Source organism: Oncorhynchus kisutch, linkage group LG11 (genome assembly GCF_002021735.2).
Source record: "Oncorhynchus kisutch isolate 150728-3 linkage group LG11, Okis_V2, whole genome shotgun sequence".
In the NCBI taxonomy this organism is placed as follows: domain Eukaryota; kingdom Metazoa; phylum Chordata; class Actinopteri; order Salmoniformes; family Salmonidae; genus Oncorhynchus; species Oncorhynchus kisutch.
Window position 1 is genome coordinate 48657527 of NC_034184.2, and position 55500 is coordinate 48713026.

The following is a 55500-nucleotide window of genomic DNA, read 5'->3' on the forward strand; positions in this document are numbered from 1 at the left end:
CAGTACAGAGGGATAGGCCAAAAAGTGATATAAATTTCAGTAAGATTGGATTTTTAGCATTTATAGCAATGGTTATCAACTGTACTGCAGAGATGGAACGGAAGTCGCAGAAAATGTATGTTGTGGTGGCTGCTGCAGAGAGGTATTTGGGTGTGTGAGACTTGACATCAGAAGAGTTACAGGGTGTGTTAAGTGGTGATATTCCATCCTTTCAGGTTGATGTCATGAGGTAGGAATACATACATTGAATTAGTGGAGTAGGGTGGTGTTAATTTTATTTGATAAAATTTGGAAATTAGTGAGTGTAGTGTTAGATGGTAGGGTATTTATTAAGTACATTTGTATTTTTCAAGAAAAGTGCAAGGGAGTTGTACTCCAGTCTAGTAGGTGGCGGTAATGCAACAAATTGGATGCCAACCACCGTTAAACCTCATAAAAGAAGAATTTTCACAGCGCGAGAGTGTTGTAAACTAAAATGGCGACGCGGTGGGGAGCAGGCGATGAGATTTTAGCTGCCTGCAACATGGAATTTTTCTCTACAAATACACTAGACGAGGTAAAGTACAGTGATACTGTTGTATATTTGGTATCATCCGTCTATCTGTGCTGTATGGGAATGTCTCGTGTGCTGGGAATGATGCGCTGGAAAAGTGACACGTGGATACAGCCACTGTCCAGAACAATCATGGCATGGTTGATTATTAGCAGCCGGTTGGAGAATACCGATTACATCTAATCTCTTGATAAGTAGATCGATGTTTTTTCATGGGTGTTTGTTTTAACTGCTATAGTGACTCCGGAGCATCCAAACAGTATGTGAAGTTGCCGGCTGGCTAACTAATGCATTGCTAGCCCGGTTGTGTAGTTAGCTAACAGTTAGACAACGTGCTTTTTGGCTTTAAATGTGTTGAACTCAAGTCTTGGATTTCATTGTTTACTAACTGCCTCGGTCAAACGAAAGTGGCTGATTTATATAGGTTAGTTATCCAATGGCCGTTCTTTTAATGTACAAATATAGCAAACGTAAAACCACTTGGACGAGTAACGTTCGCTACTGTAACGTTAGCTTTAAGTTGGGAGATGTCCAGTTTGTTCGTCCGAGATGAGGCCATTGACAGCTAGTTGGAAGTCTGTAAAACCTCGTGAAAGTCAATGTCTGGAAATGACATGATTGAACCAAATGTGCTGATTTTAATGAACCTTTAACATCTATCTATATGCCTCGTGTTGATGGATGTTTCTTTAGCCTGTGCCTCTTCAAATTCAGTCTCGAGTCGGAGTCATTTACACGTGGTTCTAAATGCATGCCGTCGTAAAACGCTAAATTAGATTGCGTTCTCGTTAATAGAAGTATTGTTAATAGCTAGTTACAATATGTAATGTACAAAACGGTCACTACCGGTTACGTTATTTTACAGTTGGCTGCAGGTAACTCGAGCTTAATGTGTTGAAATGACTGAGTTGAAAACATGCAGGAATTTTTGTTTAAATAAATATATGTTGGCACCACCTTGGGTGATTGGCAACACATCTCTTCTTGCCTGAAGTTGTATATGATTATAATAGTTTGTAAAAAAACAAAACAAAAACAATCCTCTGCCATGCTTATTCATGAGAAACACGTGGTGGGGAATGCATCACATGTTGACGGATTCAAACAGCTATACATTTACTCATTCAACTCAGAAACCAGCATACCAGTCATTGTGTACATTTCAGACCACAAAAATAAATTTGCCGTATTATGAGCACAAGTGTGTTAACAATTCTGCCTGTCTAGATTCCACGAGGTACCTTGCTTCTGCGATAGCGGAGCCCGGTTTGTTGCAGTGCAAAACGTGATAATTAGGAAGGAGATCTCTTGGGGCAAGGTGCGTGGTAGCAACATTTCCTTCTGGGCAGGGTCCAGTTCAGTGGTGCACATAATGACACGTGGGTTACATAAATGTTGGATGCTTGTGTAGCGGATGTGATATAGCTAGTTAGCGGTGGTGCGCGCTAAATAGCGTTTCAATCGGTGACGTCACTTGCTCTGAGACCTTGAAGTAGTGGTTCCCCTTGCCCTGCAAGGGACGCGGCTTTTGTGGGTACGATGCTTCGAGGGGTGACTTGATGTGTGCAGAGGGTCCCTGGTTCGCGCCCGGGTATTGGCGAAGGGATGTTCTAAAGTTATACTGTTACACTTGATACTCTGTTTGGACCATCAGTTTGTTGGTGACACTAACATCGGCGGGAGTTTCAAGTTTCTTGGTGTCTATACTAAGCCTACTGTTAATTAATGATATGTATTATGCCACTCTAATTTGTTACCCGACCTGCTAACACAGACTGTTTACCCTTAGCTTCTTTGCTGGTTAGATGGCAGGCTAGCAAGATAAATTAATCTGGATCTACTTCGATTGTCTTAGAAATGTCGCGTAACTACTTCCAGCCTTTGCTTATCCCTGAACGATCTATGTATAAGTTCATTGTTGTTGGCTTGCCCATATGTCATTTCAACAAGTTTGTTGTCACGAGTCAGATTGCGCATCGGCTGGTCATCTCACCCCGCTTGTTAGATATTATGCACTTGGATAGCTTGCTAGGCTATCAAACGTCCTTGCCATTTGATTTATCGTAGTAGCAGACTAACAGGAGGCAACAGCAATCTAACTGATCAGACTGGAACATGTGAGGAAAAGTGATCGGGTGGAATTATGACGCGACAGGAGTGGATGGAGTAATACAGCTTTCCTCCATCCAAATCAGAGCAGCAGGATCAACGTACAGCGAGCGCACTTAGCTTGCCTGCCTGTGAAGATATCTATTTAATTTATTTAGATCCCGTAGCACATCGCACTTGATTGAAAGATGTGTGCGGGCACCTGAGAATTATATATTTTTCCGATCGTGGATAATTACGATTAACATCAGAGCGCTTTTTGTATCAGGAATATTGGCCATACCGGTTATGAAACTCGTCCGACAACTCGCGCACACATATGTGGAATTCACCTGGCCTCTTCAGAAGGTTGCAGGAAATACGAAACACTGATCCATTCTATTAATGTCTTATGATAAACTTGGGCTAATTATTTGTCAATACATTAAGTTGATTCCCTACGAAGTTAACATATGGTTGTCTGGATTCTCCGTTAACGGCCGTGTTCTCCGCATCCCAGATTTTATAGCCGCCCCCTCGCACACCATCTGGATTTCGCGGTCATTATTTTGTATACCTTTACTTCACGTTCTGTGGGCAGTTGGTAATTTGCGTCCGAATGCTCTCCTCATGGCCCATTTTCATATTTGTTGAGGGGTGGAGTTTGTTTGTCCTGGCCTGCACCCATCGATTCAGCCTAATTTTGGTCAATTTTGCGGCGGAAATTCCAAGGGGTCGACAAACAGTCACATTTTTGCCATATGGTAAAAAAAAACGTGACCAATTGAAAATACTGTGCAAGTAACTTACATTTTTCATTAAGAGCTTAATGAAAACAGGCTTGCTATTGTTACATATTGTTGTACAGTCAAAAGGCTATAGCCCATTATTGAACATGCAACTGCTCTGATGAAGCAGCTTTTTCCAAAAATGCTTTTCGCAGGAAAAAACTTCTAAACAGCGCATCTATTGCCAGCGGTACATGCATGTGACCGATATGAAGATCTCCTTTAAACATTTAGAGGGGGGAGTCTTGGTAGAAACAACAAGGATGTGTTGCTAATATGACAAGGATTGTGCCTTTGGGCTTCTGGACAAAGAAAGTTTATGAAAACCAATGCAACAGGAGAGAAATGCTGGTTATTCCTAGAGTCAATTTCCACTGCCCCAAAGAATTTTAATTACTATAATAAAAAAATCCTAATTTAAAAAAAGTTGCTTTCATTATTTTTTTATACATTGGTTGGGTCTGTCTGTCAATATTGGCCTTCTGCATCTGCAGTGAAAGGTGGCAGAGCAACAGTGGTCTTTCAGACCATGAGACATCCCTAAAATCTGTCTTCTCATGAAAATATCTAGCGTCTGTACTGTTTGTCCTACAAACCATTATGAAGGTGAGATTCACAAACATGTACAGTAACAGTCAACAGTTTGGACGTTTACTCAGTCCAGGTTTAAAAAAAAATATTTCAATTTTTACTAGATTCTACATTGTGGAATAATAGACATCAACACTATGAAATAACACTTGGGGAAAAAATTATGCAAATTATGCACAAAATTATGCAAATTGACCTATAGACTGATAAGAATGACCGGTAAAATGTATTTTCGGCAGCTAACCAATTTTAAAGGTAAACAGCTAACATCCCTATTTCAGCCCTAACGGACTTCATCATCTGCTAGTGTGTAGGTAGGCCCTCTCTCCATGTGTAGGTTTGAGAGGAATGGAGCATGGTTAAAGTAAAAACAGTGAAATAAATACCACCCAGCCTGTCAAATGGCAAGATGAAGCTATCAATAACCACTGGATATACTTCAAATATGACTTAGACATGACTTGCTTGGGGGGTGATTTTTGGATCGTTTGACTGTCTCCGGGCTTACTGACCCAATTTTTCTCCCCCCCCCTCATCAGGTGGTGGATCTCCATGGGGGCCTGTCCAGTGAAAGCCTGGCCAGACTGGAGCTGGATACAGGAGAGGCCCTGGAGGCCCTCCACTGCTGTTTGGACCCCTCCATTCTGTCCATCTTTGAGGACACACCCTCAGGAGAGGTAAGGCCCCAAGGACAAAGGTCAAACCACGCCCTGTTTCCAATATAGTACACTACTTTACTTCAGACCAGAGACACATTTATGTAGTAATTTTACTTTTTGATGATTGTACAATAGTTCTAACTTTTAACAAACTTGTCTACTACTTAGCTGAATTGTGTGAAATGTAACCCCCCCCCCCCCCCCCCACAATATTTTTTCTTCTCACAGAATAATTTTGGACTTGATGAGGTGAACCAGGCTACGCTGCTCACAGCTTTGACGGAGATCCTGGATAACGTGGACAATGAGAACATATCACACTTTGACACACTGTCAGACTCAGACCTACTGTCTGGCCAGAAACGTCGGGAACACTCTCCGGTGAGTCCTAATGCACACCATACACATAGGAACTGTGACCGTATCCCTCTTTGGCATACACCCCGTGAGTTCCCAGCTGGTCCTGGCTTGGGCAGTGTACTGGGGTATATGGAAATAGCCCCATTGTGGTTTTTCGATACCGTTTAAACTATTTCTTTGAACTTTTTCTATATTTTAATATTTGTAGCTACTTAATCTTTCTAGCGTAAGTGTTGCGCTAGCGGAACCCCTCGACAACATTCCACTGAAAAGGCAGCGGGGGAATTCAAAAATATTTGTTTTAAATGTGTAACTTTCTCACATTAAATCAAAATCAAATGTATTTGTCACATACACATGGTAAGCAGATGTTAATGCGAGTGTAGCGAAATGCTTGTGCTTCTAGTTCCGACAATGCAGTAATAACCAACGAGTAATCTACCCTAACAATTCCAAAACGACTACCTTATACACACAAGTGTAAAGGGATAAAGAATATGTACATAAAGACATGAATGAGTGGTGGTACAGAGCGGCATAGGCAAGATGGAGTAGATGGTATCGAGTACCGTATATACATATGAGATGAGTAATGTAGGGTATGTAAACATTATATTAAGTAGCATTGTTTAAAGTGGCTAATGATATATTTTTACATCAATTCCCATTATTAAAGTGGCTGGAGTTGAGTCAGTGTGTTGGCAGCAGCCACTAAATGTTAGTGGTGGCTGTTTAACAGTCTGATGGCCTTGAGATAGAAGCTGTTTTTCAGTCTCTCGGTCCCCGCTTTGATGCACCTGTACTGACCTCGCCTTCTGGATGATAGCGGGGTGAACAGGCAGTGGCTCGGGTGGTTATTATCCTTGATGATCTTTATGGCCTTCCTGTGACATCGGGTGGTGTAGGTGTCCTGGAGGGCAGGTAGTTTACCCCGGTGATGCGTTGTGCAGACCTCACTACCCTCTGGAGAGCCTTACGGTTGTAGGCGGAGCAGTTGCCGTACCAGGCGGTGATACAGCCCGACAGGATGCTCTCGATTGTGCATCTGTAGAAGTTTGAGTGCTTTTGGTGACAAGCTGAATTTCTTCAGCCTCCTGAGGTTTAAGAGGCGCTGCTGTGCCTTCTTCACGATGCTGTCTGTGTGGGTGGACCAATTCAGTTTGTCTGTGATGTGTAAGCCGAGGAACTTAAAACAAGTCCAATACAGAAAATGAAAGATAAACATCTTGTTAATCTACCCATCGTGTCCGATAAAATAAAAAAATAATAAAAAAAAAAAAAATAATAATAATATTTAAAAAAATAATAATAATAGGTGCTTCACAGCGAAAGCACAACATATGATTATGTTAGGTCATAGCCAAGTCAAAAACACACACAGCTGTTTTTCCAGCCAAAGATGGGAGTCACAAAAAGCAGAAATATAGATAAAATGAATCACTAACCTTTGATCTTCATCAGATGACACTCATAGGACATCATGTTACACAATACATGTATGTTTTGTTCGATAATGTGCACATTTATGCCCAAATATCTGTTTACATTGGCACGTTAAGTGCAGTAATGTTTTGATTCCAAAACATCCGGTGATTTTTCAGAAATACTCATAATAAACATTGATAAAAGATACTAGTGTTATTCACAGAATTAAAGATGGACTAGTGTTATTCACAGAATTTAAGATATACTTCTCCTTAATGCAACTGCTGTGTCAGATTTTAAAAAAATTAAAAAACTTTATGGAAAAAGCATGATCTGAGAACGGCGCTCAGAGCCCAATCCAGCCAGAGAAATATCTGCCATTTTGGAGTCAACAGAAGGTAGAAATAACACTAAATATTCACTTACCTTTGATCTTCATCAGAAGACACTCCCATGAATCCCAGTTTGACAATAAATGACTGATTTGTTCCATCATTTATGTCCAAATAGCCACTTGTTGTTAGCGTGTTCAGCCCAGTAATCCATCTTCATGAGGCGTGAGCACTTCGTCCTGACAAACTCAGTTCCGTTACAGGTCGTAGAAACAAGTCAAACGATGTATTGAATCAATATTTAGGATGTTTTTAACATAAAACATCAATAATGTCCCAACCGGAGAATTCCTATGAAGAAAAGCACTGGAACGAGAGGTTACTCTGTCGGGGGCTCTCGTCACGTGCCTGAGACACTCTGCCAGACCACTGACTCAAACAGGCCTCATGAGCCCCTCCTTTATAGTAGAATCCTCATTCACGTTTCTAATGATGGTTGACATCTAGTGGACGCTGTAGGAAGTGCAACTGTCCTTATCTCAAGGTGTATTCGGTAGGCCAAGCTTTGAAAAACTACAAACCTCTGATGTCCCATTTCCTGGTTGGATTTTTCTCAGGTTTTCACCTGCCATATGAGTTCTGTTATTCTCACAGACATCATTCAAACAGTTTTAGAAACTTCAGTGTTTTCTATCCAATACTACTAATACTAATATGCATATATTCGCATCTGGGACAGAGTAGAAGGCAGTTACCTCTGGCACGCTATTCATCCAAAAGTTAAAATGCTGCCCCCTATCACAAAGGTTTTAACTTCTTGACGCTACCCATCCCTTAAGCGGGATAATTGTCATCAGCAACCGCTGAATAGCATAGCGCCTCAGTCAAATAATATTACAAAAAATATTCATGAAATCACAAGTGCAATATTGCAAAACACAGTTTAGCCTTTTGTTAATCCACCTGTCTCAGATTTTGAAATTATGCTTTACAGCGAAGCAATCCAAGCATTTGTAAGTTTATCGATCGCATGACAAAACATTAAGTACACTTGGCATCAGGTACCAATCAAATTAATAGTTTACCTTTGATCTTTGGATGTTTTCACTCACGAGACTCCCAGTTACACAACAAATGTTCCTTTTGTTCCATAAAGATTATTTTTTATATACAAAGTACCTCCATTTGTTTGGCACATTGTGTTCAGAAATCCACAGGAAAGAGTGGCAACGACAATGCAGACAAATTCCAAATATTTTCCATAATGTCCACAGAAACATGTCAAACATTTTTTATAATCAATCTTCAGGTTGTTTTTAAAATATATAATCAATAATATACCAACCGCAAATGTCTTTCACAATAGGAGAGGGAAAAGCAATTCCTATCCAAACTATGTTGCGTGAGCAAAACTCATGTGACCACTTGACGTGATGTTATCGTTCTGGCTCATTTTTCAAAATGAAGCCTGAAACTATGTCTGAAGACTGACAGCTTGAGGAAGCGATAGGAAATAGGAATCTGGTTCATATCCCTTTAAATCCAGCAAAGGGAGGCTATGGAACATGGAGTTTTCAAAATAGAAGCCACTTCCTGTTTTGATTTTCCTCTGGGTTTCGCCTCTAATATCAGTTCTGTTATACTCACAGATAATATCTTGACAGTTTTGGAAACTTTAGAGTTTTCTATCCTAATCTGTCAATTATTTGCATATTCTAGCATCTGGTCCTGAGAAATAGGCCGTTTACTTTGGGAACGTTATTTTCCCAAACATAAAAATAGTGCCCCCTGGCTTCAAAACGTTAAGTAAATACCTGCAGTCAACTTGTGCAATATGTTAGAAGATAACGCAGACTGTGATCTTCATTTAACCTGTCACATTATGAAGCTTTCCAATCTTCCCCTGTAACAGCTGAGACAGTACACGTGTTTTACACGCTTCAGCACTAGGCAGTCCCGTGAGCTCGTGTGGCCTACCACTTTGCTGTGGAACCGTTGTTGCTCTTAGTTGTTCCACTTCACAATAACATTTACAGTTGACCAGGGCAGAAATTTGACTAAATTACTTGTTGGGAAGGTTGCATGGTACGGTGTTCAAAGTTACTGAGCTCTAAAGTACTACTGCCAATGCTTGTCTATGGAGATTGCATGGCTTTTTGCACCTGTCGGCAACGGGTGTGGCTGAAATAGCCGAATCCACTAATTTGATGGCGTGCCCACATACTTTTGTGCATGCATAGTGTATTTCTTGTGCTTTTATCTTATTTTCCTGCATGGAAAAACAAGTTTAACTTGCTAGTTACCTAAGTGGCTGAATTAATAAGGTGACTGGGCATCATATTGTGTTGGCTTTCTGCCATGTTTGAGAAGTCAAAGCCCATTGGATGAGTTATCTGTACAGCTGCCACTGCTGTTTTATTTATTTCTTAGCATTTTTTCTCCTGACATCTTTGCTGCAGTTCTCTTTTTCAAAACAAGATAATTAGCTCACTGAGGACTAGCATTTCTTTAGGCTTTATAATTTGGATATGCCATGTAGTAGTGCATATGTCTTAGTCACTTGGTTGCAGAAGGTTGAATGGACACTGAGTATAATCTAGTGGAGGATAAGATGGACCCAGCTTTAAGAAGCAAGGCTGTCTAAATGAATAGGCAACTGGAATTAATGACAACGTTTTATGCTCAAACTGTGTTGTGTTGATTCACTGTTGAGGTTGTCCTATGTGTGATTGTAATGTTTGTTTCTTCTCATATTGCAGCTGAGGAGAATGCTGTGCTTGTCCTGCTCGCCTCCAGAGAGAGAGAGACTCTGCAACACACGACAGTTCTCCACAGGAAAGGTAGTTCATCTGCTTTCATTACATCCCAGTTGTAAATGCATTAGACTGTATCACTTTAGTTATTTTGGTATTTTCATATTGACACATGCATATGAAGTTCATGCAAGTCATAATTATTGCTAGACATAACAAATAGTGTAGCTGGTGAGAAAGTCTGCATATACAGGTGGTCCAGGCATTTTAAACCTCCAAGCTGAACGGAGAAAGCCCCAGACGTTGACCTGATGTTTCCCCTCTATCTAGAGTCTCCCCAGGACACAGAAGTCTGTCCAGAGGAGTGACGGAGAGGAGGTAGAGGATGGAGAGCAAGAGTTCCTGAACTGGGATGGCCTGAACCTGCCTTTCCCACTGGCTCTGGAGCAGCACATGGAGGAAGAAGGCGAGGATGGAGAAAGCATGTCAGTGAGTCTAGGAGAGCTGGTCAGACATATGCACCCTTGCTGCATGGCTGTGTGCATGGAGAATGGAGAAGGGGAAGAACAGATGCTGGCAGAGAAAAGGATACTGCTGGAGGTGGTGGACCAGGGAGCACATCGAGAATCTATATTTGCCCTCCCAGATATGGGCCTCTCCCTCTGTCATCCCTCTTTCTCCTTGTCTGGAGTAGAAGACTCGTCTGAAGGGGAGCAGAGGGTTCCAGATGAAGTTTTGGAGGCCGCCATTTTGGAGACGCCAGAGTCTGCGAATGATGTCATAGTTGAGGATGACCCAGCAGAGGTGGCCGGCCCTTCTGACCCCGCGGTGACCCCGAGGTCAGAGGCGAGGGGTGAGAAGGTCATCAACAGGAGACCAAAGGAGGAGACTGCAGAGAGATGTCCGTCTCGTAGGAAAAGGAAACGGAAAAACAAAATGGAGAATTCACCTCCTGAAGTCACACCTGAACCTGACCAGGCAGAGGGGAGGGTCCTGAGGAGAGTAGCCCAGGAATCCTCGCCCCTCGAGCCTGTCAAGGAGAAAACCAAACCAAAGAAAAAGAAAAAGGACAAGAACATGTCATTAACTTCCTCCATTTCTACGGCCGCCCCAGAGGCCCCAAAACACAAGACGAGTGCAACACATGCTGCCGAAACACAACGGCAGAGCCATGTGGAAGTCACCACCCTAGTACAACCTACACAACTCAGCTTTAAGGTCATCCCCGCCTCTGACCTGTTGCCAATGACTATGACCCCCGAGAAGGTCTCCCAACCAACCACAGCCTGCAGGCAGCCTCAAGGCCCCCCAGCTTCTACAGCTAACCCAACTGCCCACCAGATGATGGAAGCCCCCCAGGAAATGACAATTAAAGCTCCCAGTGCCAACCCTGTATCAGTGGCCCCTCAGCCAATGATGCAGCTCAACGTTGCCCCTCTAGTGGCCCCCCAGGCGATCCCACAGCCCATTGAGGCCCCTCAGGCTATTGAACCCAAACCCAAGCCCCTGTCCCTCCAGCAGTACCGGCTGCTGCGCCAGCAGAAGAAACTTGCCCCCCTAGAGAGACTGGTGGACCAGAGCGTCAAGTGGCCCATCCTCCTTGAGGCCCCTACAGAGCTGCCCCCCATCCCCTGCCTCCCCACCCCCTCCTCCAGAGGCCCCCACCCCTCCCTGGGGAAGAATGATATGGAGGAAGTGAAAGCAGCCTGGCAGCCCATGGGGCCAGGAGCACCTCCTATACCTGAAGCCCTGCTGGTGCATCCTACTTACATGCAGTCCCCCAAATCATATTCCTCTAGCAAAGTTGCTAGTGCAAACGCGGCCCTTACCACCCCTCCCCAGCAAGCGGCTGTTCCTACTCCACAGTCATCTAAAGCTAGCCAACTCCAGCCCCTAATCTCTGCTATGCCTGCATCCAGTACTGTGAAGGTGATACCACCCCAGACCCTTTCTGTGAAGTGTTGTATACCCCAGGCCCCCCAGCTTGCACTCTCAAACCCCCTGCTCCAGTCTCAGTTACCCTCCTTGAAGCCCATGGCCCTTATTAAAGGAGCCTATTCTAAAACCACTACAGATGCCCACAGGTCCACCATAATTGCTCCTATACCCCAAAAACCCATCCCCGTCGCTACTACTGTACCCAAGAGAACTTTAAACCCCAATGCTGCTGCTGTTTGTGTACAGAAACCTACCCCTGCTGCTCCTCTGAAGGTGGCTACTAATCTCCAGAAGGGAGTAGTTGCTCTGCCCCAGCCTAGGGTGCCTGAGCTACCTACCATCACTCCTGTGTCTACCCCAGCCAAGCCCTCCAATGCCCAGCCCTTCAAACCTCCAGTCCTCAAACCTCCAGTGAGGTGTTCTCCAGCCCAGGAGGCCCCCAAAGCCAAGAGTCCTACTCAGGAGCTGATGGAGGCCTTCACCATTGAAATCGGTGAGAGGATATACTGGATTTCTTTTACATTTCCATGTTTCTGTAAGAAAGCAAATGTTTCACTTCCTTGCTCAGAAAATGAGAACTTATGAAAGCTGGTGGTTCCTTTTAACATGAGTCTTTAATATTCCCAGGTAAGACGTTTTAGGTTGTAGTTATTATAGGAATTATAGGACTATTTCCCTCTACCATTTGTATTTCATTAACATTTGACTATTGGATGTTCTTAAAGGCACTTTAGTATTGCCAGTGTAAAAGTATGTATAGCTTCCGTCCCTCTCCTCGCTCCTCCCTGGGCTTGAACCAGCAACACAACGACAACAGCCACCATCGAAGCAGCGTTACCCATGCAGAGCAAGGGAAACAACCACCCCAAGGCTCAGAGCGATTGAAGTTTGAAACGCTATTAGCGCGCGCTAACTAGCAAGCCATTTCACTTCGGTTACACCAGCCCCATCACAGCTTGACGCACAACGAAGAGCTTCTGGCAAAACGCACGAAAGTGCTGTTTGAATGAATGTTTACGTGCCTGCTTCTGCCTACCACTGCTCAGTCAGATACTTCGATACTTGTATGCCTGTATGCTCAGTCACATTATATGCAACGCAGGACATGCTAGATAATATCTAGTAATATCATCAACCATGTGTAGTTAACTAGTGATTATGATTGATTGTTTTTTATAAGATACGTTTAATGCTAGCTAGCAACTTACCATGGCTTACTGCATTCACGTAACAGTCAGTGTGGAGTGCAACGAGAGAGGCAGGTTATTGCATTGGACTAGTTAACTGTAAGGTTGCAAGATTGGATCCCCCGAGCTGACAATGTGAAAATCTGTCTTTCTGCCCCTGAACGAGGCAGTTAACTCACCGTTCCTAGGCCGTCATTGAAAATAAGAATGTGTTCTTGACTGACTTGCCTAGTTAAATAAAGGTGTGTGTGTATGTATGTATATATATATATATATATATATTTTTTATCAGCAAATCGGCGCCCAAAATACCAATTTTCGATTGTTATGAAAACGTGAAATCGGCCCTAATTAATCGGCCATTCCGATTAACCGGTCGACCTCTAGTCTCCAGGATCACTTTCACTGGATTGTGTGATGGAAAAGCGGGGTGAAGGGTTGCAGAGCAGGGCTACCTCTGGCCTTAATTGACTGATGAGATGGTTGGAGGAATTTAGTGCCAAGACTCTTATGGTCCTTAAGAATTTAACCCAAGCATTTGGCTTTGCAGGTCGATCTGGAACTTGCTCATTGTCTTAGGTGTTTTGGTGCAGGTTAGGAGCTTGAGAAGCAGCGCTAGACGTTGTCTTTTATTATTCATGGGTTATCTAGAGGGGCGTTCATACTTTGGTTTTGAGAACCACATTTTCCTTTGGTTGGTTAAGTCTTGTCATGTAGAAACATCCCATTATCAACTGTTCACATGTAAGGAGCATTCTCAGTAGGTTATCAGTATGTCCTTCCTGGAGTCCTTTCTGTGTTTTAGCCTAGTTTTTCCATTCCAACACACTAAGGCAATTGAGTTCATTGTTGGTTACTTCATATACTGTTTTATGCTAGTGTATATTCTACACATGAACATAGCTACGTGCCACCTCTGGCATTTTAGAAAGCATTGGTTTTCAGGTCCAAACATTGAGGTGTCAGTTGGAAACATGGGATATGGCTGTTTCAGGAGATGGATTTTGAGAACACTATGCTTTTTAGTAACCTGTTCCCATGTAATTATCCCCAAGGAGGAAATTGGGTTAACATTTTCTACCATTACTACTTTAATGTGTGAAGGTGCTGCGTAGTGAAATCAAATTGTATTCTTCAACAACAGGGTGTAGACTAACAGTGAAATGCTTCTTTACGGGCCCTTCCCAACAATGCAGAGAATGAAAATAAAGAAATAATAGGGAAATTATAACGCATAATAATAATAATAAATACACAATGAGTAAAAATAACTTGGCTATATACACAGAGTACCAGTACCGAGTCGATGTTCAGGGCTACAAGGTAATTTTGGTAGATACGGTTGAAGTCTGAAGTTTACATACTTTCGCCAAATACATTTATTCAGTTTTTCACAATTCCTGATGATTAATCCTAGTAAAGATTCCTTGTCTTAGGTCAGTTAGGATCACCACTTTATTTTAAGAATGTGGAATGTCAGAATAATAGTATGAGGATTATTTATATCAGCTTATATTTCTTTCTTCACATTCCCAGTGGGTCAGAAGTTTACATACACTCAATTAATATTTCAAACCAAAGTTTATTTGTCACGTGCGCTGAATACAACAGGTGAAATGCTTACTTACAGGCTCTAACCAATATTGCAAAAAAGGTGTTAGGTGAATAATAGGTAGGTAAAGAAATTAAACAAAAGTAAAAAGACAGGCTATATACAGTAGCGAGGCTACATATATGATGAACAGAGAGTAGCAGTAGCGTAAAAGAGGTGGTGGTGGGTGGCAGGACGCAATGCAGATAGCCCGGTTAGCCAATGTGCAGGAGCACTGGTTGGTCGGCCCAATTGAGGTAGAATGTACATGAATGTATAGTTAGTGGCTATGCAAATATGATTAACAGAGTAGCAGCAGCTTAAAAAGAGGGGTTGGGGGGGGCACACTGCAAATAGTCCGGGTAACCATTTGATTACCTGTTCAGGAGTCATATGGCTTGCGGGTAAAAACCTGTTGAAGCCTTTTTGTCCTAGACTTGGCACTTCGGTACCGCTTGCCATGCGGTAGTAGAGAGAACAGTCTATGACTGGGGTGGCTGGGGTCTTTGACAATTTTTAGGGCCTTCCTCTGATACTGCCTGGTGTAGAGGTCCTGGATGGCAGGCAGCTTATCCCCAGTGATGTACTGGGCCGTATGCACTACCCTCTGTAGTGCCTTGAGATCAGATCCCAAGCAGTTGCCACACCAAGTGGTGATGCAGTCAGTCAAGATGCTCTCAATTGTGCAGCTGTAGGACTTTTTGAGCATCTGAGGGCCCATGCCAAGTCTTTTTAGCCTCTTGAGTGGATGAGGCATTATCATTGCCACGATTGATCCTTCGTGATGTCGACACTGAGGTACATGAAGCTCTCGACCTGCTCCACTACAGACCTGTAATGTGAATGGTGGCGTCCTCGGCCCCTCAATTCTTGGAGTCCACTATCAGCTCATTTGTATCTTTCTGGCGTTAAGGGGGAGGTTGTTGTCTTGAGACCACACTGCCAGGTCTCTGACCAACTCCCTATTGGCTGTCTCATCGTTGTCGGTGATCAGGCCTTCCACCGTCGTGTCTTCAGCAAAGACATTGCGCTGCAATGCAGTCGTTGGTGAACTGGAAGTACAGCAGAGGACTAAGCATGCACCCCTGAAAGGCCCCTGTGTTGAGTCAACTTGGCAGATCTGTTGTTGCCTACCCTCACCACCTGATGGTGGCCCGTCAGGAAGTCCAGTATCCAGTTACAGAGGGAGGTGTCCCAGGGTCCTTAGCTTAGTGATGAGCTTGAAGGACACTATGGTGTTTAATGCTGAGATGTAGTCAATGAACAGTTTCTCACTTAGGTGTTCCTCTTTTCCAGGTGGTAGTGCAATTAAGATTGCATCATCTGTGGATCTGTTGGGGGAGTATACGAATTGGAGTGGATACAGGGTGTCTGGGATGATGGTGTTGTGAGTCATGACCAGACATTTGCAGCATTTTATGGCTACAGGTAGTCATTTAGACAGGTTACCTTGGTGTTCTTTGGCACATGGACTATGGTGGTCTGCTTGAAACAGGGAGCGTTTAAAAATGTCAGTGAAGACAATTGCAAACTGGTCAGCTCATGGTAAACCATCTGGCCCTGTGAATGTTAACCAGTTTGCCTTGCTCGCATAGGCTATGGCGAGCGTGTTTACACAGGTATCTAGAACAGCTGGTGCTTTCATGTATGTTTGTCCTGTATTGAGGGTTTGCCTGTTTGATGGCTTGTCATGGCGGGATTTCTTATAAGCGTCTGGATTAGTGTCCTGCTCCTTGAAAGCGGCTGCTCTAGCCTTTAGCATAGTCCAAATGTTGCCTGTAATCCATTGCTTCTGGTACGTACGTTCACTCTGTGGTCGACGCACTTATTAATGAAGCCGGTGACAGATCTGCTAAACACCTCAATGCAATTGGATGAATCCTGGAACATATTCCAGTCTGTGCTAGCAAAACAGTCCTGTTGCTTAGTCAGGGCAGCTGGTATGTGGTCATGTCGGCTGAGCTGCTGGAATTCTGCCCTGTCCACAATTCCATTTAACTCGCACACCGCTGCCCTTCTCTGGCTGGAAGTACAGACCCCAGCTAGAACAAGGAGCCAGGTGTGTTTGTGTCGCCCCCTACATTGGCACGTGTGTAATGACTCCACAACTGACTAGTCCAGGCCTAGCAAAATGGCTGAAACCTCCATGTAGATGTCCTGAAATCTAAATTATATAATGGAAACAAGTCCTTATGAATGTTTTGTTGGTGGAGAATGGTTAATGTGCTCCCCTACCCCCTTCCTCCATCCCTTGCTTTTACTCATGCTTTCTCTTCCCCCCCCCCCCCCTCTCTCCAGCAAAAGAGGAGCAGTGTGTTCCGGAGGTCTCTGGTAGAGCAGCCGCTGTAGGAAACTCTAGGTGAGTTACCCTACAGCCCCATGCTGCTCTGGGTCGGTATGTGTGTGTGTATGGAGGGCCTTCGCCAAGACCTACCGCAAACCGAAGACGTTGACTTCTGACCCCACAATGGGCCAAGCGCTCAACCATTTTCTATTTATTTCTGTTCAGCAGTTCGAAAATGTTCTACTGTCTTCGTCTGTGTGGTTTCTGGACTAAGCCATAGGCTCCTCTTAGAATGTACATGTTCAATAAAGCACTGTGTTGAAGGTTTGTTTCTATCACAGTGTGGCGCCGCCATGTGATAGGACCCCTGTGGAGAGAGTCCGAGCGCACGACCTGACAGGCACTGCAGGTACGAACTATTGTACACACACTGGTCACCCTGTTAGCTGCTAATGGTAATGTTATAGTGCAAATGCTAATCACAAACCAATCACCCTGTACATTGCTAATAATATACTGCTAACATACTAAAAAAACAAGGAAGAAGTTTACACCACTAACCTAAATCGCACTGTCACTCAATGGAGTAAATGAAAAGTAACCTGTTTCTCTTGGTAAAATGCTTTATATCCATTTGTCTTATGAAATCTACCTTCAAATGGCTGCCAGAGGTATTCTGCTTCAGATGGAACAGTAGCTGACTACTCTGTTCCCATCTCTTACCAGGTCTGACTCCTCCAGCTACCCCTCCTCACCAGATGTGGATGCCCCTGGTCCCAGTTGCCCTCCTTGGTAAGACTCGAGCCACTGAGGCCCCCAAATCATCGCCCTCCAAGGCAATCCAGATTGACGCACAGCCCCTGCCCTCCAACAAGCTTCAGAGCAAGCCCCCCAGCCCCCCTATAACTCCCACCCCCAATCCAGTGTCTCTCACCCTGGCCTTCTCAGACCACGACTACTCCCTCCTTCAGAAGGAACCCATGGCTATTGCAAGAGAGCCAGGCAGGCGCTGGAATGTCAAACAGCAAGCAGCCATCACCATCAAGCCACTTGGCAGCAACACTACCTGGGTACCCCAGAGGATCCCTGCCCCCTCCCTCCAAACCCTCACAACTGCCCTGGGTACGAAGAACCATCAGGCCCCCCTAGGTCCCCAGCCCCTGGATGTGAAGACTGACAGGACTAGCTCTGTGCTGGAGACCCCTGATGCCTCTCCCACCAGGCTGATGGACCAGGCTGGTCCCCTAGAGAGGAGTCCCAAGGCAGGGAGGTCTTACCGGGGCTACAATAATACCTTCTCCCCCAGGCCTTGCCCAAGCCCCAGGGAAGGAAAGCGAGGAAGGAGGAGGAAAAGGAGAATCCACTGTTCCTCCAGCCCTGGCTTTACTGACTCTGAGTCGGACTCCTCTTCTCAGTCTAGATCTCGCTCTCTACCCAGGAAGAGGTGAGATGCTCATCCCCCTCTTTTATTTCTGTCTTTATAGCTATTTGTCCCCCCTGTCACTGGGCAAGGCGGTGTCCTCTAATGGCACAGAGTCTTATATCTGGCAGGGGAAAAGAGAATGTCATTATTCATCCCAGTCATCTCTATTCAGTGAGGAAAAAGGCTGGTTCATGGGCACAGATTAGAGGTCGACCGATCATGAATTTTTAACGCCGATACCGATTATTGGTGGACCAAGAAAGCCGATACCGATTTAATCGGGTGTTTTTCAAAAATATATCTATCTGTAATAATGACAATTACAACAATACTGAATTAACAATGAACCCTTTTATTTTAACTTAATATAATACATAAATAACATCTATTTAGTCTCAAATAAATAATGAAACATGTTCAATTTGGTTTAAATAATGCAAAAACAGTGTTGGAGAAGGAAGTGCAATATGTGCCATGTAATTTTTTTAATATATTTTTTTAAAGCTAACGTTTAAGTTCCTTGCTCAACATGAGAACATATGAATGCTGGTGGTTCAATATTCCCAGTTAAGTTTTTGGTTGTAGTTACTATAGGAATTATGACGCGTCGAATATTTCTCTTATCATTTTTACACTGCTCAAAAAAATAAAGGAACACTTAAACATCACAATGTAACTCTAAGTCAATCACACTTCTGTGAAAACAAACTGTCCACTTAGGAAGCAACACTGATTGACAATAAATTTCTCACGCTGTTGTGCAAATGGAATATACAACAGGTGGAAATTATAGGCAATTAGCAAGACACCCACAATAAAGGAGTGGTTCTGCAGGTGGTGACCACAGACCACTTCTCAGTTCCTATGCTTCCTGGCTGATGTTTTGGTCACTTTTGAATGCTGGCGGTGCTTTCACTCTAGTGGTAGCATGAGACGGAGTCTACAACCCACACAAGTGGCTCAGGTAGTGCAGCTCATCCAGGATGGCACATCAATGCGAGCTGTGGTAAGAAGGTTTGCTGTGTCTGTCAGCGTAGTGTCCAGAGCATGGAGGCGCTACCAGGAGACAGGCCAGTACATCAGGAGACGTGGAGGAGGCCGTAGGAGGGCAACAACCCAGCAGCAGGACCGCTACCTCAGCCTTTGTGCAAGGAGGAGCAGGAGGAGCACTGCCAGAGCCCTGACAAATTACCTCCAGCAGGCCACAAATGTGCATGTGTCTCCTCAAACGGTCAGAAACCGACTCCATGAGGGCCCGACGTCCACAGGTGGGTTGTGCTTGCAGCCCAACACCGTGCAGGACGTTTGGCATTTGCCAGAGATCACCAAGATTGGCAAATTTGCCGCTGGCGCCCTGTGCTCTTCACAGATGAAAGCAGGTTCACACTGAGCACGTGACAGAGTCTGGAAACGCTGTGGAGAACGTTCTGCTGCCTGCAACATCCTCCAGCATGACCGGTTTGGCGGTGGGTCAGTCATGGTGTGGGGTGGCATTTCTTTGGGGAGGCTGCACAGTCCTCCATGTGCTCGCCAGAGGTAGCCTGACTGCCATTAGGTACCGAGATGAGATCCTCAGACCCCTTGTGAGACCATATGCTGGTGCGGTTGGCCCTGTGTTCCTCCTAATGCAAGACAATGCTAGACATCATGTGGCTGGAGTGTGTCAGCAGTTCCTGCAAGAGGAAGGCATTGATGCTATGGACTGGCCCGCCCGTTCCCCAGACATGAATCCAATTGAGCACATCATGTCTCGCTCCATCCACCAACGCCACGTTGCACCACAGACTGTCCAGGAGTTGGCGGATGCTTTAGTCCAGGTCTGGGAGGAGATCCCTCAGGAGACCATCCGCCACCTCATCAGGAGCATGCCCAGGTGTTGTAGGGAGGTCATACAGGCACGTGGAGGCCACACACACTACTGAACCTCATTTTGACTTGTTTTCAGGACATTACATCAAAGTTGGATCAGCCTGTAGTGTGGTTTTCCACTTTAATTTTGAGTGTGACTCCAAATCCAGACCTCCATGGGTTGATAAATTTGATTTCCATTGATAATTTTTGTGTGATTTTGTTGTCAGCACATTCAAATATGTAAAGAAAAAAGTATTTAATAAGAATATTCCATTCATTCAGATCTAGGATGTGTTATTTTAGTGTTCCCTTTTATTTTTTTGAGCAGTGTATTTTATATACCTTGGACTATTGGATGTTCTTATAGGCACTTTAGTATTGCCAGCCTAATCTCGGGAGTTGATAGGCTTGAAGTCATAAACAGCGCTGTGCTTCAAGGTTTGCTAAGCGCTGATCCAATGAACGAATGCTTACGAGCCTGCTGCTGCCTACCACCGCTCAGACTGCTCTATCAAATATCAAATCATAAACTTAATTATAATAAACGCACAGAAATACGAGCCTTTGGTCATTAATATGGTCAAATCCGGAAAATATTATTTCGAAAACAAAACCATTATTCTTTCAGTGAAATACGGAACCATTCCGTATTTTGAAGTCTAAATATTGCTGTTACATTGCACAACTTTCAATGTTATGTCAAATTCTAGCAAATTAATATGGTCTTTGTTAGGAAGAAACAGTTCGCAATGAGCCAGGAAGCCCAAACTGTTGCAGAAACCCTCACTCTGCTTGCACTGAACACAAGAGAAGTGACACAATTTCACTAGTCAATATTGCCTGCTAACATGAATTCCTTAACCTTAGCGGAACCCCTCGACAACATTCCGCTGAAAAGGCAGCGCTCGAAATTCAAAAATATTTTTTTGAAATTTGTAACTTTCACACATTAACAAGTCCAATACAGAAAATTAAAGATAAACATGTTAATTTACCCATCCTGTCCGATTTAAAAATATATATAATAATAAATATATTTGTTTAAATCAAATCAAATTTATTTATATAGCCCTTCGTACATCAGCTGATATCTCAAAGTGCAAACAGCAAGCAATGCAGGTGTAGAAGCACGGTGGCTAGGAAAAACTCCCTAGAAAGGCCGAAACCTAGAGAGGAAACAGGCTATGAGGGGTGGCCAGTCCTCTTCTGGCTGTGCCGGGTGGAGATTATAACAGAACATGGCCAAGATGTTCATAAATGACCAGCATGGTCGTATAATAATAAGGCAGAACAGTTGAAACTGGATAAAAAATGCAACTGTTCACAGAATTTAAGATATACTTCTCCTTAATGCAACCGCTGTGTCAGATTTCCAAAAACTATATGGAAAAAGCATAATCTGAGAACGGTGCTCAGAACCCACAACACCCAGAGAAATATCTGCCATGTTGGAGTCAACAGAAGTTAGAAATTACACCATAAATATTCACTTACCTTTTGATCTTCATCAGAAGGCACTCCCAGGAAACCCAGTTCGACATAAATGACTGATTTGTTCCATCATTTATGCCCAAATAGCCACTTGTTGTTAGCGTGTTCAGCCCAGTAATCCATCTTCATGAGGCGCAGGCACTTGATCCAGACAAAAACTCTTAAAAGTTCCATTAGTCCTTTAGAAACATGTCAAACCATGTATGTAATCAAACTTTACTATGTTTTTAACATAAAACATCAATAATGTTCCAACCGGAGAATTCCTTTGTCTTCAGAAAAGCTCTGGAACGAGAGGTAACTCTGTCGGGGGCTCTCGTCACGTGCCTGAGACACTCTGCCAGACCACTGACTCAAACAGGCCTCATGAGCCCCTCCTTTATAGTAGAATCCTCATTCACGTTTCTAAAGATGGTTGACATCTAGTGGACGCTGTAGGAACTGCAACTGTCCTTATCTCAAGGTGTATTTGGTAGGCCAAGCTTTGAAAAACTACAAACCTCTGATATCCCATTTCCTGGTTGGATTTTTCTCAGGTTTTCACCTGCCATATGAGTTCTGTTATACTCACAGACATCATTCAAACTGTTTTTTTAGAAACTAAAGTGTTTTCTATCCAATACTAATAATAATATGCATATATTAGCATCTGGGACAGAGTAGGAGACAGTTCACTCTGGGCACGCTATTCATCCAAAAGTGAAAATGCTGCCCCCTATCCCAAAAAGGTTAACTAAATATGCAGGTTTAAAAAAAATATAACTTCTGTGTATTGATTTTAAGAAAGGCGTTTATGTTTAGGTACATATGTGCAGAAAACATACTTTTTTTCACAAATGTGCTTCTGTTAAATCATCACCCGTTTGGCAAAGTTGAAGTAGGCTGTGATTTGATGATAAATTAACATTCAATTAATTATATGCAACGCAGGACAAGCTAGTTAACTGCAGATGGTTGATATTACTAGGTTATCTAGTGATTATGTGAAGATTGTTTTTTATAAGGTAAGTTTAATGTTAGCTAGCAAATGACCATGGCTCATTGCAGCCACAGGGTCCTTTTGACGCTGGACTCACGTGATAGGTGGTCAGCCTGCCATGCAGTTTCCTCATGGATTGTAATGTAATCTGTGTCCAAAAAGGCTGATTACCGATTGTTATGAAAACTTTAAATTGGCGCTAATTAATCGCCATGGCCACTAATCGGTCGACCTCTAGCAGAGATGAATTTATCTGTTTTGAACAAATACAGTACCAGTCAAAAGGATTTTTCTTAATTTTTTACTATTTTCTACATTGTAGAATAATAGTGAAGACATCAAAACTATGAAATAACACATATGGAATAATGTAGTAACCAAAAACAAAAAAGTGTTTTAATCTAAATATATTTGAGATTCTTCAAAGTAGCCACCCTTTGCCTTGACAGCTTTACAAACTCTTGGTATTCTCTCAACCAGCTCAATGAGGATTCAACCTGGAATGCTTTTCAATTAACAGGTGTGCCTTGTTAAGTTCATTTATGGTATTTATTTCCTCAATGCGTTTGAGCCAATCAGTTCTGTTGTGACAAGATAGGGGTGGTATACAGAAGATAGCCCAAGTCCATATTATGACAAGAATAGCTCAAATAAGCGAAGAGAAATGACAGTCCATTACTGACTGACCTTGTCTTAAAATCTGGAAAATGTCAAGGACTTTAAAATTGTCTTCAAGTGCAGTTGCAAAAACCATCAAGTGCTATGATGGAACTGGCTCTCATGAGGACCGCCACAGAAAAAGGAAGACCCAAAGTCCTCTGCAGCAGAGTTAACAAGTTAATTAGTTACCAGCCTCAAATAGCAACCCAGATAAATGCTTGAGTTCAGGTAACAGACACATCTCAACATCAACAGAGGAGACTGTGTGAACTAGGCATTCATGGTCGAATTGCTGCAAAGAAACCACTACTAAAGCACACAAAGAAGAAGAGAAGACTTGCTTGGGGCAAGAAACACAATCAATGGACATTAGACTGGTGGAAATCGGTCCTTTTGGTCTGAGTCCAAATTTGAGATTTTTGGTTACATCCGCCGTGTCTTTGTTTTCATTTGTTTAACACTTCTTTTTTTTTTGGTTACTACATGATTCCATTCTGTCCCCCCCCCTCCATCTGCTACCAATGTAGCAATCAAAAAGGTGATGTCATTGGCTTAAACCAATATGACTAATGGCGATATCCAGTCCATCCTAATCTGACATTACTGACAGATTCCCTTCTCCTTCCCGTTCATCTCTCCTCCAGGTACAGGCCCCGTCACTCTGATAGCAGCTTCAGTGCCTCATCCTGCTCCTCTTCTCGTTCCTCCTCTCCTTCCTTGGACTGCTTTCCAAGGCGGCGGCGATATTCCTACTCCTCTTCCCGATCAAGATCATGGAGTAGGTCCCGTTCCCGCTCTCCCCACAGACGGGCGTGGAGTAGATGCAGCAGACAACGCAGGTAATTTAAGCACTTTCCTCATAAACAACCACGAGTCATTTTTTTCTATGGTATTTGTCAGTTCAAATTAACCAAAAATGCATGCAGTGCAGTCAGATCAGTGTATGTTTTCCTGACTACTTGGGATAGGATAACGTAATTTACAGTGCATTCGTAAAGTATTCAGAACACTTGACCTTTTCCACATTTTGTTACATTACAGACTTATTCTAAAATTGATTCAATTGTTTTTTCCCATACCCCATAATGACAAAGCAAAAACTGTTTTTTAGAAATGTTTGCAAAATTATAAAAAATGAAATATAAAATGTACGTAAGTATTAAGACCTTTTACTCATTGTTTTGTTGAAGCACCTTTGGCAGCGATTACAGCCTTGAGTCTTCTTGGGTATGAAGCTACAAGCTTGGCACACCTGTATTTGGGGAGTTTCTCCCATTCTTCTCTGCACATCCTCAAGGTCTGTCAGGTTGGATGGGGAGCGTCACTGCACAGCTATTTTCAGGTCTCTCCAGAGATGTTTGATTGGGTTCAAGTCCTGACTCTGGCTGGTCAACTCAAAGACATTCAGCGACTTGTCCTGAAGCCACTCCTGCATTGTCTTGGCTATGTGTTTAGGGTCATTGCCCTGTTGGAAGGTGAACCTTCGTCCCCGTCTGAAGTCCTGAGCACTCTGGAGCATGTTTTCATGCTTTAGAATGCACTGTACTTAGCTTCATGGATACAGATTTTTTTTCAATTGTATAACATTGACCACGTCTCCTATTCCATTTCTTTCCACAGCCCGTTTTTCAGACCAGGCTACCGGCCTGAATCTAGAGAAAACAGTGAGGTGGTGAAGAGACTCAAAGATAAAGCCATTGTGAGTACATACTTTTCTATTAAAGTGAAGTTGGCCAGTGATGATACGATAAGTCGGAACAGGACAGTCTGTCTCTGGGGGTCACTGGGTCAAGGTCACGTTCTGTCTCTGGGTTCAGTTCCCCAGAGCAGCGTTGAAGACATAGGCATTTGTCTGAGAAGGGCCCCTTCTCAGACATTGAAGTCAATAGTGCCTTGTCTGATACCGTGTGTGTGTGTATGGTGAAGAGAAATAATTGTCAGCTGACTAATGCCGTGCTCTCTCCCCTCAGGAGGAGCGTAGGGTTGTTTACGTAGGGCGAATCCGAGAGACAATGACTCATAAAGAGCTGAAGGAACGCTTCTCTCTGTACGGAGAGATTGAGGAGTGCACTTTACATTTCAGAGGCCATGGGTAAGTACTCTGAAACACCGGTCATGTTTTGTTTCAATAACGAGTAATGCCTGGAACGGCACAATATGGAAAACATTTTGAAACTAAAAACGAGTTCTATTGAACAGGTCTGAATCCTACCTAGGGCTGTTACGGTGATAATTTTACCTCCACACCGACAGTCACGAGTCATGATTGCAGTCATGGTAACGAGGCTTCTCTGATGGCAAACTTGCTAACGGCAAGTCGCTAATGGCCTGGTACTCAATGCTCTATTGTCCCTCTAATCACGCTGACATCAATGTAAATGCAATCGAAAATCAAACATTTCATGAGAGCCCTGGCATTGAGATTGAGTGGAATAGGATCACATGTGTAGCGAGAGCCAGCTCCTCATAGCTGGTTGATGCATGCAATTAAATAAGTGGTCCTATAAGCCCACGTTGTGCAACATTTCTATAGGCTATGCAGTTGTGTAAGAACAGTTTTGATGGCCTCCATCAGCTTTCTATAGACTAGGCCTATTTTATTTCTCAATTTTCCTAATGTTGATAATATTAAGCACAACTGGAGTAGCCTACCTAGCTGGAATGAAAATTAACCATGGGAAAACGTCCTCCATTCGCTATTCAAGTGTGTACGGATGTCTTTGTTATGCCCCTGTTCCGACAGGTGCATAATGGCCCATTTTCTAAATCAAATGTGATTTCACACATAATATTTAGTACATGTAAAGACTAGACTAAATTGAATAGTCTGGAGAGCCCATAGCCTACAGAGCCTAGTGAAATGTGTTCTTATAAGGCTAGTCATTGCGCAATTGCATGTGAAGTGTTTTGACTGCTCACTATGAGGGTCCTGCTATATTTATTGATAAATACCTTAAATTAAGCACATTCATTCCACTTTACAACTGGTAAAGCCTACCTGGCATATTTAAAAACACAATCGCACATATTCGCTACTTGAGTACAGGCAACAGATTACTTTTTTTGTGGCCCATTCTAAATAAGAAATAATTGCACCTGTGGCCATCAGTGCCGTTTTAAGAGGACGATTTGTTTCTCATGAGTGGTCTTATTTCTATTAACAACCTATTGGGTGACTGTTACTCAAATTCCATTCACCCAGTTCAATGTAACAGCGATAGGTTTAGAGTACTCAAATTTTCCCTATACCCATCAGGTTGCTACAACAAATTTGATGTGACAGACAGTAACACATGGACAGACGGTGTCATTCAATACCGCCTTGCACACTCTTGCCTGCATCTAGCTGATATAGGCTGTATTCATTAGTCCAACAGTTGCAAATGAGCGTTTCTGTTGGATAAATTCAGGTGTTTATCCCTGTTCCGTTTGCTTCCGTTTTAAGTAACATTTAACAGAATCAGTGGAATGAATACACCCCTGATCACGTGAAAGCACATTGATATTTTATAGCAGTAGTATTCCTTCTCGCATTTATGCGCTTTACCTCTTCCATTTGCTTGTGGACTTCAATACACAACACATCAGCTGTGTGTCACAAGCCAAACCGCTACACACAGCTTACATCATTGTCACCATATTTGCTAAATTAACCTCATAGTCAGCATAGCTAATAGAACTAATGCGTTACTAAACCCGCTACAATAATGCAGTAACGTTATTAAGCAGTTACACCAGCTGGCAGCAGTGGCAATACATTTGTAAAACCAAAAGCTTACCTTGATTAGGTCATAAGTAAAGACAAGATTACTTTGAATAGTCTGATGGGTGAGAATATTATGAAGTGCTTGTCAAATTGCGAATGAGAATGGTGAAGTCTGTGCAGCCTGCACAAGAAACGGAGCAGAGTGCATGGCTTTACTTTTTTCAAATCATCATTAGTCGCATCATGCAGCCTTAATGTATTAGAAATCAAAACAAGATTTGTGTCTCACACATTTTTTTTCTAATTCTCAACACCAAATTGCAGCATGTGCGCATTCCATGGGAAATCGTTTGGATAAAAATAGCTGAATAAAATAAAAAGGATATGTTGAATTTTATTCTTACTATAAAATAATGCCATGGGAATTCTAAGCAAATCTTGTCTGCTTAATCAACTAGTGTAGCCCATAGTCACATGGCATATCAAGGGCAGAGCCTAACATAAGGATGGCTCAGAATATGCTATTCTGTTTTTTTTTAGACCCGCCTAAAATGGATCTATTGTGATGGTGTAGGCTATATTGAATGGTTTTATTTGACTTTTTTGAAGTGTAGATGTTTCAAAGGTTTGCATTAGTTGCTTGTTGGCTAAGTGTGGAACCCCGAAGATGCTAAACGTGTTTGTTAATTAACAGTAAATGACTGTAAGACCAGCAGTTACTTGCATGATGGTTATGACAAAATTTGATGACCGCCACATCCATGGTCTTACCACTTCCGTCGCTAAACATTTTGTGCTTGCTGAACACATCTTGAAGACTAATTTTCTTCCCCGACCCAGAACACCAACCCTTGCTTGACCCTTTCCGTGGTCTCTCAGGCCAAACTACAGCTGCTACAGCAACAACCAGGCTAAACCACCAGTGGCTCTTTTAAGAACTCACACCTCAACACGATCTAGTAGTATTCATGTCACCAAGCAGCAGAAAACCAACCAACAAGGAGGGACTACCCAACATTGTCCACTAATTAATGCAAATGTTTGTCTTTTGAATTTCTTCCAACCCTCTGTCTCCTGCATGTTTAATATTTGCTATTCAATCTCTGTGACAGGGATAACTATGGGTTTGTGACCTACTACGATACGAAGGATGCATTCACGGCCATCGAGAAAGGCAGCAAGCTCCGTAAGCCTGACGAACTCCCCTTTGACCTTTGCTTCGGAGGAAGGAGACAGTTCTGCAAGACGAGCTATGCTGATCTAGGTAAAACATGGCTTATAGAAATAATTTGTGTAAATATGAATGCCATTTTTTGGGTTGTCAACACTGGTACTAGTTGTCAGTATTATGATAAAATTATCATATTGTACTGTCACCTTTCTTGGTATACACCTACATCTGATTGCAGTGATGCAAGGAGAGCTAGCAAAGATTATGTTCCCTCAAAAATCCTGCAGGTGATGCTAATTAGGGTTGGACAGTATCCAGATTTCCATACCTACTGTTCCTGTACCATACCAGGGTATACGGTATTACCGGAAATGCACACAAGGGGTGCTGTTTCTTAGCCAAAAAATGCAATCAAATGCTAAAAGTACTAGCAAATTCCTATAGTGGATGCTAGCTAAATGCTAACAAGCTCAAGCGAATTCCATGGACAGACAACCATGCTCCTAGTTGTAACTATCTCAAAGGGGTACTCACATATTGATGCTCTGCTCGAACCAAGATGCTTGATCTTGCAAGCTATATAGGTGGCTAGCTGGCACATTAACAAACCAAATGCATAGTTGCACTTATTTACAAGCTTCCTCAGACCACTCATAGAACAGCTGCGTCATTTAGTTTTTTTTTGTTCATCACTTTATAAATATTTCCGCTAAATATAGAAACATCTTGATTCTGTCTAACGCAGAACTTTAATTTTGTGTTTTTTTTTTACCTTTATTTAACTAGGCAAGTCAGTTAAGAACAAATTCTTATTTTCAATGACGGCCTAGGAGCAGTGGGTTAACTGCCTGTTCAGGGGCAAAATGACAGATTTGTACCTAGTCAGCTCGGGGGTTTGAACTAACCACTAGGCTACCCTGCCCCACTTCACAACAAAGTTGCCAATGTCTTTGTAGTTACGAACAAGGAGGGATGGGGGTTTGAAATAATTTCACTATTCGAATAGTATGATTCATTTTTGTGGGATATCCGGATATTCGAAATACAGGGCATTCAAAGTATGTAAACCACTTTACTTTTTACACATTTTGTTGCTACAGCCTAAATGTAAATATGCATTCAATTGAGATTTTGTGTCACTGGCCAACACACAATACCCCATAATGTCAAAGTGGAATTATATTTTCAGAAATGTTTTAATGTTTATCAATTTAAAGCTGACATCTTGAGGCAAGTATTCAACCTCTTTGTTATGGCAAGCCTAAATAAGTTCAGGAGTAAACATTTGCTTAAGTTACATGGACTCACTCTTTGTTCAATAATAGTGTTTATTATGATTTGTAAGTTGCCTCAGTCGAGCAGTGAATTTCAGACCCAACGACATAGACCGGGGAGGTTTTCCAATGCCTCGCAAAGAAGAGCACCTATTTGTAGATGGGTAAAATGAAGACATTTTAATATCCATTTGAGCATTGGGAAGATGTTAATTACACTTTGGATTTTCTAACTTTCTAAGATTTTTTTAAAAATTACGTCCAACGCAAGAATGGGGAATAAGTCAAAGGGTATGAATACTTTCTGAAGGAACTTAAACTTGTTAACTTGAGCACTGCTGCGCTATATTGCAACAGATGGGCCGGTTTGTAACATACAGTTGAAGTCGGAAGTTTACATATACACTCGGTTGGAGTAATTAAAAATAGTTTTTAAACCACGCCGCAAATTTCTTGTTAACTTGTTATGGCTGCAATCCCACTAACGGGATAAGTGTCATCAACAACTGCTGAATAGCATAGCGCTACATTCAATAAATATTACAAAAAATATTCATATTCATGAAATCACAAGTGCAATATAGGAAAACACAGCTTAGCCTTTTGTTAATCCACCTGTCGTGTCAGATTTTGAAATTATGCTTTACAGTGAAAGCAATCCAAGCGTTTAAGTTTATTGATCGCACGACAAAACATTAAGTACACTTAGCATCAGGTAGCTTGGTCACAAATCAGAAAAGCAATCAAATTAATCTTTTACCTTTGCTCTTCGGATGTTTTCACTCACGAGACTCCGTTACGCAACAAATGTTCCTTTTGTTCCATAAATATTATTTTTATATTCAAAATACATCCGTTTGTTGGGTGCGTTATGTTCAGAAATCCACAGGAAAGAGCGGTCACGACAACGCAGACAAATTCCAAATAGTTTCCATAATGTCCACAGAAACATGTCAAACATTTTTTATAATCAATCCTCAGGTTGTTTTAAATATATATAATTGATAATATATCAACTGCAAATGTCTTTCACAGTAGGAGAGAGAAAAGCAATGCCTATCCAAACTCTTTTGCGTGAGCAAAACTCATGTGACCACTGATGGTGATGTTATCGTTCTGGCTCATTTTTCAAAATAAAAGCCTGAAACTATGTCTGAAGACTGACACCTTGAGGAAGCGATAGGAAAAGGAATCTGGTTCATATCCCTTTAAATCCAGCAAAGGGAGGCTATGGAACATGGAGTTTTCAAAATAGAAGCCACTTCCTGTTTTGATTTTCCTTTGTGTTTCGCCTCTAATATCAGTTCTGTTATACTCCCAGACAATATTTTGACAGTTTTTGAAACTTTAGAGTTTTCTATCCAATACTAATAATAATATGCATATATTAGCGACTGAGGAGCTGGCCGTTTACAATGGGCACCTTTTCATCCAAGCTACTCAATACTGCCCCTGCAGCCATAAAAAGTTAACAAACTATAGTTTTGACAAGTCAGTTAGGACATCTACTTTGTGCATCACGCAAGTAATTTCTCCAACAATTGTTTACGGACAGATTATTTCACTTATAATGCATTGTATCACAATTCCTGTGGGTCAGAAGTTTACATACACTAAATTGACTGCCTTTAAACAGCTTGGAAGATGACAGAAAAGGATGTCATGGCTTTAGAAGCTTCTGATAGGCTAATTGACATAATTTGAGTCAATTGAAGGTGTACCTGTGGATGTATTTCAAGGCCTACCTTCAAACTCTGTCTCTTTGCTTGACATCATGGGAAAATCAAAAGAAATCAGCCAAGACCTCAGAAAATAATTGTAGACCTCCACAAGTCTGGTTCATCCTTGGGAGCAATTTCCAAACGCCTGAATGTACTACTTTCATCTGTACAAACAATATTACGCAAGTATAAACATGGGACCACGCAGCCATTATACCGCTCAGGAAGGAGAAGCGTTCTGTCCCCTAGAGATTAACATACTTTGGTGTGAAAAGCGCAAATCAATCCCAGAACAACAGCAAAGGACCTTGTGAAGATGCTGGAGGAAACAAATGGGTACAAAAGTATCTATATCCACAGTAAAACGAGTCCTATCGACAACAAGGAAGAAGCCACTGCTCCATAACCGCCATTCAAAAAGACTATGGTTTGCAACTGCACATGGGGACAAAGATCATACTTTTTGTAGAATTGTCCTCTGGTCTGATGAAACAAAATTAGAACTGTTTGGTCATAATGACTATCGTTATGTTTGGAGGAAAAACAGGGATGCTTGCAAGCTGCATAACACCATCCCAACCTTGAAGCACGGGGGTGGCAGCATCATGTTGCGGGAGTGCTTTTCTGCAGGAGGGACTGGTGCACTTCACAAAATTGATGGCATCATGAGGTAGGAACATGATGTGGCATTCTTGAAGCAACATCTCAAGACTTCAGTCAGGAAGTTAAAGCTTGGTCGCAAATGGGTCTTCCAAATGGACAATGACCCCAACCATACTTCCAAAGCTGTGGCAAAATGGCTTAAGGACAACAGTGAAGTCATTAGAGGGGCCATCACGAAGCCCTGACCTCAATCCCATAGAAAATGTGTGGGCAGAACTGAAAAAGCGTGTGCGAGCAAGGAGGCCTACAAACTTAACTCCGTTTCACCAGCTCTGTCAGGAAGAATGGGCCAAAATTCACCCAACTTATTGTGGGAGACTTGTAGAATGCTACCCGAAATGTTTAACCCAAGTTAAACAATTTAAAGGCAATGCAACCAAATACTAATTGAGTGTATGTAAACTTCTGACCCACTGGGAATGTGATGAAAGAAATAAAACTGAAATATATATATATCTCTACTATTATTCTGACATTTCACTTTCTTAAAATAGTGGTGATAACTGACCTAAGACAGGGAATTTTTACTAGGATTTAAATGTCAGAAATTGTGATTTGGCTAAGTTGTATGTAAACTTCCGACTTCAATTGTATGAGATGGGAGTGATCAGATGTCAGATGAGAAAGATGCCGAGGCAACTTTGTTACAGCAAAGACTAGCTAACTTGTAGCTGCCACAATGTTATCACATAACAGTTACTGTCTTTAATGGAGTAGCCGAGACGAGCTGGCTTGCGAGCTAAGCTGGGTAGCTGTAGCTAGCTGGGCTAGTTGAGGCCACATGCTCCGCAAACCCTTTCAGATGAAACAGCATCCTACCTATTGGTTGGTCGTTTTTGCCCACTCCTCATTTCGCTGACTTCATTCCGAAATGTTATTTCATTTTGCATTATATTGCATTAGTGAACCATCACTCCACTTGCTACACATTGAGTGTCTTTGCCACTTTCACTTTTTGATTGTCCAACATAAACAACAAGCTACACATGAAGTCTTCCGGTCTGCTACTAGGTACTTTTACGGGGCGCATTTCAAATTAATAATTTGAATGGTCATGGTATATTCATGTATGCAACAATGTCACGTGTATACTTTATTTGTATAGTCTTTTAAGTGTTAAAATAGGGCTTTAGTATTTGAATACTTGTGAGAAATTAATGTCTGTTTGGATATTAAAATAACAATGCACATCCCTACAAACTAGCAAAGAATAAAAAGATGTTTCGAATTAAAACTGAAATGACTGCATTAAAAGATAAATAGCCTACATTATTGGCCTATATAATAATGAAATGTAATTTTCATTCAGTTAGCCTACAATTTTTCAAACGGATCTCGTCTAATTTTTGCCCCAGTATGTTCTATGTTGCATGATGTGTAACATTGCCACAATGAGGTGCCTATTATAGGCTAAGCATTAGTATTAGATGACTCAATATTTGCAGCCATAGTTGATATCTTTCTAGGAGCTGATCTGTCGTCAGTGTTGTAGAGTAATTATGTTAAGGTAAGATTTGAATGGAGAAAGCTGATCTGAGAGCAGCGCTGCCTGTCGATCCTATCCGTATCGACGTGCGACACACTTGGCGAGCGCTCTTTCTACGTGGTGTTTTGAGAAATGCATGTTACGTCTCCGGTCGTTTGTAGGAAAGCTGCATCATTAAAACACCTGTAAGCCCAAGTTCCCTCGCTATCAGGAAATTGGGCCCAGAGCTGGAGAAAATGTATTTGGCACATTTTTAGGTAGTTAAGATATTTAGCTGGGTAACATTAGTTGTGGGACTTTCAAGTGTAACTTTATCACCTCTTGCGCTGCTCAACAGTAGATCGTCATGTCAAGAAACTTAGATCGCGCCGTGTGCTCTTTGTTAACAAACATGCCATGTGACTTTCTCAATTGAATACTGACTTAAAATTTAAAACAAATACTAATTATGGCATTAAATCATAGTGGGTATTTCAAAATACCCCGGTATACCGCCTAATACTAATCTTCTTTCCCTCTTCACTCCTCCAGATTCTAACCGCGAGTATGACCCGTCGGCCCCCGTGACTGGCAAGTTTGATCCCCTTGACTTTGACACTTTACTGAAGCAGGCCCAGAAGAGTCTGAAGAGGTAACAGAGGTCAGCCCACTGGGGGTGCCACACTAAGACTTACCTCAGAGCCGTTGGCAGGCTCCTCCCACTATCATCGTTGGCTTCGCCTTGCCCGAGGGGTGGATTTAACGCACGGTCGATACATTAGCCAGCTAACATTAATTTACATGCAGAGATTGCAGCTTTAAACTGTCTTGTATGAACCAGAAAAGAGCTATCAGAAATTATAGAGTAATGGAACCTTTACATCTTGGTTTAAGGCATTGTACGAAGCTACTAAGTAAGGCATAGTTCTATTCAAGAATCAAATGTAATCAATGTCATTGATTGAAGCAATATATCAGAATCATTATTTGGAAATGGTTGAATTGAGGAAGTCTGCCTTTTTTAATATGGGTTGTGTAAGTGTGAAATCATTCATGCCATGTTCATTTCACGCCTGTCTATCTTTGAACTCTGAAATGCTATTTCTGAATGTTTTGACATGTTAGCTGTATAACACATTTTTCTGCTTTGTGATATACAGTGCATTTGGAAAGTATTCAGACCCTTTGACTTTTTCCACATTTTGTTACCTTACAACCTTATTATAAAATGGGTTAATAAAACGTCTCCCCCTCAACAATCTACACACAATACCCCATAATGACAAAGCAAAATCCGTTTTGACATTTTTGCAAATGTAATTAAAAATAAACTGAAGTATTCAGACCTTTTACTCAGTACTTTGTTTAAGCACATTTGGCAGTGATTACAGCCTCGAGTCTAATTGGGTATGACTCTGTAAGCTTGGCACACCTGTATTTGGGGAGTTTCTCCCATTCTTCTCTGCAGATCCGGACTCTGGCTGGGCCACTCAGGGACATTCAGAGACTTGTCCTGAAGCCACTCCTTCATTGTGTGCTTAGGGTCGTTGTCCTTTTGGAAGGTGAACCTTCGTCCCAGTCTGAGGTCCTGAGCTCCATGGAGCAGGTTTTCATCAAGGATCTCTGCGCTTTGCTCCGTTCATCTTTCCCTCAATCCTGACTAGTCTCCCAGTCCAAAACATCCTCACAGCATGATGCTGCCACCATTCTTCACCTTAGGGATGGTGCCAGATTTCTTCCAGACATGACGCTTGTCATTCAGGCCAAAGATCTTGGTTTCATCAGAGCAGAGAATCGTGTTTCTCATGGTCTGAGATTCCTGTAGGTGCCTTTTTGCAAACGCCAAGCGGGCTGTCGTGCCTTTTACTAAAGAGTGGCTTCCGTCTGGCCACTTTACCATAAAGGCCTGATTGGTGAAGTGCTGCGGAGATGGTTGTCCATCTGGAAGGTTTTGCTATCCACAGAGGAACACTTGAGCTCTGGTTCTTGGTCTCCTCCCTGGCCATAGCCCTTACGCCCCGATTGCTCAGTTTGGCCAGGCGACCAGCTCTAGAAATAGTCTTGATGGTTCCAAACTTCTTCCATTTAACAATGATGGTGGCCACTGTTCTTGGGGGCCTTGAATAGTGCAGACTTTTTTTGGTACACTTCCCCAGATCTGTGCCCCAGCAAAGGGTCTGAATACTTATGTAATTAAGGTATCTGTTAATACTTTGGCAAAAATGTCTAAACCTGTTTTGCTTTGTCATTATGGGGTATTGTGTTGATTTGATGAGAAAATAATTTAACCATTTTATAAGACTAATGTGGAAAAAGTCAAGTGGTCTGAATACTTTCCAAATGCACTGTAGCTACTAGTCTTTTTTTTTTGGTTTCTTTTTGCAAGCTTACACCTTCTATTGAAGTGAAGATTTGTATGAAAAGATTAAAAGCAACAAAAAATAAATAAAGGAAATGAGAAACTGATTAACATTAGATTTGTCCTTTTTAGATAACTACTAAATATTTTCATGTCACAATAATTCATATCAAACACTTTTTTAGGTCTACAGTAGCATCAACAGCACTCAGAAGGGTAGCGTCATGATGGAGCCGAAGGCCAGCTAGTTTCTGTCCTCGGCATCCGTTGACTTGGATACAAAACCTAGGAGGCTAATGGTTCTCGCCCCCTTCCATAGACTTAGAGTAATTATGACAACTTCCGGAGGACATCCTCCAACCAATCAGAGCTCTTGCAGCATGATCTGACACCCAATAAAAGGATCAGAGAATGGATCTATACTGAATAAAAATATAAATGCAAAAATGTCAAAGATGTTATAGTAAATAAGGAAGTCAGTCAATTGAAATCAATTCATTAGGCCCTAATTTATGGATTTTACATGACTGGGAATACAGATATGAGTCTGTTGGTCACAGATACCTATATATTTTTTGAAGGTAAGTGTGGATCAGAAACCAAGTCAGTATCTGGTGTGACCACCATTTGCCTCATGCAGCGCGATTATGGGGTCAATTTCACACCATATGTATTGAATTCAAAATAAAATAAATAGTGAACATGAAATTAAAGTTGAATGTAACATTCTCAAGGACAGGTGAAGTAATGAATGGTTATCAAAAACCAAACCATTGAAAGCAAAATGTATATAATTGTAAATGAATAAGACCTCAAAAGCAAAACGTCTAAGCAAGTCATTTTAAAGCTAGAGCAAAATTATTTGAAAAAATATATTTAAAAATAAATGCAAAAATTGTATTCAGTTAAACTTTCCCAGCGACCAATCCTATTGAATACATTTTGCCTACGCTCTTGCCTGCATGTACTACCTTTTGGTTACGCTACTCATATCTTTTGCTTTCGATATCTGTTTCTTTGCTTTCACTGCCAGTCTTTTCGATTGCGAGTTTTGGCATTATTTTTCCGTGAAGGGTGGGGTATAGAGGGAGGCGTAGACAATGAGTCTTCATTGGTCCGCTAGTTTTGGAGAGACGGTTTGTCTTAACCCAATCAATGAACATGATTGTAAATTATAATCAGGAAGTATTCAGACTCCTTTTTCCACATTTTGTTAGGTTAAAGCCTTATTGATAAAACATTTTTATTAGATCATGTAGATTGAGAGAAATTTATTTTTTTTATTTTTTTTATTTAACCTTTTATTTAACCAGGTAGGCTAGTTGAGAACAAGTTCTCATTTGCAACTGCGACCTGGCCAAGATAAAGCATAGCAGTGTGAGCAGACAACAAAGAGTTACACATGGAGTAAACAATTAACAAGTCAATAACACAGTAGAAAACAAAGGGGGAGTCTATATACAATGTGTGCAAAAGGCATGAGGAGGTAGGCAAATAATTACAATTTTGCAGATTAACACTGGAGTGATGAATGATCAGATGGTCATGTACAGGTAGAGATATTGGTGTGCAAAAGAGCAGAAAAGTAAATAAATAAAAACAGTATGGGATGAGGTAGGTGAAAAACGGTGGGCTATTTACCAATAGACTATGTACAGCTGCAGCGATCGGTTAGCTGCTCAGATAGCTGATGTTTGAAGTTGGTGAGGGAGATAAAAGTCTCCAACTTCAGCGATTTTTGCAATTCGTTCCAGTCACAGGCAGCAGAGTACTGGAACGAAAGGCGGCCAAATGAGGTGTTGGCTTTAGGGATGATCAGTGAGATACACCTGCTGGAGCGCGTGCTACGGATGGGTGTTGCCATCGTGACCAGTGAGCTGAGATAAGGCGGAGCTTTACCTAGCATGGACTTGTAGATGACCTGGAGCCAGTGGGTCTGGCGACGAATATGTAGCGAGGGCCAGCCGACTAGAGCATACAAGTCGCAGTGGTGGGTGGTATAAGGTTTTAGTGACAACGGATGGCACTGTGATAAACTGCATCCAGTTTGCTGAGTAGAGTGTTGGAAGCCATTTTGTAGATGACATCGCCGAAGTCGAGGATCGGTAGGATAGTCAGTTTTACTAGGGTAAGCTTGGCGGCGTGAGTGAAGGAGGCTTTGTTGCGGAATATAAAGCCGACTCTTGATTTGATTTCCGATTGGAGATGTTTGATATGAGTCTGGAAGGAGAGTTTGCAGTCTAGCCAGACACCTAGGTACTTATAGACGTCCACATATTCTAGGTCGGAACCATCCAGGGTGGTGATGCTAGTCGGGCATGCGGGTGCAGGCAGCGACCGGTTGAAAAGCATGCATTTGGTTTTACTAGCGTTTAAGAGCAGTTGGAGGCCACGGAAGGAGTGTTGTATGGCATTGAAGCTTGTTTGGAGGTTAGATAGCACAGTGTCCAAAGACGGGCCGAAAGTATATAGAATGGTGTCGTCTGCGTAGAGGTGGATCAGGGAATCGCCCGCAGCAAGAGCAACATCATTGATATACACAGAGAAAAGAGTCGGCCCGAGAATTGAACCCTGTGGCACCCCCATAGAGACTGCCATAGGACCAGACAGCATGCCCTCCGATTTGACGCACTGAACTCTGTCTGCAAAGTAATTGGTGAACCAGGCAAGGCAGTCATCCGAAAAACCGAGGCTCCTGAGTCTGCCGATAAGAATATGGTGATTGACAGAGTCGAAAGCCTTGGCAAGGTCGATGAAGACGGCTGCACAGTACTGTCTTTTATCGATGGCGGTTATGATATCGTTGAGTACCTTGAGTGTGGCTGAGGTGCACCCATGACCGGCTCGGAAACCAGATTGCACAGCGGAGAAGGTACGGTGGGATTCGAGATGGTCAGTGACCTGTTTGTTGACTTGGCTTTCGAAGACCTTAGATAGGCAGGGCAGGATGGATATAGGTCTGTAACAGTTTGGGTCCAGGGTGTCTCCCCCTTTGAAGAGGGGGATGACTGCGGCAGCTTTCCAATCTTTGGGGATCTCAGACGATATGAAAGAGAGGTTGAACAGGCTGGTAATAGGGGTTGCGACAATGGTGGCAGATAGTTTCAGAAATAGAGGGTCCAGATTGTCAAGCCCAGCTGATTTGTACGGGTCCAGGTTTTGCAGCTCTTTCAGAACATCTGCTATCTGGATTTGGTTAAAGGAGAACCTGGAGAGGCTTGGGCGAGGAGCTGCGGGGGGGGCGGAGCTGTTGGCCGAGGTTGAAGTAGCCAGGCGGAAGGCATGGCCAGCCGTTGAGAAATGCTTATTGAAGTTTTCGATAATCATGGATTTATCAGTGGTGACCGTGTTACCTAGCCTCAGTGCAGTGGGCAGCTGGGAGGAGGAGCTCTTGTTCTCCATGGACTTCACGGTGTCCCAGAACTTTTTGGAGTTGGAGCTACAGGATGCAAACTTCTGCCTGAAGAAGCTGGCCTTAGCTTTCCTGACTGACTGCGTGTATTGGTTCCGGACTTCCCTGAACAGTTGCATATCACGGGGACTATTCGATGCTATTGCAGTCCGCCACAGGATGTTTTTGTGCTGGTCGAGGGCAGTCAGGTCTGGGGTGAACCAAGGGCTGTATCTGTTCTTAGTTCTGCATTTTTTGAACGGAGCATGCTTATCTAAAATGGTGAGGAAGTTACTTTTAAAGAATGACCAGGCATCCTCAACTGACGGGATGAGGTCAATGTCCTTCCAGGATACCCGGGCCAGGTCGATTAGAAAGGCCTGCTCACAGAAGTGTTTTAGGGAGCGTTTGACAGTGATGAGGGGTGGTCGTTTGACTGCGGCTCCGTAGCGGATACAGGCAATGAGGCAGTGATCGCTGAGATCCTGGTTGAAGACAGCGGAGGTGTATTTGGAGGGCCAGTTGGTCAGGATGACGTCTATGAGGGTGCCCTTGTTTACAGAGTTAGGGTTGTACCTGGTGGGTTCCTTGATGATTTGTGTGAGATTGAGGGCATCTAGCCCATAACCACAGAGCAAAAACAGTTTTTTAGAAAGGTTTGCTAATTTATACAAATAAAAAAGCATTTACAAAAGTATTCAGCTGCTTTACTTTGTACTTTGTTGAAGCACCTTTTGCAGCGATTACAGCATTGAGTCTTGGGTATGACGCTACAAGCTTTGCACACCTGTATTGGGAATTTCTCCCATTTTTTTATTTTCTGCAGATCCTCTCAAGCTCTGTCAGGTTGGATGGGGAGCGTTGCTGCACAGCTATTTTCAGGGTCTCTCCAGAGATGTATGATCGATCGGGTTCAAGTCTGAGCTCTGGCTGGGCTACTCAAGGACATTGAGACTTGTCCCGAAGCCACTCCTGCGTTGTCTTGGCTGGGTGCTTAGGGTCGTTGTCCTGTTTGAAGGTACACTTTTCGCCCCAGTCTGAGGTCCTGAGCGATCTGGAGCAGGTTTTCATCAAGAATATCTCTGTACTTTGCTCCGTTCATCTTTCCCTCGATCCTGACTAGTCTCCCAGTCCCTGCCGCTGAATAACATCCCCACAACATGATGCTGCCACCACCGTGCTTCACAGTAGGGATGGTGCCAGGTTTTATCCAGATGTGATGCTTGGCATACAGGCCAAAGAGTTCAATCTTGGTTTCATTAGACCAGAGAATCTTGTTTCTCATGGTCTGTGAGTCCTTTAGGCAAATTCCAAGCGGTCTGTCATGTGCCTTTTACTGAGGGGCTTCCTTCTGGCCACTCTATCATAAAGCAATGATTGATGGAGTGCTGCAGAGATGGTTGTCCTTCTGGAAGGTTCTCCCAACTCCACAGAGGAGCTATGTCAGAGTGACCATCGGGTTCTTGGTCACCTCCCTGACCAAGGCCCTGCTCTCCCGATTGCTCAGTTTGCCCACGTGGCCAGCTCTAGGAAGAGTCTTGGTGGTTACAAACTTTTTACATTTAACAATGATGGAGGCCACTGTGTCCTTGGGGACCTTCAATGTTGCATACATTTTTTGGTACCCTTCCCCAGATCTGTGCCTCAACACAATCCTGTCTCTGAGCTCTCTGGACAATTCCTTTGACCTCATGGCTTGGTTTTTGTCTGACATGCACTGTCAACTGTGGGATCTTATATAGAGAGGTGTGTGCCTTTCCAAATCATGTCCAATTTACCACAGGTAAAACCATATCCAATCAAGGATGCTCAATGGAAACAGGATACACCTGAGCTCAATTTTGAGTCTCATAAGGAAGGGTCTGAATACTTCAAGGTATGTCGTGACTTTCATTAATGTGATGACTTATTTATTCAATCCACTATGTTTAATTGTTACCTGATTAAATTAATGTAACAACTAACTCATTAGGAATTTGAGGCACAACGGAAGTTGTTTAACGAGATACCATCTCCCGATTTAAACTCTAGAAGAGAGAACAATATATTGATACATCACTTATTAATCATTACCTCGTATCAGTTCTCATTCTGAACAGTCATGACCTTGCATCCGCAAGAACCCAACTTTTGCTGATTATTCAGTACTACACATTGGTTTCATCATTTATTTACCAACTAACTAAATAATAACACAGAATACACATACACACTTTCATGACACAAGTCCCTAGTGGACTGACAACATATGACTGCTTGTTACACATATGGAGAGGGTTGGGGAAAGAGATAGTGAAAGGGGACCTTTATTGTGGATACATTCTAGGACTGTCCTCACATTAATCACATACCTTGCACAGGAACTTCTGCCCGTTTGGGGATAAGAAATTAATTTGCGTGTTGAATGTTCCCCTTTTTCTGTCAGAACGAAGCCCTCTCGGAAAGTTGTTTCGGTGAGCCTTTCCTGTGGGCCACTTGTACATGCTCTGATTGTCCACCAGAAGTCACAATGTCCTTAGTTGTCCCATCTCCAATTGTGATGAGCGTAGTAGTATAGTTGTTTAAATTAGCTGTCTTACATTAGATATCGAGAAAAGCTAATCCGCTGTACCAGGGATTGTCTGAGGTGAGATTCTCACCTATTTTCATCCTCGGGTAGATAGTCAAAGTTCCACACCACTTTACACCTTGCAGCTGCAGATTGACGGTGTTTCTGGTCTGGTAGGTGAGATTATTTTCTTCAACTCGTGTTTCTCCGCACTTTACTGGTCTCGTGTGAATTTCCTTACCAAGGCTTTTTCCCTCTGGGTAAAAAGGGGCCTTCCATCATGCTGACACAATCTCTGATCTCACTCGGGGCATGGCTAGTCACTGTGCATAGTTTATATGAAAAACAATTGTCATTAGACACTAAAATCATATTCCTATCTTAACAAAAAGTAGTTTCATCCATTTTCATATTACATAGACAACGTATTGGAAGGAAACTTTACGTAAAATGGGTACACTTTGAGTTACAGTATTTTCTTGATACCATTCTTAATGACATCACAAAATAATAAACTGTGACATGATTATTCCCTAATGACCATTCTTAACATTCTCATCTTAGAAATATTGTTCCAATATTCACTTTTTGGGTGTTACAGTTTTTGCGGCAAAAGTATTCTGCGGGACAAAGGCATTACTTTCATTGATAATGAAAAACAGGAGGGAGATTCCCCTCTCTAATTTGAGAGGGGTCTGGTCATCGTCTGCCATTTGCCAAGCTGATCTGAGGCCTTGGAGAGTTATGACCGGTATTTCTGTTTTTCAGCGACAGGGACTGGGAGACTAGTCAGGGTTGAGGGAAAAATGAACAGAGCAAAGTAGAGAGAGATCCTTGATGAAAACTTGCTCCAGAGTGCTCAGGACCTCAGACTGGGGCGATGGTTCACCTTCCAACAGGACAACGACCCTAAGCACCCAGCCAAGCAGGAGTGGCTTCGGGACAAGTCTCTGAATGTCCTTGAGTGGCCCAAACATCTCTAGAGACACCTGAAAATAGCTGTGCAGCGACGCTCCCCATCCAACCAGACATAGCTTGGGAGGATCTGTGAAGAAGACTGGGAGAAACTCCCCAAATACAGGTGTGCCAAGCTTGTAGCTTCATACCCAAGAAGAACCGAGGCTGTAATCGCTGCCAAAGGTGCTTCAACAAAGTATTGAGTAAAGAGTCTGAATACTTATGGAAATATGATTATTCAGTGTTTTTTATTTGACAACATTTCTAAAAACCTGTTTTGCTTTGTCACTATGGGGTATTGTGTGTAGATTGATGAGGAAACGGCTGTAGCTAGTGATGCACCGATATGACATTTTTGGCCGATATCCGATATTTTCCTTGCCCAAGAAAATAATACTGATAACCTTCTAAGCTTTCTAGTACAGTTAAATAGTTAACACACACACATGGACGCAGCGGTCTAAGGCATTGCATCTCAGTGCAGGAGGTGTCACTACAGTCCCTGGTTCGAATCCAGGCTATATCACATCCGGCCGTGATTGGGAGTCCCATATTGGGCGGCGCACAATTGGTCCAACGTTGACCGGGGTAGGCAGTCATTGTAAATAACAATTTGTTCTTAACTGACTTCCCTAGTTAAATAAAGGTTACACACACCACACTGAACAAAAACTGATTTTGTTGGCATTTACGTATGTCCCCATTACCAGTAAAACAATCAACTCATTTCTTTCACTTTCTCGCTGTGCTGTTTTGTTCAGTCGTTTCATTCTCAAACAGGATTTCTATGGAATACCGTATGGTTCTTTGACGTGTCAAATAAGCTTATTGACCAATCAGGACCTGAATATGACTGCACGTCACATAATAATTTAACGCTTTCATACATTTTTTACATAGTTATTAAACATTGATTACACTCACTCGTATTTCATATGTCACAGCGATTCATCAATACATATGCTGTGATGCTGGTAAAGTTGTCTCGCGCACCTACAGTGCTGGTCATAAAAAAAGCTAGCTAGCTAGCTCATGGATGCAAACAATGTTCTTCCCCAAAAACATAGCAAAACGACAATCTGTTTCAGTAGCTATAGTTAGCGAGCTAACTAAACTCAGCAAAAAGAAATGTCCTTTTTCAAAACCCTGTCTTTCAAAGATAATTCGTGAAAATCCAAATAACTTCACAGATCTTCATTGTAAAGGGTTTAAACACTTTCCCAAGCTTGTTCAATTAAACATAAAAATGTTATGAACCTGTGGAACGGTCATTAAGACACTAACATCTTACAGACGGTAGGCAATTAAGGTCACAGTTATGAAAACCTAGGACACTAAAGAGGACTTTCTACTGACTCTGGAAAAACACCAAAAGAAAGATTCCCAGGGTCCCCTGCTCAGTTGTTGAATCTGATGTTAATACAAATATTTACACATGTTAAGTTTGCTGAAAATAAATGCAGTTGACAGTGAGAGGACGTAAAAAAAATTTGCTGGGTTTTTTATAGCTAGGTGTCATCTAAAGTAACCCACATTTTATAAGACCGTTCTTATTTGATTAATGGTGATCTATGTGAAGCTAGCCACAATAAGGATTAGCCACAATGGTGGACTTTGCGGTTAGCGGCAGGGTAGCCTAGTGGTTAGAGTGTTGGACTAGTAACCGGAAGGTTGCAAGTTCAAACCCCCGAGCTGACACGGTACAAATCTGTCGTTCTGCCCCTGAACAGGCAGTTAACCCACTGTTCCTAGGCGTCATTGAAAATAAGAATTTGTTCTTAACTGACTTGCCTCGTTAAATAAAGGTAAAATAAAAAATAAAAAATGTAAAAGTATGGTATAGTTCTACTATTTGTATTCATTTGCATCACTGTCAATTTCATACTTTTATTTTGAAAGTAACACGCAAATTCCACTATTGTGCCTAATCCTTATCGTGTCTAGCTTCACAACACATAACCCAGTCCGGTCGAGCCTTACTAGCCAGATGAAGCTAGCTGGCTGCTTATAACATTAGCTTTGGGAAACAGGGTTAAGTAGCTGGCTAGCTATTTATTTTCATGAACTTAAATTCAATTTCAATAGGTCGAACAAGTGGCAACCTAGCTAATACTTACAAGGATTCCTAAATCATTGCTAAGAATAATGATAATGATTGCAGTTTCTACTAGAAACAGGTTTTCAGGCTGGCTAAAGCTAGCTAACCCAGAAGTTGCGGTCGAACTAATGATTGTCACGCCTTGGTCATTGTGGTTTGTGTTTTCGTTATATATTTTGGTCAGGCCAGGTTGTGACATGGGTTTACGTGTTGTGTTTCGCATTGGGGTTTCATAGGATTGGGATTGCTATGATTAGGGGTGTGTTTAGTTAGGCGTGGCTGCCTGAGGCGGTTCTCGATCAGAGTCAGGTGATTCTTGTTGTCTCTGATTGGGAACCGTATTTAGGTAGCCTGAGTTTCGCTTTGTATTTCGTGGGTGATTGTTCCTGTCTCCTGTGTAGTTTCACCAGATAGGCTGTAATTAGGTTTCACGTTCCGTTTGTTGTTTTTTTGTATTTATTAGTTATTGCATGTATCACTATTCGTCATAAAAGATCATGATTAACCACCACGCTGCATTTCGGTCCGACTCTCTTTCAACAAACGAAGAACGCCGTTACAATGATGCTTTATTACCAACGCAGTATTGTAAACACATTCGTGGCCGGTGATTGCTGACTTTTTTGTACAGCTTTGACAGTGTTACTGTATATTTTTTGACACGCAAAGACCCAAATGGCATTCCATAATATGTATGTCGTGAAGCTAATAGCAGGGACGCTATTACTGTGTTACTCCGGTAGGGCAACATCGGAAAAATAGCACACTTGGTAGTGTTAACCGGAAAAGGTTAGGGGTCTGAATACTTTCCGAATGCACTGTAACGAGATTACAGTGAACGAAAATGTACACTTAATCCAGTATAAATTAATGTATATCATTTATTATACAAGAAACAACATTCACAAATTCTACAGCAAAATGGCAGTCATGTCTGAAGTGTAAAACTAATAATGACTCAATAATCCAAGCCTAGGGCTATTATGGTGACCATATTACTGCCACACCGGTCACTGCCACACCAGTGGTTATGAGTCATGACCATAGACAAATCCAACGTGACCATTCAGAAAATGGAAACTAGGCTTCTCCAAGCTCTGATGCTGCTGATGGTCATTAGTAGTCTACCAAACTTGCTAACTGCCTGCTACTCAGCACTCTATTGTCCCTATAATAACTCTGACATCAATGCAAATGTAATTGAGAATTGAATCAAACACTTCATGAGAGCCCATGAGCTCAACATTTCTATAGGCTATACAATTGCGTGAGAAAACACGAATTTTGAGGAGAATCCCATCAGCTTTTTATAGGCTAGGCCTAGTATACTGTATATTTAATTATCAACTTGACTAATATTAAGCACATTGCTTCGCTGGGGCAGCAGCGTAGCCTAGTGGTTAGAGCATTGGACTAATAACCGAAAGTTTGCCAGTTCAAATCCCCAAGCTGAAAAGGTACAAATCTGTCGTTCTGCCCCTGAACAAGGCAGTTAACCCACTATTCCTAGGCTGTCATTGAAAATAAGAATTTGTTCTTAACTGATTTGCCTAGTTAAATAAAGGTCAAATAAAATAGCCTACCTGGCTGGCATGAAAATTAACCAAGGGAAAAGTGGTATTTAAGTGCATAGATGACATGTATTTTTTCCCACTGCTCCGAGACAGGTGCATGATAATGGTCCATTCATTTTTAATATATGTAAAGACAAGATTAAATAAAGAATAGTCGGATAGGCGACAATATTAGCATATCACTTGTGTATGATATATTATCACTTGTGAATGATGGCCAGCTTATGTACAGTAAGGAAAGAAACAGCACACCTTTTTTTGCTACTTTTTCAAATCATAGTCGCACACCTCCTGTTCCCTAGCCCATAGGCCTCTAAGGTTTGTATCACAACTAAAGTGGCCAAATAACTAAATTAATAACATTTATCTGCTTTACAACGGGTGTAGAGCCTAACTGGAATACATATGCAGCCGTGAGTTTCAAGTTTTGGGAAGATAATTTTCACCATAAAAACGCACCTTTATAATAAAGCATTACATGCATAATCGCATTTGTGGTAGCTTTTAAGAATGGTGTTTTCCCGCTAATTGATTGCATTCTGAAACATTCATGCTTATAGCCTACTGCTGTGAGAGAGAATATAGTAGACGGCACACGTCAAACGTGTGATTTATTATGACCCTTTGTCATGGGTTATGTGTATGCCCATATATGGGCATCCTGTCAGGACATCCTTGCTGGAAGTTTTCACGTGCTCTAGGGAGTGCCCATATATGGGCATCCTGTCATTCCTGTTCTCACGCTTTAGAGTGAGTGTTAATTTGTGCATATATTTCATCTGTTCCTTTAAAGCTGTCATGATGTTTGATGTGTAGTGACCTCGTTGAACTGAGGGATGTGTTTGAACATTTGAAAGAGTATGGCCCCCACCCTGTTTTAGTGACCTTAGGGCTGTTGTCTATGAAACAGGAATGTCTGGGGGTATTGGGGGGACAGACTCATTATAAATAAGCCCCAGAACACCACAAGCGCCCATGATAAACCACTAAAGAAATTAAACATGTTTTTTTGTGATCAGCGACACACTTGAAGACCGTAACAGCGGAAGCAGGACCTCAGGTGAAACAGAGAAAGGTCTGAGTATAAAGCTTCAATATACGATGCACAAAAAAAGCGGTTTCTAAATATGTATAGAACCCAAATACCGCCCGCAACGGCGCTGAAAGATCAAGTGATGATGTCTAATGGACAGTAATGGGGTTATCTGTTTGATTACCCGGCCTGTAGAGTGAAACTCTATACCGTAGCCGAAGGAGAAGAATATACAGACCAGACATTAGGAGTGGACTACAGGCTTGGAGACTGGCAGGTTTTACGCAAGGTGGCTTGTTCACGGGCTACGAGACCCGTTGGGAAGGTGCCTCTGACTCCTCAGGAAGAATATTTCATAGGGTGAAAATACAAAGAAAGAATTGACTTCCATGTGAGGGCGTGGAGTTCTATATCAGCAACGAGGAAATCCGCAACGGCAACAACAGGGATGGTGGCCTGACTGGGGATTTTAGGTTGCGTATGCTTATTCCTTTTAAAAGTTGGGATCTAATGGAATTGAAAATGTGAGTTGGTGGATGCTCTTTGTACAGAGCCAACAATGGCAGAGCATTGTTTGGCTAAGGAAGTGCATGATTAAAAGGAACCCCAAGAAGGGTCATCCTCAGAAGGTTCAGCCCCCGAAGAACTAAGTACGCGGCTGCTACGTTAACCACGCCCTGATACCAAAGGACTGGTTCAACAATAAAAGGAGTGCCCAAAAAGTCTCCAGCTCTTTATTTCAGCATATACCATGGATATTCAAATAACAGGACTCCAATACGTCATGGGTACCAGACCCTAAGGACTCTATGCCTCACAGCCCTCCATTCTACTCCCCTCAGGCAAGACCCCCAACACCACCTAGATATACACCGCCTGAGGATGTGTTTGATGGGGTGGTCAGTACTATTTTGGTGGACGCCATCAAGGCCTCTGTAGCTGCACTTTTAGACATGGTGATTGAAGAGTATATAAGAGAAATGCATCGGTTGTGAGCTCAAACACCCCAGCGAACGATGACATCCATGTTTATACGACCCCCCACGGTACTACTTCAACCATTTTGAGGAGCTGGTGAAAAGACTGGTCCAGCCGGTTTATACCTTCGATGGTCAGAGCCCTGGAGTCTATGGGTCTTGTGCCGTCTATTCCCAGAATTTACCGGGTAACCGAGGCTTTCCTACATGAACTGAAGGAGGCGATCTACATCCAGAAAGAAGAAGAAAGAAATCCGGCACACGACAACAAATACAAGGAAGCTTTGGTGGCTGGTGTGGTGACTTTCTGGCTCAATAAACTGCAAGAGACCGAGTAACAATACATATTTTTTATTTAGATGTGAAGCAATGGGTAACTATATGCATACGATGTTAGAGAGAATAAATAAATCAAATATTTTGAGAGAACTTACAAATGTTATGCAGCAAATGATTGAAAATAAGGTGAACAATGTATCGTTTTACACAACCCACAATACATCTTGTGGATGATTCTGAAGAACTAGAAACAACCTTATTCTGTCCTTGAGTTGCGTTCCCATGCAAAACTAATTCTGTACTTCCTGTTTGCGTCGTCTTTCTAAGTACCAGAAAGCGCCACTAGGGGGCAAATAACACCATTGAACGAAATGAAAATCCAATTTAACCATTGTAATAAAATAATCTGTTACCTTCTAACAGGATGGCAGCACAAACCTTGTCTAAGATTTAACTTTATTTGTTTGAAACACCATTAAATTGTAACTTGTATCATTTGTTTATATACATATATAATATTTAAAAATTAATCGACACAAGCCTGTAAATATAAACCAAATATACAAGGTGTTGCATGCCTGGATCGTTGAGACAACGGAGACTAGTATCCTGCTACGTATCCTGAATTGTCTGTATACATCATAAATTCAAAATGAAAATAAAATGTTCTCGTTATTTGAAAGGAGCTCATTAACGTTGTACATCAGAGAGGCAAGAAGAATGGCGGAGCAGATGTTGAAAAACATTTATTATACCCCCCTCTAACCCAGGGTCTTATGGGGGTAAGGAGCGGTTACAGAGAGCTATACCCGAAGAAACAGGTAGCAGGTTAGGCACTGCTCAAGTGAATGAATGAGCAGAGCAGGATGCTTACACTGCATAAACCTTTGCGAAAACCCATTTCTTGTCCCAGTTTCAGGCGGATGTATGTGACATGCAGGTGTGACAATACAGAGGCGGATGCAAGATGCAAGCAACGATGGTTTAATGAATACAGTTTACAGCAGCAACAGGACAGACTGACTGTACTCAGACGGAATCCGACCCAGGGACTAGGGCGCATCTTCCGATGATAGCGTGCTGAGAAATCCAGGGGAGTGTGTCCGGATGTATAGGAGGGAGCACAGCAGATAATCCACACAAGGGCGGTGAGAGATGAGTACGGACACACGACACAAACTCAGAGAAGTAACAACGATCTGACAACAAGAAACACTGGTTACAGAACATATAAAGGGAAGATAAGTGATTCCAGCTGGCACAGACAATCAGGCCGAGATTGGGAACAGAGAGAGAGAGAGGCGAGGCGAGGCGAGGCGAGGCCCTTGCAGATAAAAATGATGATGGAAATCGCTACATGTTAACGGTTATAGATACAGTATATGAATAACCAAAGTTAGAATTATACAACAAATTTTCCAAAGCCTATAGAGTTATCAGAGGCCTGGGAAGTAGGTCTCAGCGAGATAACATACCCCCATAGTTGGTATAATATCAAGGATAAGGACCGTGATATTTATTGCAAAAGGATATTGCAACCCCCGAAACTTATAAAGGTTAAAAAAATGGTTCTATAGAACCGTCGACAGGATTGTCTCAGAGTTGAACGAACACCTAACCCTGAACAATATAGAAATACTCTTGAACTACAACCCTTTTCATAAACATATACAAATCTCAGTGGCTGCTGATGGGGGTATAAAGACCAGCGGTAATTTAGCCTACATGTTGAGGATGAGTTCAAATAAATGGACGTATGTGAGAGATAGATTATTCCCATTCCCTGCGAATATACATGCTGGGTTTTACAACATATTTGTGTATACCGACATCATATCCTATCAAAGGGTAGGAGACAGATACTGTATGTGCCCCTCCTGAGAACAGTGCATATAGAGGGAAAGGATGGTTATGTAGTCACTGTTAACTATGACAAGCCATACTATGTACCTGTAAGCAAGAAATATATTGAAAACATTCTGGTTGATCTTAAAACGGATCAGAACGAAAACATTGAATTTACATATCGTAAAACTCCACTTCAGACCCACCAAAACCTCTCTACATATCTAATATATTATTAGTATTGTATATATATATTTTATAAACATAATGCAAATAAATTAAAATGGTTATGGAACACAACCACCATCTCGACCCTAACCGCTATGTCTCATACTATGTTGATCAAGTGGGTAATGGATTACCCGGCTATCACGGATCCCCGACCATGTACGGTTCGGGGATAGGAGACATTTCGTAACCTCTTTAGGATGGTTTTACCATTTATAAAGAGAGGCCTCAATATAGCCAAACCACATATACAATCAGCTGCTAAAAATATTGTGAGGTTGTAGCCAATGCTATGACCAGAAGGGCGTCATTAGATGCTTTTTTAGTTTAAAAGTGTTGGGGGCAATGCTTTTTATAAATAAAGTGTCTGTATCTCCGGCCGTTCGTCTGGGTCATTCAGAGGCTTTGATGAAAGGAAATGTCCTTTACCCTCTCCAAAGAATTACCATTTAAACCTTTGGCATACCAGTGGGCATTAGAATCTGTAGTCAAGAAAACCTTTTTTCTAGGCCCTTTACCCCGCTTCATGGTTATGAGTTTGGTTGATCACGCCTCTAATACAGGCAGCTTACATAAAAATACTTTTATTTTCAACACTTCAATGCAGAGTATGTAGCTCTTTGTCAGGACGGACGTCAGGTCCCTGCTAAGGCTTTCCAACCGCAATTTAATAACAACATGTCGCGTTCTGACCCTAGTTCTTGTGTTATTTGTTCGGTTTAGTTGATCAGGACATGAGTTGGGTGGGCATTCTATGTTTTGTGTTTCTAGGTTGCTTTTCTGTGTTCGGCCTAGTATGGTTCTCAATCAGAGGCAGGTGTCGTTAGTTGTCTCTGATTGAGAATCATACTTAGGTAGCCTGGGTTTCACCGTTGTTTTGTGGGTGATTGTTTCCGTGTCTGTGTTTGTTCGCCACACGGTACTGTTTCGGTTTTGTTCATAATTGATTGTTTATGCATGCTCTGATTCAATCTTGGAAGTGAATGCCCGAAGACAAGTCTTAGTGGATTATTGTTAAGGATCGTTGAGCAAAGACATCAATACCCAAGAGCTAGAAGTTCTCATGAGTTAAAGTATGTGTCCTTTAAGACCCTGTAATCAAGGCGTATGCTCACGTCAAATGTTTCAAGAATGTCACAAATGTTAAATTGTATAATTTTTCAAATAAAATTGATTGAATTTAATCATAGTCATTCAAAAGTCTAACCACCCTGAGAGATCAGGATTAAGAAAAGGTCCGGAGACGTTCAGGGGTGTAAATGAGTTATCATCAGTCCTTTCAAAGGGGGGAGGGGTTGTTAGAACATCTTTAGGGGTGCTGTAGCTCATTGAAGGTTTTTGTTTTAAAGTTTGAATCTGTTGACGAAGCTTATAGTTTGGTACACCCGAGAGAGTGGAATGTTGAATATTGCCAGCGCCTTAAGAAACTGACGCCACCTGGGAGGTCTTCTGTCATCAGCAATCTTGCGGGCTGCCGTGGTACTTTTAAGCAAGTCCATCATATGAGAACCCTTGACAACAGCGCCCTGAAAGATAAACTCTCCTTTGTCATTCCAAGTAGCGGCCCCCTTTGAGACTTTTGGTTGGTCTCTCTCTCACCTTGTTTTACCAAGGCCAAATACCTTTGCAAGAGTTTTGTGTAATTTTGGACGTTATCATAGGGGTTCAAAATATCCTTCATGGCCGTATCAAAATAATTTTCCGCTGTTTGTCTGATATTTTCAGGACCCTGTAATTGCTGTTTAAGTCTATCCAACTCTTGTTGAGGCACCAAGTACATTTTATTTGCCATCACACATGGTGTTCAACCCCCACGTCTGGCAGCAATAAGGCTGGTGATGAAGGGCATGACGATACTTAGTAAAGCTAGAAGAAAACCCCCAGACTGTTGTATGCTATGTCTTTTCTTGTGAAGGCTGGCCCTTTTATTGGCAAAGAGTTTGATCGCAGTCTTTTGTCTCTTTAATTTTTTTTATTGGGTCAGGGTAAATGGAATGAGGCCTTTGAGAAGATTCAAAGCAATCTCACATAGGGATAATATGAGATCCGAAGAACAGTGACCCAAGATGGCATTCTGTTCTTTAGCGGTAGCCCCAACTAGGCTTCTCAAGAGCGGCAGGTTTCTTTTTAAACGCAGAGACATAGCGGTTACTTTTTAGGAATGTTAGCCGCCAGCCACTCCCATGGGAACAAGCCGGTTCGGCGCCTCAGGTGTTCTAGAGTATTTGATTTTAAATCCACGATTAAATAAGAAAATGGCACTTTGGTAGTGTCCTCATAGCTCTCCACAAAGTAGAATTTCCTTCCTGGGTAGATCTGCTGAGCTTAGAGTGTTTATTTGTAGTTTGTCTCTAGGGTTATTGAACAAAACCATGTAATTGGCGTTTAAACTAATGGTACAGCTATTTTTACCTTGGTGAAACACATTCTGCACCAAGTAAATCACGGACAGGTTTCTATGATGAGCATATTAGGTAAAAGCTCGTGCAATTTCAGGATGTTCGCTACCTGCAAACAGCATATCGTCCAAAACCAGCAGATTGTTTTTATGAGGAGGTAAAAGTTAATTATCAGACAGGCATCATGTGGGTACTCCTTCAACAAACTTGATTTTTTTATTTTCTTCAACAGCTCATCATACAAAGGTTGATAACATGGATAACACCACACAATATTGTCAGGTTTCTGAGATAATACATGTTCAGAATTCACTAAAATACTTTTTACAAAACAAGTTTTAGCGCTATTGGATGGGCATGCGATTAAGGCCGAAAATGGTAGTTGCAACCGGAGATCAAAACCTTCTACAGCAGCCATTATATCTTAAGCTTTAAGACACACGGGTCTTGTAACATAAGTCAGTAGCCAAAGGGCAAGGTGGTCTATGACAAGAGATTGCTTTTAGTAAGTGGGGCATTCCTTAGATGGAAGCACTTTTTATCTCTAACAATCTAGGAGCTGTAGGAGCTCAAAATATCCAAGTCACTATTCCGGTCGTTTATGAACCCCTCGACCAAGCGTGTGAGTGGGGCATTTTCATAGTTTTGAGTCACGCCTTTGGCTTTCAACACCACGTGATTGTCTTTAGTCCCAAAAGCATAGCTTGTAAGGCTTTCAATGTTTTATTGACAGAGTTTTATGGATTTGCATAGGACTGTATGCATATGACATATATGATGCCGTAATAGGGAAGAGGAATCTGATCATGCCTATTGGTATTCTTGATCAAGTATTGATCGAAAAAAGACACACACCTGTTATGGGGTTAATTCTACATCTGTTTACATTGCTTGGTAGTGTATTAGCATGGTATGAGACAAGATAAATAATACAATTTAAGTAAAGTATAAAATAAACAGTATTATCCTAAATTGCGAGATGATTAAAAAATATACAGTGGGGTAAAAAAAGTATTTTGTCAGCCACCAATTGTGCAAGTTCTCCCACTTAAAAAGATGAGAGAGGCCTGTAATTTTCATCATAGGTACACTTCAGCTAAGACAGACAAAATGAATCCAGAAAATCACATTGTAGGATTTTTAATGAATTCATTTGCAAATTATGGCAAATTATGGTGGAAAATAAGTATTTGGTCACCTACAACTTCTTCTTTAAGAGGCTCCTCTGTCCTCCACTCGTTACCTGTATTAATGGCACCTGTTTGAACTTGTTATCAGTATAAAAGACACCTGTCCACGACCTCAAACAGTCACACTCCAAACTCCACTATGGCCAAGACCAAAGAGCTGTCAAAGGACACCAGAAACAAAATCGTAGACCTGTACCAGGCTGGGAAGACTGAGTCTGCAATAGGTAAGCAGCTTGGTTTGAAGAAATCAACTGTGGGAGCAATTATTAGGAAATGGAAGACATACAAGACCACTGATAATCTCCCTCGATCTGGGGCACCATGCAAATTCTCACCCCGTGGGTTCAAAATGATCACAAGAACGGTGAGCAAAAATCCCAGAACCACACGGGGGGACCTAGTGAATGACCTGCAGAGAGCTGGGACCAAAGTAACAAAGCCTACCATCAGTAACACACTACACCGCCAGGGACTCAAATCCTGCAGTGCTAGACGTGTCCCCCTGCTTAAGCCAGTACAGGCCCGTCTGAAGTTTGCTAGAGAGCATTTGGATGATCCAGAAGAAGATTGGGAGAATGACATATGGTCAGATGAAACCAAAATATAACATTTTGGGAAAAACTCAACTCGTCGTGTTTGGAGGACAAAGAATGCTGAGTTGCATCCAAAGAACACCATACCTACTGTGAAGCATGGGGGTGGAAACATCATGCTTTGGGGCTGTTTTTCTGCAAAGGGACCAGGACGACTGATCCGTGTAAAAGAAAGAATGAATGGGGCCATGAATCGTGAGATTTTGAGTGAAAACTTCCTTCCATCAGCAAGGGCATTGAAGATGAAACGTGGCTGGGTCTTTCAGCATGACAATGATCCCAAACACACGGAGGAGTGGCTTCGTAAGAAGCATTTCAAGGTCCTGGAGTGGCCTAGCCAGTCTCTAGATCTCAACCCCATAGAAAATCTTTGGAGGGAGTTGAAAGTCCGTGTTGCCCAGCAACAGCCCCAAAACATCACTGCTCTAGAGGAGATCCGCATGGAGGAATAGGAACAAAATACCAGCAACAGTGTGTGAAAACCTTGTGAAGAATTACAGAAAACGTTTGACCTCTGTCATAGCCAACAAAGGGTATATAACAAAGTATTGAGATAAACTTTTGTTATTGACCAAATACTTATTTTCCACCATAATTTGCAAATAACTTCATTAAAAATCCTACAATGTGATTTTCTGGATTTTTTTCCTTCTCATTTTGTCTGTCATAGTTGAAGTGTACCTATGATGAAAATTACAGGCCTCTCTCATCTTTTTAAGTGGGAGAACTTGCACAATTGGTGGCTGACTAAATACTTTTTTGCTCCACTGTATGTAGGCATCTTAATGCACTGAAAGATCTCTCACAGCTGCTTTACTGGGATGGTTAGCGCGGCCTGTATGATTGCTTTCAGTGATGGGACCATATCAGGGTCTAACAGTTTAAATACACAGGACATGTCAGAAGTGGCATTTTTCTTTTTTGAGAGGTAATGTTTAGCAAGAATGACTTCTTCTGGCTAGAGAGAAATATGACATGTTTGTCTTGTGTGGACCTCTCTATGCTCTCTCTGTGCCTCCTGCTACTCTCTCTCGCTCCCCTCTCTTCTTTGCTGTCTGAAGTTCTGCTTTCCTGGA

At 42.1% G+C, this 55500-nt stretch overlaps 1 protein-coding gene across 1 annotated transcript; it reads left to right on the plus strand.

Moving 5' to 3' along the window:
- Positions 1 to 448: 448 nt before the first annotated feature.
- Positions 449 to 35419, plus strand: LOC109899567 (peroxisome proliferator-activated receptor gamma coactivator-related protein 1). Its single transcript, XM_020494913.2, has 13 exons — positions 449 to 556; positions 4560 to 4697; positions 4908 to 5060; positions 9556 to 9636; positions 9880 to 11980; positions 16564 to 16624; positions 16891 to 16958; positions 17276 to 17993; positions 23598 to 23792; positions 24574 to 24652; positions 24924 to 25045; positions 27772 to 27923; positions 33506 to 35419. The coding sequence occupies exons 1-13, from the start codon at positions 476 to 478 to the stop codon at positions 33607 to 33609; spliced, it is 4053 nt and encodes a 1350-aa protein (XP_020350502.2). The 5' UTR covers positions 449 to 475; the 3' UTR covers positions 33610 to 35419.
- The last annotated feature ends 20081 nt before the right edge of the window (positions 35420 to 55500 follow it).

Excerpts from the sequence above, each read along its gene's own strand:
- LOC109899567 (XM_020494913.2), top strand. The coding sequence starts at position 476 with ATGGCGACGCGGTGGGGAGCAGGCGATGAGATTTTAGCTGCCTGCAAC. Across the intron at positions 11,981-16,563 it reads GGCCTTCACCATTGAAATCG|CAAAAGAGGAGCAGTGTGTT; the intron begins GTGAGAGGATAT and ends CCCTCTCTCCAG. Across the intron at positions 16,625-16,890 it reads GCCGCTGTAGGAAACTCTAG|TGTGGCGCCGCCATGTGATA; the intron begins GTGAGTTACCCT and ends TTTCTATCACAG.